Source organism: Daucus carota, chromosome 8 (genome assembly GCF_001625215.2).
Source record: "Daucus carota subsp. sativus chromosome 8, DH1 v3.0, whole genome shotgun sequence".
NCBI classification, from domain to species: Eukaryota; Viridiplantae; Streptophyta; class Magnoliopsida; order Apiales; family Apiaceae; genus Daucus; species Daucus carota.
The window spans coordinates 27,149,630-27,221,718 of NC_030388.2; the positions used below are offsets into that span (position 1 = coordinate 27,149,630).

Below are 72,089 nucleotides of genomic sequence, written 5' to 3' on the forward strand. Positions count from 1 at the left end.
TTTGTAAAATTGGTAAGCTTCTTGCCCTCTTTTATTTTTTGAATTGGCTCTAATAGTAGTAATTGAAGATTTAAATTTTAGCTTGTTTAAATGGTAAGTTGACTCACTTGATTGTTGCTAATTTTTGAACTTTATCTCTTCTCGAGTAATTGCTTGTAAATATATGCTCTGAATGCTTTAATTCTCATTGATTAGAATTTAATTCGATATGTTAATCGGTGTATATTGACTTGCAGTCTTAAGTCTTAATTCAGGGGCTTTTGTATGTACCATTTATGGGTGGCCATGATTGATGGCGTATATTCTTGGCCTAATAAACGGCAATTCAGTGCCATTTTGTTGGCTTGTATATTACATTTTATTTAATTTGTTACTTAAAATTTTAGATATTTTTGAAGATTACAGTTTCATATTTTAATATTTATATTATTAATTATTCTTAGTAATTATTTATCTTGTTATATATCTAGCCAAAGGGTCTCCCTTTGGTTAGATATTTTTTTTTTTTTTCTGTTTTCTTTCTTATATTATCTTCTTTTTGTCGAATTATTTTTATATTTATCATTTCTTTCACTTTTACCATCTTTTGATAAATTATACTGATTTTAATTATTAAATTTATTAATATTATTACTTTCTTGTTATTAATGAATCGTATTTGTTTTAGGTAGCGTGGTCTTACAAGTTGGGACGTTTTCTTTTCGGACATTAAGGTCTTATTGTCTAAACTTCCGGAGACATTTTCATGTCTTTCGGTTAGAATGATAAACTTTTTTGAATGAAAGAAACTCCTCTGAGTATTGGCGAATATCGATACGAGCAAGTGTATTTTCTGTCAAAAAAAAAAAAGAATATAAGAAATTTATTTCTCATTTTTTTTTGTAAAATACATTTCAACTATGTTCAACAGCATTCTATACGAACCTGGTTGTGCAACTCATCACATAACAACAAATAAAGATCTGAGCACACATACATGTTCTGGTAACTCTATTATTCAGTACAAGTAAAGATCAGTTTGCTACAAGTCCTATGATCAAGCACTGAAAGCCAAAGATGAGCCTGTTTGCCTAATTTCATCGCGATTCAATGTGCATTTGATCACTATTTTTATCATGAACCTAAACTCTGAACATCAAGAAGTTACATTAGTTGGTAACGTCGGAGCAGGCGAAGCAGCAATCCTATAATTAACTTTGCAATGAAGACATAGAACACGGTAACAAAGTGCGCCTGTGACGGCTCCTATAGTTGGTGCTAATATATAAATCCATATATCATCGAACTTCCATGAAATAATTGCAGGTGCCAGTGATCTGGCGGGATTCATTGATGCTCCTGATACCGGTCTGTTAGACATTTTAAAAGCACGTATTATGAGCACGTTTGGCTCGTCTTAAATGATGAAAATAAGGACTTATTTCGAGAAAAAACTAAAAAATACCCTGTGATCAACACTCCAAGTCCAATGGCTACTCCAGCAACAATTCCAGCTAATGGTCCAACCTAAAGGGAAGGAAGTAATTAGTAAATATTTGAAATTCATATCTAGCAACAAGAAAAAATTATCTAAAATTCGTTCCCAGAATAAGATCATAGCCGATGAAATTAGGAATAAGATGAATGTTTTCATACTGTTTGAGCTTCATTGATTATGGCGCAGGTGACAAACAAGATGATGAAGGTCACGATGAGCTCCACGAAGAATGCTGAAACGTATCCTTGCATTGGCCGTGTCATCATAAGTTCTGCTTTTATGCCATAAACCAATTTTCCTATGAATGCAGCCGCCACAGAACCAACTATTTGTGCCAATATATAAAGCGGAACCTTGAACAAACATTAGACATTGTAATGAGAGACAATTATATGATTTTAACTAGTTATCGAGTTTGCTTTATATGTTGCTCTTATGCTTGAATTTTCTTACATTAATGTTCTAACTTTGTTAAAGCTATCAGTGAGCAGTGCTACATGCACAAATTGGGTATAAAATTTGGCACAAATGGTAATTGAGGTGAGATTTTTTAATTGGTGTTATTAATGTGAATACAGATGACTCATTCCAATCAAAACTTAACACATGTCATTTAGTGAAAGTTTTTGTACCAAATTTTGTGCGTGAAGCATTTTCCTTTATCTAATCCTGTGCATACATGTCACACTCTTCAGAAACCCGTCTAGCTTAATACACTGGTTGTCTTTGGTCTGATTCAATTAGTTACCGCGACTTGAAGGAGAACAATAACCACATACCTTGGACCATGGGAACGGACCAGAAGCTGCGAAAGCAATTGTGACAGCAGGGTTAATATGAGCTCCAGAAATGCCTCCTATGGAGAAAACTACTACAATTACTGTCAAAGCTGCTGTCACTGCATATTCCAGTAGTCCTACTTGGCCATGCATTATTTGCGTGATCGCGACAATACCACAAATACAGAAAATTAAAATGAAACTCCCTAATGCTTCTGCTGCAATCTGCATTTCAAAGAGTATACTTTCAAAAAACAAAGACCTCCTGAAAAAAAATTATGTCTTTCTTTTAAGCAAATATATAGAATTAGATTTTGTGTACTTACTATGCGAGCCAGAGTTGGATCTATCCGGAAAGGTAAGGTGCAAGAAAAAATCGCATTTCTCTTAGAAACTATATCTGCATTTTTCAAACCTGAACTAGCCCCACTCTCCTGATCATACTTAGATTCTCCGCTTGATGATGCATCATTAGGAAGATTCGGATACGTATTATCATCATCTATTAACTGTTTCGTCATCAAAATTCGCGGTGGTGAAATGAGAGGATAATGTTTAACAATTGATCTAGGCATCTAAAACCTGATACATGATTACAAGAGAAGCAGAGGTGAAAAAGATTGAGTATATACTAGACCGATCATGAGCCTAAAATAGTATTATTATCATAAATATATAGAAAATTTCTGAGGCTGATTGTTATATCGAAGATTAGTTTGTTAATAAATCCACATTTATGGGCTAAGCAAGTGAGACGTTTCTGGCAAAATGTTGGTAAAGCACAATCCTTGCGTGCTTCTTAAATGAATATTTGCTCATGCTTCTTTAGTGTTGAGTTTAAGTAGAAAACTGGTTGACCACTTTCATGATCTGGTTTAAAAACATACCATTGTACACTAGAGAGGTAGTTATGTAAGATTATCAACAAATACCAACCAAATTAAGATGTGCACAAGTGTTGCGTGCAAGTTCTGAATTCAGTAGACTAACATGTCTGATGCAAAATTTGGTAACTACCAGTATTCATAAAGAAGTACTTGCAATGTCCTTGTTTGTTATTAGATTAACAGATTTCGAGTTTTATGTCCACACTTATGCGAACGGTTTGTGATTCGTACAAGAATCAAGTTTGGAAATCAATAACTGTTTGTATTTGAGAACCATTCTAAATGCTTATTGTTTGGTTATTTGCAAGCTATCATCGTTTCTTACCGCTTAAATCATTTAACTATTTAAGCCCTCAACTGTTATATTATTTGATGTAATCGAACATTGATGGCTTTAGATTACGTATATGTATTATTGTAAAAATCAGGAATCCGAGCTAATGGATGGTCATATAAAAAGGGAATCAGAAGTTTAGAACTGATTGGTTGACATGTAAGAAATCAGGAACAAGGAAGGATTTGAATCAGTAATCAAAAATATTTGAAATAGTATTTAATAATATTTGATATTCTCACTTTTTTTATAAACATATCATTTGAACATAAGTATTAATCAGATTTTAAATATCGAATCTGTATAATAATGTGTACTTATCGAGAGTGCTGATCCTGGTTCCTCCATTATCGTCAGTTGAGTTGATTGACAACAATTTTAGCTAAACTCACCTAAACTCACAGTTTTATCTTTGATTGTGATAGAACTAACTCTGATGCAGTACTCAGAGGAAAGCTCGTTTCACTGTGTTATAGGCAGAATTGTGCCAATGATCCTGGGCCGGACCTGTACTAAAAGGGCTGGACTATGCTAAAAGGGCTGATGGAACAAGCTTATACATGTTTCTTTGTTGAACTTGTGTGATGCTAAAAGTTCCTCCTTGACACCAGTTGTGATGAGTCCAGTAGGCTCTTGACATTTACTTGCATTTATTTTGACAGCATCTATGCTTTTCCCCCAAACTTGAAGCTGGCAGAGGCCAGTTTACAATACAGAAGTGAGCTGAATCCCAATTTAGAAGCTGCATTATCTATCTCCAATAAGCTCAAGTTGGTGCCTCCAATCACTATGGAAGTTCTAGCATGCAATCCCCCATCTACTTTTCCTAAACACAGAACATCCTTGCTTACCTGAAGTCCTGAACCATCGAGTTTCCACCATAAATCCTCCAGTACACGTCCTTCCTCCGTAACACCAGATCAATTGTTGGCAGTGCCAATGTTCTTGGCTATAAAACAAGCCCTAAATGGTGCCATGGATGCAGCTCTAGGGACATTCATTTTCTTTTACAACTGCATTTATAGTAGCTTTGTAGAGTGAAGTTTCTAAAACGGTGTACTTAGCCAGAGTGCTGATCTTGTTTCCCCCATAGCCACTAGTGGCATTATTGAAAACAATGTTGGATTATATGGACAACTTTTTTGTTAATTTCAATAGATCTAATTTCAATGAAGTACTCAGAGGAAGCCTCGCCTTTGGCATAGAAGCTTGAAGTACTAGCTAAGACTAATTATTTACTCCGTACTTGCATGAAAAACAATTTTGAGGCATAATTTATGACGAAAATCTTAGTCGAAATAAAGACAAGCATCTACTCATAAAATCGATCGGTCATTCATTCGTTGAAGAAAAAGATAAGATAAATATCTTTCTTATGAAAATACGATATGTCACAAGGACATTTTCTAACTAGTCTTGAACGTAGCACGACTCATTAACTCATGCTTTCGCTGCAAACTTGAAGTTGGCACAGACTTGTTTACGGTACAGAAGCGGGGCTAAATCCCAGCGTCGAAGCCTTAAAATCAATCTCCAGTAAATTCTCCTCAATTTGATGCCCTCCAATCACTATCGAAGTCCTCGAATCCACTCCTCCATCCACGAACCCTAAACACGACACGTCCTTGCTCACTTGAACCATCGAGTTCGCGCCATAAATCCTCCAGTACACATCCTTGCTCTGCAGAACTAGATCAATGGTTGGCACGGCTGGACCCGTGTACGCGGTGCCCACTTTCTTCGAGTCGAAACAGGCCCCGAATGGCGCCACGGACCGAACTCTCGGCACGTTCAATTCATTCATGAATGCGTGCACTACGGCTTTGTAGATTGAAGCTTCGAGCACTGTGTACTTGTCCACAGTGCTGATCTTGGTACCGCCGTGGCCAGTGTTGTTATTGATTGACAGCAATGCTGGGTTCACACGTACGGCCTTTCCGTTGAAGTACTCGGAGGAAGCCTCGCCTTTGGAGAACACTCCTGCAGTGGTTACTGGGTTGGTGAGAAGCGGAGTGTGAGTGAGAGGCGCGGTAGAAGAATCGAATTCTCCGAAAAATATGCTGCCTTTGGATGGAGTCGAACTCAAGCACACGCCGAACTTTCGTTTCATGCCGAATGTGGAAAACAATTGCGAAGGCATTGAGATCTTTGTCCTTCCGAGGCCTAACATGCCAGTGACGCCGCTTGCGAGCTTGTCTAAGATTATTGTTGAGCCGCAAACAAAGAGAAAGTTCGGAACAGTGACGGATCCAGCTCCTGATTGAACCGTGAGTGCATCGGATCCTAGGGATCCGCTTGTGGCTAGGAGAGTAATCGTGTTTTCGGGGAATAAATCGCATGTGTTGTTGGTGCAACCAGGCTTAGCTGGGGAGTAACACTCGGTGGTGCAAGCAATGGACTTGGAGAGTTTGCATGGGGCCGAGTTGCAAAGGGCGGGTTTATAGGATGAGGTGGTGAAGTCTTTCTCGCAATTGACCCAGAGGAACTCAGCGCCGAGATCAACTACTAGTTTTACAGGCACGAGAGGTGTTCTTTGTTTGATTTCTGTAATGTATTGGAGAGTTGACGGATCTTTATAGACGGAGAGAATGAGGCCTTTAGGGCGAGTTGAGGATTTGGCTGTTGATGAAGTGATGAAGTGGATAGTACAAATGAGAAAGAAATGAATCAAGTTTGTTAAAGGAGAAGCCATTGTGATATGCAGTTTAAGTGGTGGAAGCTGTAATTTAAACTATAAAGTTCGCGTTTGAAATGGGTCAAGAAAGGATCCCGAGCTGAAAATAATGAGTTATTTGAAATTCTCTATCGATATGCAAATGTGAAAATTGCATGTTTAAATTCATAATTTCGTATTCCTTTCCCATGGATAATTCTCGTGTACTTTTACAGAGAGGCAAATGCAACTTGCAAAGACTCTGACAGAGAGCCCAGCTGATTAAATTCTCGTGTCTCACTCTCAGCACCAGACCAACTAGTCATTTTCTTACATGAATTTTGGGAAAGCATTTAAAATGTCCACTTGACTCAACGGAGTGAACGAGCAGGGCGGGTAAGGCAATCAAGACTAACGTCTAGCACACTATTATTTCAGGGACGCCAAAATATATGGAATATATAATGATAATCTATATATTTATATATTTACATTTATATAAATTGATTGTGTTAAGATGAATGTCATTGTATATTGCTTTGAATGTTTGTAAAAAATTTCATTTACGATCTTGTAAAATAGGGACATCATCTTTAAAAATCGTCTAAGACAATTTATTGTTATCCATCCTTAAAATCATCTATGAAATTGTAATTCATGAAACTCTTTTTAAAAATTAATGAAATTATAATCAATTTTTATATGTCTAAAGTTATATAACTACTGTATCACAACAGCAAGCACTAAAGGGGCGTTTGTTTGATGGTTAATGAGGCCGGTTAACGGGAATCAGAACCTAATACCCATACATTGTGTTTGGATTAGTAAAATTTTTGCTTGAGAACCTCATTCCCTTTTGAAGGGTAAATCAATACCTCCACACCCCTTAGGTTACCATTTCCCATACCCTCCATTCCCATACCCCATTCCCATTCCTCATTCCTATTCCCACCAATCATCCAAACACCCCCTAAATCGTTTGAAAATCTGAATTTCAGTTGAAATTCTAAATGTAAACGCTTTTCGTTTGACCGTAAAGCTATTAAGACGCTGTTGGCTGGTAGGGGTGCTTCTTCCATGGCCGCTCGTGCACCTGAAACTGGAGAAAAAGTGGTTGAGGTGAGCTCTCGTGCTCTGGAGGTGCATGAGGTGCCTGATTTGTCCGGGATCAGTGTGGAAGGTACTGAAGTTGTTGTGAAAGAACGTGACAGAAAGCATCACAAGAAAGATGGTGAGGCTCATTCTCGCCATATATCACTCTAGCAAGAAGCTGAGGGAGTCCACTGTTCCTCCTGCTCATGGTGTTTCGACTGCTGCTGGGACCTCGAAGAAGTCAGAGTTTTTACGCCTTAAGGCTCAGCTGGATCAGGCTCGTCTGCAGTCAAGTATCCTAGCAGGCTGTTGTCATTTTCTTGCATTTTTCTTTTATCTGTACTGACAAAAGATAATTTTATGTACCTATAAGAAAATTACACATGATTATTTGATTTATAGACCATAGTAAGATACTTATACCTTCCATTTTTTAACAATGTTTTTACCACTTTGACACGTGTTTTAAAATACACTTTCTTTTATAAGTTTTTGACTTGTTTTTGGAATTTTCCTTTTCTAAATAAAATTTTGAACATTAAATATTTATTCAAAAATTAAATATAAAAATGTTAAGATTAGAAACTAGTATCCAAGTAAATAATAACGAAAAACTCTCTCTGTTTTTTATTATTTGACGTTTTGACTTTTGGCACACATTCTCAGGTGAGTTGACCGGATAGTAAAAATTATTATTTTTGATTAATTTTTTATGAATTAAAATTTTGATTATATATTTTTATTCAAAAAAAAAATTTAAAAAATAATATTTTAACTACTCGGTCAAAAGAACTTAAAAGTATGTGCGCAAAGTCAAATCATCAAATATTAAAAAACAGAATACTAGCTAAGACTAATTATTTAATATTTGCATGAAAAACAAATTCGAGGCATAATTAATGACGAAAATCTTAGTCAAAATAAAGACAAGCATCTACTCATAAAATCGATCAGCCGTTCATTCGTCGAAGAAAAAGATAAAATAAAGATCTTTCTTATAGAAAAATCGGGAACGTGACATGTCACATGGACATGTTCTAGCTAGTCTGGAACATCTCACGACTTACTAACTCTCAACTCATGCTTTTGCTGCAAATTTGAAGTTGGCACATATTTGTTTCCGGTACACAAGCGGGCTGAATCCCAGCTGCGAAGCCTTCAAATCAATCTCCAGTAGATTCTCCTCAACTTGATGCCCTCCGATCACTATCGAAGTTCTCGAATCCACTCCTCCATCCACGAACCCTAAACACGACACATCCTTGCTCACTTGAACCATCGAGTTCGCGCCATAAATCCTCCAGTAAACATCCTTGCTCTGCAGAACTAGATCAATGGTCGGCACGGCTGGACCCGAGTACGCGGTGCCAATTTTCTTCGAGTCGAAACAAGCCCCGAATGGCGCCACAGACCGAACTCTCGGCACATTCAATTCTTTCACGAATGCGTGCTCCACGGCTTTGTAGATTGAAGCTTCGAGCACTGTGTACTTGTCCACAGTGCTGATCTTGGTCCCGCCGTGGCCAGTGTCGTTTTTGATCGACAGCAATGCTGGATTTACATGTACGGCCTTTCCGTTGATATGGATTGCGGTGACTCCGATGAAGTACTCGGCGGAAGGTTCTTTTGTGGAGGACAGGCTTACTGGGTTGGTGAGAAGTGGGGTGTGAGTAAGAGGCGCGGTTGAAGAATCAAACTCGCCGAAAAATATGCTGCCTTTGGATGGAGTCGAACTCAAGCACACGCCGAACTTTCGTCTCAAGCCGAATGCGGAAAAGAATTGTGAAGGCATTGAGATCTTTGCCCTTCCGAGGCCTGTCATGCCAGTGACGCCGCTTGCGAGCTTGTCTAACAGTATTGTTGAACCGCAAACAAAGAGGAAGTTGGGGACAGTGACGGATCCAGCTCCAGATTGAACCTCGATAGCATCGGACCCTAGGGACCCGCTTGTTTGTATGGGAGCGATGGTGTTTTCGGGGAATAAGGCGCATGTGTTATTGGTGCAACCAGGTTTCGCTGCGGAGTAGCACTCGGTGGTGCAAGCAATGGACTTGGAGAGTTTGCATGGGGCCGAGTTGCAAAGGGCGGGTTTATAGGATGAGGTGGTGAAGTCTTTCTCGCAATTGACCCAGAGGAACTCAGCGCCGAGATCAACTGCTAGTTTAACAGGCACAAGTGGTGTTCTTTGTTTGATTTCTGTGATGTATTGGTGAGTTGATAAATCCTTATAGACGGGGAGAATGAGGCCTTTAGGGCGAGTTGAAGTTTTGGCTGTTGATGAAGAGATGAAGTGGATGGTACAAATGAGAAAGAAGTGAATGAAGTTTTTTAAAGGAGAAGCCATTGTCTGCGGAAGTGCTAGAGCTAGAGTGATATCTAAAGGTGCCGAAGCTCTGTTATTTATACTATACAATCCGCGTTTGAAATAGGTCAAGAAAGGCTCCCGAGCTAAAACTTAAAAGTAATGAGTTATTTAATTGAAATTCTTTATCGATATGCAAATGTAGAAGCTGCATGTGTAAATTCATAATTTCGTGTTGCTTTCCCATCGATAATTGCGTTATGGTCGTGTACTTTTACAGAGAGGCAAATGCAACTTGCAAAGACTCCTGACAGAGAGCACAGCTGATAAAATTCTTGTTTTCCGCACCAGACCAACTAGTTTCTTGTCATTTTCTTGCATGAATTTTGGCAAAACATTTAAAATGTCCACTTGACTCAACGGAAACTCAGAGTTTCAACTTTTAATATGTTTTGGTCCACACTGTATGTAAAATTAAGAGAAGTACTCAGTTTCTGGATAAGTTTCGTTCAAAAGAGTTAACTACGCTTGGGCACTCGAGATTTACACTTTCTATATCTGGTGTGCCTGTAGTCTTGATTGTGTATTTAAATGTTTACAATTTCGTGCAATCCGTGTACTATAATTACTTTCTCAAAACTCCTTGAGTTGCAATTATTCTTTTACTATATTTTTCATGTTTAACAAGTGCTTTAGAGGAGCAAGAGTTCGCCACCCGGATCGTGTTGGAATCATCTCGAATGAGACTAAATCATCTCAAGTTAGATCAGAAGAATTTGATGATCTTTAAATCTCTTTCTCCTAATTAAAATTTGAATATAAATTTTTATTTATAATTGTAATATAAAAATTACAAAAATAAACGGCTAATCTAATTTAAGTTACGTGTTAAAATTAACGGGTTAATTATCAAACTCATCACTGAAGTGGAAAAATGGTATCAACTTCATCACTGATCTCCACGGGGTCTCAAGTTGCTCACTAAACTCGCTTAATGGTATCAAACTCATCACTGTCGTTAAAAAAAGTAACAGAGGTTAGACGGAGTGACAGATTGGCGGTTCACGTGGCACATTAATAAAAAGACTGAAGAAAAACAAATGAAAGAAAATTAAAAAAAAAGTAGAAAATAGAAATGCCACATAATTTGAAGTTTGTATGAAAATAAAGTATGCAAACTTTTTATTAAATTGATTTTAGGATATAATTATCTAAATAAATGTATGGAACTAAATTTTAATATATAATTAACTAAACAATTAATATTAACTTTTATGTTTTTTATTAGATTATAATTATTTTTGAATAATATTGAAATGTTTTCTCTTTTAATAAATTTTATTTATGTGAATATTATTGTTGGCAAAAAAATATTTTTAAACATTATGTGTCGTTTTTAAAGATTTGGACAATGTGTGTTGCTTCATATATTAAATTTACATATATTTATTTTCATGTTTTTGTTTGGTACAAGAAACACAAAAAGAAATAGAAGTGTTAAAAATCGAAATGAATTTCTTTATGTTCTATCTCTAGATTTTTCTTAAAATTTTAAAAAAGTTGGTGATATAAAAAAAATTTGAAAATATTTTTTTGCCAACAATAATATTCACATAAGTAAAATTTATTAAAAGAGAAAACATTTCAATATTATTCAAAAATAATTATAATCTAATAAAAAACATAAAAGTTAATCTTAATTGTTTAGTTAATTATATATTAAAATTTAGTTCGATACATTTATTTAGATAATTATATCCTAAAATCAATTTAATAAAAAGTTTGCATGCTTTATTTCCATATAAACTTCAAATTATGTGGCATTTCTATTTTCTACTTTTTTTTATTTTCTTTCATTTGTTTTTCTTCGGTCTTTTTTATTAATGTGACACATCAACCGCCAATCTGTCACTCCGTCTAACCTCCGTTACTTTTTTTTAACGGCAGTGATGAGTTTGATACCATTAAGTGAGTATAGTGAGCAACTTGAGACCCCGTGGAGATCAGTGATGAAGTTGATACCGTTTGTCCACTTCAGTGATGAGTTTGATAATTAACCCTAAAATTAACCATCTCATCTAATTTGATATGAAGAAAATAATTGATAGTGGAATCGTTTTCGAGTCTTCTACTTTATCCAAATTTAGACATGCGTATTTTCAACCAAACTTTATGCTATATTTGAATTCAAACCGGAAAATGTTTGTTGGCCTAATAAATCAGAAACTGACTCAAAATTAAAAATAAGCTTGAAACTGACTTAAACACAGTAGTTAATTTGAGGAATTTTTTTAGTGATTTCAATTTTTAAATCATTTTTCTGATACAAATTATTCATAACTTATAAGTTATGCATAAATTATTATTTTTATTATTATATTCTAAATAACTTGTAAGTTATTAACTAACCAAAAGCATGCAAACAGATATTTTAAACTTATAATTTATCGCATTAAATGATTTTTAATTATAAATTATATTTTTAAATTCAATTAAACGGACCCTAATCTCGTTACTTGCGTTTTTGTCGTCACACTTGAAGACTGCTCCGCCAGAGCATCTTCAATAATCTCCTAGTTGGCTGCTATATATAATATAAAATATTAAGATCTTAGTAAGTTAATATAAAATCAGGAGTGTTAACTCTAACAATGCTATCTATATTTGCTCTTAACTTGTATTTTATTCATATTCTGAATTCAAACATTTGTCATGTAGTGAGAGTCTAATGTAAGAATTGGAGGAAATGATTATTTTATTAAGTTAAGAGCCTACTAGTAGCTCTTAAATTAGAGAAGAGAGAAGAGACTCTTAAGATTTTTAAGAGCCATTAAGAGTCTCTTGGAGCTCTTTTTTTCCTTATCCTTCTTACATTTTGATTTAAGAGCTAGTTTAGGAGCCTCCTGAACATGCTCTTTAACTCCCCATTTTCATGTCAATGCACCGCCCATTAATCAGTGGTGACGAACAGCCTGATCCAAATCGGCCGAGCCGGGTTGGTGCCTCTGAATTCATCCGGTCTAATTTAGGGATGACAAAATTTTCTGAACCGACGCATATTCGACCGAACCGATCCGAATTGTTTTTCCAAACCCGATTCTTATGGTTTGGTTTCGGGTTTGGTTTTTATTTTTAAAAACCGATTGAATTTGGTACGAGTTTGGTTTTTAGACCAACCGAACCGAACCGAACCGAACCGATACCGACTCGAATATCCGAAATCCGATTCGAATCCGAACCAAACCGAAACCTGACCAAACCCGATATTATATATTTATCATGTACCATTATACAATATATATATATATATATATATATATATATATTAATTATATTTATATAAAAATAGTCATTATCACAAGATGAAAAAATGTGTGTACAAAAGAATAATTATATTGCGATCTTTTTTTTAAATGATTTTTCATCACGTATTCAAACAGTGAATATGATACAAATTTATTTATAAATACTAAATACTTATCTTTTTATAATAATATTTCTAAAAAGGAAGTATTATCAAAAATTTTGTTTAAATAAATAAATAAAATAAAATTCATACAATTTTATATTAGAATATAGTGCTTTATTTTCTTGTGTATAGCAATTAACCTACTTTTATTTTTAATAAGCTGAATTAATAAAAGGATTTTTTTTGAAGAAATAATAAAAGGTTCTTAAAAAGCTGAATTAATAACACTTAACTAATACTTAAAAAAATGAAGCTTCTTTTAAATTATGAATTATTGTAATTGCTAATTTAATCATGCATGTTTTGTAATAATGTGAGGTTATGTTAATTTTTGAATAAAAGACTTGTTCATGAACCTATATTTTAAAAATATTTTTTCGTATTTTTTTATATAATTTTCGGTTTCGGTTAAAACCGAACCGAACCGAAAACCGGTGGTTTGGATTTGGTTTTTGAACTTCAGGTTTCGATTCGGTTCAATTATAAAAATTAGTATTCGATGTGGTTTCGTTTTTCGTTAAAATCAAATCATACCGACCGATTGTCATCCCTGCTCTAATCCTGTTTATTTAAATAATTTGGTCCAGTCTCAGGCCAGGTCTCAGTCTCAGCCGGCGGACTCGTGTGTTGATGAATTTGGTTGAATTTTTCTAATTTAATTTTGATAATATTGTACTTCAGTTTAGTTTAATCAATTTTTTTATTTTCTAAATAAAAGAGGACATTGTCTCTTATAAATTTTATTAATAAAAAAAAATATTTTACAAATAATTTGAGAGGAAGGTTTTCTAAAAAATGAACAAACTGCACCGATATAATAAAAAATAAAAATCAAATAAGTGTTAAAATTATAAAAATTAGTTAATCTAGTTCATTGTTCATAGATGATTCTGGCGAAGTATCCATTGTCATGGATCATGAGATCTCACTGATTACACATTATTTATTATCATATTAAACTGATATATTCTATTCATAAAAATCTAAATATTAATAACATTCTATTTTTAAATTATAACCAATCAATATTTTGAAGCACAATGTCGTATAAGTTGGGCAAATTTTACATAATGTCTTACAGATTTAATTTAGCTAACGATTATAGCCAACGTCATGGAAGATGCTTACATATAATGTCTTACAGATTTAATTTAGCCAACGTCATTGGAGATGCTTGAATAGTGTGCTAAAAACAGACCCCGACGTAATCGCAGAAGTAAGAAAACTACCAATACGCCTCAATGTAATTACAGAGGAGTACATCTTTTGCAATTCAATGTGAATTTTATCATATAATTTGTTTTCCTTTACTAAAAGTTTATAATATTCATCTCAATTCTTCACCATTTCATCATAAATATTGACGAACTATGTTCCTCTTCGGATATTAATATATTAATGTAGTCATTCTTGGTGTTCAACAATAAATTAGTATTTTGATCGTATATATTTTCATGTTATTACGTTGGAGTAAGGCCTTTGGTTCCACCGTCAATAAAATTGCAAAATTTATATTTACCAATCCTTAAATTCACTTATGAAATATTAATTCATGAAATTCTTTTTAATAATTAATGAAATAATAATCATTTTTTAAGCTTACATATATGCGTAAAAATATATGACCATGTCACAAGTGGCACTAGATTTTTTTATACAATTACTTTAATGGTGTGTATGTTTGGTAATTTGAAATTCTTTTGAAATTTATAATTAAATATTAAATATTAATATAAAACTGAGAAACTTTGTCATAGGTGTTATTTGAAATTCAGAATTTGAATAAAACCTCCCTATCGAACATAAACCTAATTAAATACTTCTAGCTAGCAAGGCAATGACACAATGAACATCTCACAACATGCACAATGAACATCTGATCCGAATTAAAAATCACATACACATCTGATCAGGTAAAAAAGCCACTTATTTCATGGGAATCAAAGTTATTTAAACAAATGCAGAAAACAACTTTATCATCTCATTGCGGACGAGTCCAAACAGCTCTCGCGTTGAGAAACACAAATCTCAAGCACTAGCAGTAACCACAAAATTGTAGTTAGCACAGATCTGTTTACGAAACAAGAGCGGGCTAAACCCTAATGTAGACGAAGCCACATCAAACTCCAACAAGTTCTCCTCCACTTGGCGCCCTCCGATCACAATAGAAGTTCTAGAGTTCTTTCCTCCATCAACAAACCCTAAACACATCACATCATTGCTAACACTCACCATCGAGTTTCCACCAAATATTCTCCAGTACACATCCTTGTTCTGCATCACCAGATCAATCTTAGGCACGTCAGGACCCGTGTATAAGGTTCCAATGTCCTTGGACCTGAAACATGTTCCGAATGGTGCCACGGAGGCAACTGTTGACACGTTCAGTTCTTTGACGAATGCATTCACTACGGCCTTGTAGATTGATCTTTCTAAGACGGTGTAGGGCTGCACGGTGCTGATCTTGGTCCCACCATAACCGTCAGTCGCATTGATTTCCAGCAGACTTGCCTTGATTTTGATAGGCTTTTCGTTGATGTTGATGGATTTGACTCCAATGAAGTAGTCTGACGAGGCTTCGCCTTCGGTTGAAATGCCTGCAGTACTGACCGGATTGACAAGAATTGGAGTTTTAGTAAGAGGTGATGTTGAAGTATCAAACGATCCGAAAAATATAGCTCCGTTCGATGAAGTTGAGCTCAAGCAGACTCCGAATTTATTTTTCAAGGTAAATGCAGATACAAACTGTGGCGGAAGCGATACTTTCGTCGCTCCAAGTCCTGCCATTCCGGTTACGCCACTCGAAAGCTTGTTTAGCATATCCGTTGAGCCGCAAACGAATAGAAACTGAGAAACGGAAACACTCGCACCATTGGCGGATGGGACGGCGACAACATCGGAGCCGAGGGCCCCGCTCGTGCCGCTAGAAGTGATGGTGTTTTCGGGGAAGAGAGTGCACGTGTTGTTCGTGCAGCCCGGCTTAGCCGGGGAGTAACACTCCGTCATGCAGCTGGTGGACTTGGCGAGTGAGCATTGGGCCGAGTTGCAACGAGCGGGCTTGTAGGATGAGGTGGTGTAGCTCTTATCACAGTCAACCCAGAGAAACGGAGCACCGAGGTCAACGGTTAGTTTGACTGGAACAAGAGGTGTTCTTTGCTGGATCTGTGTGGTGTACTGGAGAGTTGATCGATCAGTGGTGACCGGAAGGAGGAGTCCCGTGGGCCGAATAGGTGTCTGGGCTGATGATATGAAGACGAGGGAGTAAAGCACTGCGAAGTGAATAAAAATCGAAGAAGTAGCCATTGTTTGAAGTGAGAGTGGTGTGTTTAAAGGTGGAGATGGTCACTCCTTTTATAGTAGTGTTCTTGCTTGAGGGCCTCATTTTATATTGAAAGTCACCGGTTTGTTGGCTAGGGCGGCTTGGGGAAGGATATTTACAGGTATGTTTTTATCCTATATATCTCCAAGGGGTGAATATATCTCCAAGGGGTGAGAAAAAATCGAATTGAAACCGAGAATGAAACCGGTGAAAATCGAACCATCTAAAACCGAATCGATTTGAAATCGAAAATTTAAAAACCGAACTGATTATAACGGTTGCGGTTCTGGTTTTAGGCCAAAACCGAACCGCAAAAATCCGAATCAAACCGATTATTAAAATATTATATGTGTGTGTATTACACATAATTTATATAACTAGTTCTATATATATGTAATGAACAAAGTAAAATGGAGATAAGGTTACTAGTGAGTGGGTTACCGTGGGTGTGGGTTAAAGTGTGTTGAGGTTAGTTTGTTAAAATTATTTTATCCGAACAAGTTTTTCCACCGAGCACTTTCTTTTAGTATCACTGCAATTGAGTCGCTAATCTACTTCCATCATGATCCCACACAATATATAAGTTTCATTTGTAAATTAATCTTGTTTAAATTCGATAATATAATAACGTGGTTCATTATTAAATTTGAAGTATATATTGCGGTTTTAAAACCGAAATCGAACCGCTTGAAACCGAACCAAGGTTTTCTGAAATCGAAACCGATCCGGCGATTCGGTTGCGGTTGTGATTTTCAATTTTAAAAACCGAAAACTTGCGGTTTCAGTTGCGATTTTACCCTAAAACCGCACCACGCTCTCTCCTAAGTCATTATCCTTGTTCTTATTATTTACTCCGGGGATTACTTGAAGGGGCGGTTTGTTGATGTGAATTGAACCTTGAATGTTTACATAAAAATATTTTTAATATTTTCCTTGTCACAGAAATATTTTTAATATTATATCTATGAATCTGAGTTTAGCTTGTTGAGTTGAATTTATAATTAAAAATAAGAATATCATACCAAGCTAAAAATTAGTCTATGTTCATTTATTATAGTTATTATAAATTCTCGAATTTTTTTTTTTATTTTTACCAATACCTGTTACAATAATAATATGGCTAACAATATCTTAATTTCACAAATTGATCATACTCCACTTGCATCTTTTCTTAATATTATAATACACCTTTGGCATCAAAATGAAGATTACCAATGAGGTCATTCACATGACTCGTGCAAATGATATATCATGAGAGAGATGCTATAAACTGGATCTAAGAGTAACATGCAGGCGAATTAATAAAGACTTGAAAAAGACTTGTTAATCAACAACTAAAATAAAGCTGTCGAGAGACGAGAGAGAACGAAAACATTTTCTCTCGTGTCCTTGTAAATTAATTTTATGTTTCAACTAACATCTCTTTGTCTCTGTTTCCTCGCGAATTTCGTTTGACGCATATTTAAAGTTAAATAAATTACAGGATCGAGGGGTATACTTTGTCGGTATTAATCATGTGCGATGTACATAATTTTCTTTGTAGTTTAAGATAATGTTAAGTATTACAGGTGAAACTAAATTAGGATAATTGTGCAGTTTTAGTTTCGCTTTTCTGTCTGAGGGTATTCTTCATTTGCTTTGATGATATAATGACAGGATTATAAAATAGCTGGATCATTATTTTTCTCCAAGTTGACATGTTTCTTACAAGTTAGTACAGCCGGAACGTATGAGCATATTCTTAGAGGATAGTATAATATACCCAAGGTTCGTTAGGAGCTGATTACAATTTCTTATTTTGTACAAATAATAATGGAAAAATATGATAGACATATTATATCTTTCTGCGCCCCGGAAAAGGGAAAGTACGTTATTTTTTGCGCAATGAAGTGAAAAAATTTAGGACTTAAAATGTGGTATATGTTAGGATCGCATATTCGCATCTATATATTATGAAAGATATCGCTATTCAATAATCCGTAAATACTTTGAATTAGTATTTTACTTAGATAAAATTGTATTAGGGAGTTTAAACGAGAACATTTGGTGTGTACATTTAAAATCTCTCTAACGGTTGTGACTCATTTTCGTTTTGCATCATCATCGCGTTATTTTTTAAGTCCATTTCTCTTTTAATATACATAATAATAGATAGTGAGTTAAAATGATTTAAATACGACGTCAAATATGTTAGAATATACACTTGTGTGATTATCTCAAATTTAGGTTAAACGCAATTGATACGAATCTAGTGTGCCGGTTAATGTAATATATAATATAATAAAGAAGACTTGTGATTGATCATTGCTTTCTTGGACAATAATTATAAATAAATATATTTTTATTTATGATATTATCCTCAATTCATTGAAATACTGAGTTATTGTACCAATTGTTATATCTTCTTGGACATGAAAGAAATACGATATTAATATATTATTTCCTTGTACTGCAATGCCTTCTAAACAATTGATTAAATAACCCTATTCACATATAAATAATTAGTTCCTCTTTATATAATCTCTGGGATGTGCACTCGTGTGTTGTGTTTGTGTGTGTATAAAGATACTGTAGCTGTAAAGTCGTGATGACCAATGTGGCAATGTGTAAGCGTATTCATCTAGCGGAAAGTGAGCGAGCTTCACGAACAAACAGGCTAGCTTCATAATCATCATTAAGCTGATCGAAATTTATACCGGTTTTTGTCCAAAAAAAAAAGAAAAAAAGAAATTTATACTGGTGGCATTTCCATGGATGAGCACTTTCAGTCTTGCGTCTAGCTCTAGCCATGCCGAGCAATCCAGGAATCTACTCTTTACTGCTGCAGGTGCATTAAAATTCTAACAAGAGGCTTAAATATGATTTTTTTTAAATTTTAATATAAATAAGAGTTAGGAATGCTTAGACCCAGAGCACGGAAGATCCGCTCAAATGGTGTTTTGTAACGAAAAATATCATATCTTTGTTTATGGATAAGAGCATCTCCAAAGAGACTCCTCATTTAGGCTCCTAATTTAAGATTTGACAAATGAGAGGAAAAATATTGTTCTAAGAGACTCTTAAGTGGCTCTTAAGAGCAACTCCAAGAGTTGCTCCATTAACTCCTCATAAAAATCATTATAATAAACACTCTTAGCTCATTTACACATGAAGTGAATACTAGGACTCCAACAGCCTTCCTCAACAACCTCTTTGTCCACTTATAAATCAGTTTTTTATTCGTAACTGCTATTCGTCTTTCTCTGCAACAGATTCAAATGTCAGTGTTTCTCTTACATATTAATATAAAATTAGTTTAGGAGCTGATATATACTCCTCAGTACTGAGGAGAGTCTTCCAACTCCTAACTTTTTAGGAGGGAATAGAGAATCTGTTGGAGTATGGTTTTACATCAAATTCAGTATAATTTAACTTAGGAGGCAGTGTGAGGAGGCTGTTGTTGTTGCTCTAAATCACTAAGAGCCTCTTGTTTCTCTCTCCTCTCTCCTCAAAGTTAAGAGCCACCACATTGCTCTTAACTTATTTTTTCATAATAAAAAAATCTTTCCCTCCAATTCACCTCCATCTTTCCATCTCTTTTGTTATAGTGGAGCCCAATATATGAATAAATTAAATATGAAATAGAGAAGAGATGAAGAGAGTATTATTAGAGTTTACACTCTTAACTTTGTCCTAAATTGCTAAGAGCCACATTTTTTATATTATATTTAGGAGCCAACAAGGAGACTCTTGGAGATGCTGAGCATCTCCAATAGACTCTTAGAATCACTCTTAAATATAATATAAATTATTAGCTTTTAGCAATTTGGTGTACATGTACTCCAACAATGTTCTTTATATCCACTATTTATTTATTTTTATATTATTAAAAGCACATTGTACTCATAAAAAGGCAAAATAAAGTGGAAAGAAAGAGAGTAAGTGGAACAAACTTATAATAAAATATCAGTTAAGAGCTATCTAGTGGCTTCTGCAATTGAGGAGAGAAAAGAGACTCTTAAGGTTTTAAAGAGCCTCTAAGAATCTTTTTCGAGCTCAAAATTTGGCATGACTCTTTATTTTTTAATTTAAGAGCTCAAATAAAGAGCCTATTGGAGATGCTCTCCTTTTAACTTCAATATATTCACCTACATTATATTACTACATAACAGTAAGTTTGGGGGCTTAGCTTATTCCCCACTAAACGGAAATACGTACTACTATGTCCTCAGAAATGCACAATGATGGTCGCCAGGTATATAGAGTGCTACTGGTGAATATGTTTCCCAATACTCTCTAACAAAGATGGCTTCCCAAAATCCAGAGTTAGATCTTCTAACCAACAACGGAAGTCATTTATATTCAAGAGTGTCTCCCTGACGTCCTAAACACAAGTTAGACATCTTCTAGCTAGCCAATCACAATTTCAGATTATTTTCAAATTAAATTATAAAATGCTTTACTTTTTTCAGTGAGGACCATGCCAAGTTATTATTGTCTTATTGACATGCTAGGAGGGATCTAGATAAAACATGACCTATATTTTTGACCAGGTTATGACCCGTTAATACCTTTTTCAAGCACCAAACACATGCATGTTAAATTATTTTAGGTATAATGGTGTATATACACTATCATAGTGCACTCATATACACGTGCGAAATTTAGCCCGAAAAATATTCAATACAAAAATGCTTACAAAAATATATATAGCTAATGTTGTATTCTTGTCGTCAGCAATAAATCAAATAATAGCTAATAACTTACAGAAATGCTTTATTGAGTGCTCTAAAAATTATCACCCTCTAATTCTCATTTAAATTTGCAGAGAAAACGAAGGAAATTTACCACGTTTTTGTGCTGATATGAGTACCCTCAATTTTTAGGTCGAGATTTTGTTGTCGGTTGCTATCATTTAAAGGATATGTGGATATGGAAATATGTGGGCAGCGTATTGACAGCGGAAGAAAACATATGAGAACCACTGATGGTGCATATAGATGATGGCAACTATATATAGTGATGCCTCTGTTGGGGAGCTTTCAGTGATTCGCCTATTGCTCCATGAATATCTTTAAAGTGAAGAGCCGCATGGATATGATATCAGTTGCAATGCAGTTTTAAGAAGACGACAATGGTAAGTAAATGAAATTTTATCTAAAAACTCTATTCTCTCTTTTCCCTCTATTATTGAAGTAGCCGCCTCTATAATTTAAGGGGCTTTCATCGGCTTTTAGTGTTGGAAAACTCCAATCTTTTCTTCTTTTTAGCAGCCTTTGTTCATCTTTTGTTTTTGTTCAATAAATTTCCAATTTATTTACGTTTTGTTTAGTGTCTCCTTGTGTGAGAGTTTGATTTTGATTTTCTTTATTGTTCGTCACGTGAGAGATTCTAGATCTACAAGATTTTGATGGTGTTGATTCGGTGATGAAAGTTATTATGATGGTACATTTATGGTCAGATTGCTTAAAACAACAGTTGGAGGATTACAATATGTATGTATATCTTCAAGAAATCGTTTAGTTGCCTATCCAAGATGGAAGGATTCAACAACGATATTATTATGTGTTTGTTCAATTTCGATCATATATGTAGATGCCGTATGACTTTTTATTATTGAATGAATATCCTTGTTAAAAAAAAAGACAAAAATAGTGAGCTCCATATTAGACCGCTTAATTATAAATGACAGCTTTATTCTCTATTTTTTTCATTTCTCTCCAATAATAATTCAAATATATTGTTGTTCTAATAATAAGGCACAATAAGTAGACATGTTGTTGAAGTTGGTATATTAAGATGATGTCCTAAATCACCAGGACACGATATTTTGAATATATATATTAGACATAGTAATTTATAAAATTATTAAAAAGCCTTTGCATTGCACATGCTATAATTTGGTACTTCCTCTGTTTTTTTAATATGACGCTTTGATTTTTGGCACACACTTTTAAGTGTTTTGACTGGGTAGTTAAAAATATTATTTTTTAAAATTTCTTTTTTTGAATAATAATATATAATCAATATTTTTATTAAAAAAATTCCTAAAAAAATATTTTTAACTATCTGGTCAAAACATTTAAAAATGTTTGTCAAAAGCCAAAACGTTATATAAAAAAAACAGAGGGAGTATTAATAAAGACCGTAAAGAAAGACTTGCAGTCAACTTTTTTTGCTAGCTCGGATGGAACCCGGCTAGTGGGCTGGTTGCAAGGTGACGTCGTGACGAATTGCAGAACATGCTAATCATCCTATTGAAAAGATGCACTTGTATAATTATTTACAAGATGTTTAAATTTGCCCTATAAATACGAGTGCCTGGCTGATGAGTTCAGCACAAATTCTCATTCGGTTCTCAACCTTTTATGACATCTCCGCGATAGCTCTAAAGCAGCTAGTTCTGTCAATACCAAACAACTTGAATATTCAAATTCACCATCCACATTACATGGAAGTTTATCTAAGCTATCTTTTTCTGTCCTCAATTTTCTTGCTTGTGGGATTATATTGCAGCTTTCTATTTCAGCAAAGAAAGCTTCCTCCAGGTTCGAGAGGGCTCCCCATTCTCGGCAACTTGCTCCAGATTGGCCCGAATCCACACCAATCTTTAGCCAGACTTGCCAAGAAATATGGCCCTCTCATGACCATTTACCAAGGCAGTGTCACAACAATTGTTGCTTCATCAGCCGCTATGGCTCAGCTCATTCTGCAAAAGCATGACGCGGATACGTCTGGCAGGATCATCCCGGATGCCATCACCACACTAGATCACCCCTCCTACTCCATGGCCTGGCTCCATGCAGGCGAAGAGTGGCGCCTGATCAGACGAATCCTAGCAACTTTTCTAACCAACTCCCACAAGCTTGACTCGTTGTGCGAGCTGCGTCATGGTGTGATGGTACAAATGGTTCAACATGTCGAAAAAATTAGCAGATCAGGAGGAGAACAAGGTGTGGAGATTGCAAAGTTGGCCTTTACAACCGCGCTAAACCAAATGTCGAACACTTGTTTTTCTACGAATGTAGATGAGTATAACTATCAAGATACCGAAGGATTCAAAAATTCTGTAGCAAATATCATGGAAACTGCAATGACATTCAACGTCGCAGATTATTTTCCCTTCCTTAAAGCCTTTGATCCTCAGAGATTAAGGCCTATGGCGAACGCTGCATACGGTTGCCTCGAGGGACTATGCGACAAGTATATTGATCAGCGGTTACAACATAGAGAAAATAAGTCACCAAGACACGGAGATCTCTTGGATTCCTTGATTGATTTCAGCGAAGAAAATGAATCTGATTTCACCTTGAAACACATACAAGTCCTATTAGTGGTAACAAACAACACTTTAAGCCATTTCCAGACTCTTCGTGATATAATTTCCTTACTATTAATTACTTCACTATTACCTCCGTCCCAATCATTAACCTTGAGGATGTTTTATCCAATTCTTTACGTTTCAAAACTTACCGAATATAATAAAATTTTATAATATAAAAATCAACTATGTCACCTACTGTTATTCACTATACATAAGTCTAATCACTATCCTCACTTTTCTTACTTTTTCACTCTTCCTTCACATATTTTCTTACCTTCGTGCCCAACGCAAATATAAATATTTAGGTGGGATGGAGGAGTATTACACAAGGCTAATGTAATTTACATTATCATTTTCAGGATTTATTCATAGCAGGCAGTGAAACGAGTACCAACACAACTGAATGGGCAATGACTGAGCTGATACTCCATCCGGACAAGATGATGAGGCTCCGCAACGAAATAGCCGAATCAGTGAGCCAGAAAGGAAGGATCGAAGAATCCGAGCTTCTCAGAATGCCCTTCTTGCAAGCAGTTGTGAAAGAAACAATGAGGTTACACTTAGCTGTTCCATTCTTGCTGCCTCACAAGACCGAAACAAATGTTAGCCTCAAAGGCTATGAGATACCAAAGAACACACAAGTGCTAGTGAATGCATGGGCGATTGCTAGAGATTCGGATTCTTGGGAAAACCCTACAACTTTTATGCCCGAAAGATTCTTGGATTCGGAAGTGGATTTCAGAGGACAACATTTTTCTTATCTTCCATTTGGTTCGGGGCGTCGGATGTGCCCGGGGATGCCTCTGGCGCACAGAGTGGTGAGCTTGATGATAGCTTCATTGGTTTATCATTTTGAGTGGAAGCTTCCGCATGACATGAATCCAAAAGAGCATGATATGACTGAGAGATTTGGACTTACTCTTGCGAGAGCTGTCCCCCTGGTTGCTGTACCCATCACCTTGATTTAATAAACAACATCAAAATTTCTCGCCAAAAAATTTTTTCTCTCCTATTTACACTAGTACAAACTGGACTTTAAGCGTCGGTCAAAAAACCCCTAAAACGTCGGTCAAGTGGCGTAGCAAATGTAGGAGACGATATAGGTATATGCTTTTAGCGTCGGTTAAATAGGCGACGCCTTATCTTGACAATAACGTCGGTTATCTAAAATGCCGACGCTGTAGACTTGGCATTAGCGTCGGTTATATAAACAACCGACGCTATAGCCTTAACTATTGCGTCGGTTGTTTGAAACGCCGACGCTATAGCATGACTTATTGTGACGCTATAATTATCAGTTTTATCAATAAAATCAACATCTAACCTTTTTAGGTGAGTTTTTGTTGAGTATTTTGTCATCGAGGTCATGCACATCTTTTTGGAATGTTTGTATTTGTGTTGATGTTTTTGTGCGTTTTGTTATGGATTTCGGTAACGTTTCCAAAAAGGACTTACATGATATTTTGGATGATCCGTAAAGCTTGTATCAAAAATGGCACGAGCTCAGCTTTCTCGATATAAATCTGTTTATGTTTTGGGGTCCTTTGTTCAGTTGATGTAACTCATAATTCTGAAGCTACAGATGTTGTGCTATTATGTTCACAAGTGATGTATTGGATTGCTCCAGATTTTATTCTAATATTTAGATTAAAGAATTTAAATATTTTATTTGTTAAACATTCTAAAAACAAAGCGGCTATATATTTAGCTTGTTTTTTTGTTTCTTAGTCAGGTTGTAATTGACAGTTCGGGGGTTTGACTCGGCGGTTTACAGTTATTTATTAAATTCTTCATTTTTCGTTAAAAAATATAGCACATCAATTATCATGCCTTTTAAGCAAAATTTTATATCTAACTCCGGGGATGTTGCACTACTCCTTTATCACATGCAAAGTATTTATATAATCTGCTTTTGTGTCTCTGAATTAGGGATTTGATGTAAATGTATTTACCGTATTGTATTATATTATATTATATTATATTATATTATATTATATTATATTATATGCAATTCCATTAATTCGAGCATATACCTTTATTAGCAGTATGCTTTTTTGTTATTAAATTTAAACTTTATAAATAAATGAATGATCAAAAATAAAAAGAATTAGCAATTTCAAAAAAGACTTAGCAGGTAAAATTTTAAGGGCTTTTTTTATTCATAACCAAGTTTTCAATCTTATTTTCAAAAATACTATCTTCTCCAATCTTATTTTCAAAAATACTACCTTCTCAAAAATATTTTCAAAAATACGGTGGTTGCATATGTAACTGCAATTCCTGATTTCAAGTTCCAGTTTTCAATTGTCATTTTCGACCTCATCTTCCATATATATATATATATGAATATGAGGTTGCATATGGAAAATGAAGTCGAAAATAACATTTAAAAACTGGAACTTGAAATCAAGAATTGCAGTTACATATATGGTTGCATATGCAACCACCGTATTTTTGGAAAATATTTTCAAAAAAAATAGTATATTTGAAAGATTTTAGAGAAGGTAGTGTTTTTGAAAATAAGATTGAAAAAACAGTATACAAGATAATTATCAAAATTTTAATAGTATCTCAATATTTATAATATATCTAACCATTTAACCAATAATTATTATTTCATCTTATAACTTAGATTTGATAAGTATGTATTATTAATACTTGTTTAACAGTACAAGGGTAGTATCTATCATCTTTAAATACAATTTTCATATACATATTATAATGCTTATTCAATCAGTATTATTACTATTATTAAAAATACAATCAGTTTTATTACTCTGTTTAAGAAGATCGTAAAGAAACTTTTTCATAAAGTGCAAAACTCACGCTTCAGTTACCATATTTTCAAGTTTTGTCGATGATCCTTAAAAGATATCTTTTGTGTATACATAATGATAATGCATTAGAGGTGATAGATTTGTAAGGTGAAGGGTTTGTGTCGAATTGTCATGTAGACGATTATTAAAAATATTATTCTATGAGTTATATTATCATGTGTAACAAGAGAAATCTTATAATTACTATATTTAAAAAAAATCATAATTTATATTTTACCAACTTATTTTCATAAGATTCTCTAAGGTGCACTTAAAAACACGATACTATAAGAATTTCATGTAGAGAATTGAAAAGGTTGTTATTAATTAATTAATATTTTAATTTATAGGAAGATTTCATAACGTGTTTTTGACAGTGATAAGAATAATTAAACTTTAATACTCCGTCCGTCCCTTTTTACTTGTCCCTTTTGAAAAAATAACGCATCTTAAGAAAATGTTAGTTGGATATCTTGTTTTCATACATATGTCTAATAAATGTAATGAATTAGATAGAGTTGTGTGTATATATATGCTAGTAAAACATTGGAAGTTGTTACTTTTTGAAAAAACATACAAAAAGTTGCTTTGAAAAAAGAAGTGGACAAGTAATTTGGGACAATTTTTTTTTTCAAAGTGGACATGTAAAAAGGGACGGAGGGAGTATTAGAAAAATCAAAATGATATCAATGATGTTATATTTGTAATATCCGGAAAATCTCTTGTATTTATTACTATATTTTATTGACTATTTTATTATATATATATATATAAAATTATTAAACTGATTTCACAAGATTTTTAAGGTGTTCTTTAGACACACAATAAAAATTTCACAATAAAATCTCTTATATTATTTTTAATAAAACAAGAAGCTGATTGAAGGTGGGAGGATATGAATAATATGATGAGGAAATTTCTTAAGAGGTTCGTGAAGGGAGTGTTAAGAACTACAAATTTTCGTTTAATTTAAATTCAATTCTCACTCTAATAATTTTCAAATACATAATAAAATCAATAGTCTCTTTATCATTCGTCAAAAGTAGATAATATTTTTCTTAAAATTTTAGTTAGGGAAAATAGATTTTTTTGCCACTCAACTTATAGTGTTTTTAGAAATTTACCACTCAACTAATTTTTTTATTCTTTTAGTCATTAATGTTAGGTTTGGTTTTGTTTTTAGCCACCAACTTAGGTTTGGATTTGATTACTAGCATTATGATAATTTTTTGTATCATCATTTATACATAGGGATAGTATCTAATCTTTGATGATGTGTCGTATGTTTATATCCTTATATATAGCAATAATAATATAAAATGAGCCGATGAAAAATTAAAATCAGGAAAAATAGTAATTAGATTCTAAAAATTCAATAAATCATGAATATGAAATCAATGATTTCAAACAATTCACCCTCTCTCATAAGATAAAATGTAATTGAGTGATATGACGCATCATCTTTCGCTATTAAACTTTCAATGGACTAGCTCAGTCTAAGATCTCTCTTAAATTTATCTTCAAAAATTTTAATAACTTTATCTTATTATAATTTTCGAGATAAATAAATAGAGAGGAAAACTTAATTTTCGATGATTGTCCTCTATATATAATACATCATTTTATATTATTATTACTCCTTCCGTCCCTCTCATTACTTTACAAATTTTCTCTAGTGCTTAGCATGTATTTAAGATTCTTATAAAACATAGTTTCATAACTTATTTTTGTGTGTAAAAATTCAAACGCTGAATTTTCATTCGAAAGAAAAAAATAAAGTTATATATGAAACTACATCTTTTAAAGGCCAGTAAAATTCTTTTCATCCAAGGTAAGCGACCTTGAAGACATAAAAGTACTACATATAAAAATACTACATAAAAAGTACTACATATAAAAATACAAACATATATCAAATCATCAAAATATTACCGACCACCACTATATTTTAATAATGATACACATAAAATGTAATGCTAATAATCAAATCTGAATCTAACTTCAGTGACAAAAAAAAAAGAGCTAAATCTAACACTAGTGAGTAAAATAAAAAAATTATAGTTCAGTGGTTAGTTTCTAAAAACGCAATAAGTTTAGTGACAAAAAAATTATAATAATGCTGGTAATCAAATCCAAACCTAAGTTGGTGGCTAAAAATAAAACCAAACCTAACATTAGTGACTAAAAGAATAAAAAAATTAGTTGGGTGGTAAGTTTCTAAAAACACTATAAGTTGAGTGGCAAAAAAATCTATTTTCCCTTTTAGTTATAAACGTTATTAAATTTTAAAATATAAATATTTTAATAGATATTCAAATTAAACTCTATAAATTTATTATCATTAAAAATGTGAAAAATTTTATCTGGACCTTTGGGAAGGTGAATTGATATTTGAAAAGTTTGTATTAAAGATTTAACGTTTTAATTTTTATGAAGATCCCTAACGTGTTCGTAAAAATGATAAGAATAATTATATTTTAATATTTTTAATAAAAAAAATAAAATTACAATAATATCAATAAAATTCTATTTGTAATATTAGCCAAATCTCTTGTATTTATTACTATTATCATTTAAAGAAGAAAATCTCATTTTTTTTAATTACCGTTATAGTATATTTTACTATTAATTTAATATTAAATTACTAACTTAATTTTACAAGATTATTTAAAGTGTTGTGTAAATCCCATGATCACACTTTGGCAAGCTGGTTTAGTATTGCTCCTTTTCTAACGCTTGCTTTACCCTCCTGTTTTGTCTTTGCTACTCTAGTTTTGCAGGTGTTGAGAACACCGAGCTATTATATTGTATAACAGCAAGCTGTAAATATAAAATAAATACAAAAATACTAGTAAAAAAATTTATAGTAAAACTTTACGTTCTTATAAATCAAGATATCAAATATATAATTGTGTCAACTAAAATATTTAGCTATTCATCTTTAAATATATATAAGTATAAAATGATCGGGAAACTCATCATAATAACTCTAAGTTATACAGTAATCTTTAATTAGCAATTAATACACATTAAATGAAATTATATTATGAATAGAAGCAAGTAAAATTTTAACAATACCTCAAAAACTACATATTATGCCTATTAACCTTACAAAAACAACATTATGGTTATTTAGAAGATGACAAGTTACAGTTTAAACAAGTAAAAATGTTAACGATGAGTAAAATCAATATTAATATTAATATTAATATTAATTAAAAAACTGATAATACACAAGTACTAACTCTATTTTACGATAATGAGAAGTGGGGTATAAGTTTCTCAGACCTTCACCAAAGATTCTTATTTTTTTAAAAGAACCATATTGACATTTAACTTTATCACATATTACATTCTACATTTTTTTTTAAAATAGTATAATTGTATGTATATTCATATTTTTGTTTATTTTTATTTTTAAATTTGGTCTAATACATGAATTAGAGAAATCTAAGAATTAAAACTTTATTTTACAATATTAAATATTTTTTAGGAGCGAACAAATATTTTTTTAGAGGGGGCCGAATTTTTATATTTATATAAATATGTAGATAAAATATAATTTATACAAAATTATTTTACACAAATTATAACATTATGGGAACTCTAGGGGGGCCATGACTCCTTCTGGCCCCTATGTAAATTCGTCCATGTGCTCGACTTCTTCAAAGGTTAGGATTAGAGATGCACAAAAGATCTGTTCGGGCCAGATCCAGACCGGGCCAAAAAAATCCGGATTTTTTTCAAACCAGATCGGGCCGGGCTTTTTTAAAAATTGGGCCGGGCCGGGCCGGGCTTTTCCAAAAATACTAGGCCCGGTTTAGTTATAAAAAGCCCGGATTTTTCAAAAATCCGGATTTTATCCGGGTTTTTTTGAAAATATTAGGCCTGTTTTAGGCCCTCGGGCCGGGCCAGACCGGGTTTTTTTCGGATCGGATTTTTCAGATTTTTTTTCAGATCGGATCAGATCGGATTTCAGATTTCGGATTTTTTGAACATCTCTAGTTAGGATAATATATGTATGTTCTGTATTACATATACTAGCCTAAAACCGGTGTAAAGTATGGGCGTCTTTATTTTTCATAATTCTTTAGTATTTTTAAATTCTTTAGAGAAATTTTATATTTATTATAAATTAATTAATCACATAAAATAATTGAGTTCTTTTAATGTTTATGTTTTAGATTTGATTGATGAAAGAGTGTGTTTATAATTGATTTGATCGATAAATATCATTTCAAGGTATTATTACATTAAATATAAAATTAGATATTTTATTTATACAAATTTGTTAAAAGGTTTTTTTTCTTATTTAGAAATGTTGATATTTTATTTATCGGTTAAGAAGAAATTATAGTTTTAGAGAAATTTTCTTTGATATAAAAATATAATATTTTCTGAGAAATATCTTGTTACATGTTTTTAAGATATATAAACGAATTGTATAATATTATGTTAGGTATTATGACATTATATAGGAATGAGGATATTTCATCTATACTAATTTGTTAAATGATACTTTTATCTTAGTTGTATGATAATAGAAGAAAATAATTTTTATTTTTATGTTGTCTTCAGGTATTGTAATATGTCAAGTGATATTTGCTTAATTAACATAGTTAATATTAAATTATGAAGATGAATGAATGGCTTAGAATACTCACTTGCACAGGCAAAGTATAATTATCAATGACTGGCTGATATTAGTACCCTCTATTTTTAGGTTGAGATTTTGTGCTATCATTTAAAGGATATGTAGATATGGAAATATGTGGGCAGCGTATTGACAGCGGAAGAAAACATATGAGAACCACTGATGGTGCATATAGATGATGGCAACTATATATAGTGATGCCTCTGTTGGGGAGCTTTCAGTGATTCGCCTATTGCTCCATGAATATCTTTAAAGTGAAGAGCCGCATGGATATGATATCAGTTGCAATGACAGTTTCAAGAAGACGACAAGAGTGAGCTCCATGTTGGACCGCTTAATTATTATTCTCTATGTTTTTTATTGTTTGACGCTTTTGACATTTGTGTTTTGACTAGGTAATTGAACATATTAATTTATTGATTTTTTCGTGAATTAAAATTTTGATTATATATTTTATTCAGAAAAAAGATTAAAAAATAATATTTTTCAACTTCATGGTCAAAGGACTTAAATGTGTGTCAAAAGTTCAAATAATAAAAAATAGAGGGAGTAACAGCTTTATTCTCTATTTTTAAGTAGTTGACTTAAAAAAAGTATAATTTTATATTTTATTTTCACTTAAATAAAAATTATGATTTATTATTGATAAATAATTTTTTTCAACATCTTGAATATATTAAATATAAAAATTTATAAAATCAATATACTTATATAAAGGAGAAGCATGGGGCGCCTCTCAGAGAGCTCCGTTCTATTTTTCTAATTTTCTGGAATTTTTGGATAAAAAATATTTTAAAAAAAGTATTCCTTTTTAAAAAAAAAAGTATTCCTTTTCAAAATATCAAAATCAAATCAGGATTTTAAACTAATTTAAGAAAGGTGTATATCAAAAACAGAAAGTATTCCTTTTCAAAATATCAAAATCAAATCAGGATTTTAAACTAATTTAAGAAAGGTGTATATCAAAAACAGAAAGTATTCATTTTTCAAAATATCAAAATCAAATCAGGATTTTAAACTATTTCAAATCAACCTCTATAAATTGAGGCCAGATATCATAAAATTTAACACACAGAATTTATTTTGAGCTTATTTGTATTCTCCATCTAATACGATAATGAGTTACACTATGCTAGATGCTTTGAATGGCGATAGAGATGATTGGATGATAAGAGTAAGACTTTGTCGGATGTGGGAGTCGGCGAATCCAAACACCGGAGAAAAATATAGTCTTGACATGATATTGATGGATGAAAAGGTCAATAATTAACTGTTAGTGATATATGTTTATTCTCTATTCTTTTATAATATTTGTTTTGTTCATCGGACATGTTTTTGTTGTTAATCTTTGTATGGTTTATTTTGTATACAGGAAAATATTATTCATGCAACACTTCCACAATATCTGTTTGCTCGGTTCAAGCACCTTTTAAGTGAAGGCTGTTTATACAGTATTAAAAAAAATAAAAGTTGTTGCAAGCAAGGGTAGTTATAGACCGCTATCTCATGGATTTAAATTGATGTTTCTGCGGACAACTAATCCAAAAAAATTGGAGGAAGGGGTCACTAATATACCTATGCATGGATTTGAGTTCATACGTCCCGACATGATTAATCGTCGTATTAATGACAAGGATATACTCTCAGGTATTTTTTTGCATGCAAAATATTATATATATTACAAGATCTTAAATTCCATGTTTTATATATAATATGATTTTTTCTCCTATTTGTATAGATGTTGTTGGTTGCTTGACATGCGTGGGTGGTATCAAAACTGTCAGTGGTGGGTGGAAAAATAGAGATATGACAATCATGACAGATTAGTAAGTTATGAAAAAGTCAAATATATTTAATTTGTATTACTGTTTTGATTAGTAATTTTTTTATTTGTTGTGAATTTTATGTTTAGCTCGATCACCGCTACTGTAACTTTATGGGAAAAGTTGGCGGAATTATTTGATACAAGTATCTACAAGCAAGATGATGGGCCTTATATAATAATATTCACTTCAACCCAGGTCAAAAAATTCAAAGGTAATTATTTCATCTATTATTTTTTTATAGTTCTTTTTTAGAAAATTATTAAACGGAGATGATTCTTTCTTCAAAAAAAAAACCGGAGATGATTCTATTCTATTTTTCTAACCAATTCTTAAAATTTGTATGATTTCCAAATTCTCCGCACTTGATTTTGCCATGTTTATGTCAATAGAACCCACCTAATTCGTCGTGTGCATAGTCACTATGACTGACCCTGTGTCTACAATGAACACCATATGATACAGTATTCCTACTACACCAGATTCCATGTTTCGGAGAAAAAGGATCAGATGGTTTGATTTCCGTTGAAATTGATTTCAATAGTTACAAATTAATATGCCACGATAGCTGATGACAATAATCTTGAACTATAGTCTATAAATATTTTATTATTATTAATGTTTGTGCTATTTTTTTAATTATTTATTCTATGCAGATGACATTGGCTTCTCCACGACTAGAAATAGCAGAATTTATGTCAACTTAGACACACCTTATGTAGCATCTTTGAGGGAAAGATTTTCTGAAATTTCTACTAAATTAGAGATCAGTGTAGACTCTCCCCCAAGTATGTTACCCGAAGAAAAGATGTTTATCAACCGGATGACTATTAAAGAATTATTGGTTGGCGATTGGAGTGAAGATATAAAGGTTTGTTTTACACACATATTTTAATAATACATGTATTTTATTAAAAATATTATTTTGATATTTCATTTATATTAATGCAGGTACTTACCGTGAGAGCTGAAATTTTTGGCATAGACAACGCTAATGGTTGGCACTATATAGGATGCAAAGTATGCTTCACAAAAGCCACACCTCAGGATGGAGTTTACACATGCAAAAATTGTCATGAAGTCATTGATTATCCTCTTATAATGTAAGGAATTCGATAATTTTGTTTAGATATTATACACTGATATTATAAATTAAAACTGTTTATTTGCTTAATGCAGGTTTAGAATAGCTATAAAAGTGAAGGACAAAAGTGGGGATACAACTTTTATTCTGTTCAACAACATTGCCGAACCATTACTTGATACCTCGGCCAATAAGATTGTGAATAAGTCAAACAACAATAAGGATATTCCTAAAGAGTTTGAAAGTCTTCTAGGAAAAGATATCATATTCAAGTTAAGATTGAATGATTATAATCTTGTGGAGGGAAAACACAATTTCACTGTTGGTGAAATTTTTGAGCCAAGACAAGTTCTAGAAGAAGAGTATGAATCAAAGAAATCCAAAGAGATACATCATGATGAGAAAAGGAGGAGGATATCTACAAAAGAAGACGAAGAGAATAATAAAGGATGCGACGAAGAGAACGGAGCTGACAAAGTCTAAGTAGTATAACAGATGAGCAGTATAGCACAATGTGCATGTGCACGAGCCTTAAACAATCCGGCTTATCTTATATATATATAGTTGTTTTAACTGTTTCGCATTCAAACAATAAATTATATTTGCTTAAACAATGTTTTTCATATATAATATTGTTTTCTGTTTAAAGTCGTGTACCGATTTTCATTGACATTGATTTTAGTTGGACCTTGCTACAGATTCTTCCGTTTAGTTGTGTGGTTATCTGCTCAGCGACACATTAACACAGAATAACATTAATCTACTTATAAGGAACATATCGCCACAATTAATAGTGTTGGTAGACCGATGATTACTGTAAACAAGCAGATGAACAGCAGCAAAAACTAAACATTTGAGCATCAACTAACAATTAAAAACTCTTGTAAAGTAATGCTCGCATCTAAAAAATGATATTCCACCGCTACAAATACTTATCAATTATACTACAATAAACGAAACTCAACAAACTAATTAATCAAAAATAAATTTATTGGAAGAAAATTAAATAAATTACTTTTAGTAGTTTTGAAACTTTTTCCCCAATATATTTGAAACTAAAAAACGTAATTTATATTTTTGATATTTTCCAAATTAAAATCATAATCTCAAACTTTCTTCGAAATTAAAATCATAATATGAAACTTTCTTCCAATAATTTCGATACTAAAAAAGGTAGGTACATTTTATTTTTGATATTTTGAAAAAGATAGTTCTGAAACTTGCTTATAATATATACGAAACTAAAAAAAATAGTTTTTATTTCTTATATCTTTCATCCAAAATTTTTTATTTAAAAAAATCTAAATTTGTAAACAATACAAATATTGTAGAATAAATAACCTTCCTTAGTTTGAATTTGTTCTAAAAAAATTTTAAAAAAAATTTACGTCAAAATATGCCTGTTAATTTAAATACAGATAGAACAGTTTTTTAGGGAAAAAAATTTCGGTTTTAAAATTTTTATAAAATTATATTCATGGAAAGCAGGTTTTGAGTTTATAAATACCATAGAGGCTCAGATATAGGAGTATATTATTGTATTAAATTTGGAACATTGGGAAGTAAAAGAGGTAGTTGCAAGTGTTAAACAAAGGCGGTCCCTTCAGTTGGATGCACTCCACCGTGTTTACCAAAATAAATTTTATTATTATTTTAACTCAATCCCACTTCTCTCTTACCAGCTTTGCTTCTTACACTTCTTCACCTCAACTACCCTTCCCCTCCCTCTCATATACTTACACAACACAACCCAACACATATATCACACATACATTGTCTGCAAACTGTTCCCGTCTCTTCTTACTTATATTGTCAACTTGTGAGATTCAACTTGTGAGAATCAACTTGTGAGATTCGACATAGGACACAATTAGCAAAACTCCTACAAAAGACATCCTTGATCATTTGGGATGAAGCGCCTATGGCGCATAAGTATTGCTTCGAAGCTCTGGATAGGTCATTAAGAGATATATTGAAAGATAAATATGAGGATAGTATTAACAAACCATTCGGCGGCCTTACAGTAGTTTGCGGGGGGGACTTTCGACAAATATTACCAGTTATTCCGAAAAGTACAAAAGCTGATATTATTGATGCATCTCTAAATTCATCATACTTGTGGCCCTCTTTTCAGGTTTATGAGCTCACTCAAAATATGAGACTTTTTAATCCAAACATGAGCTCTACCGAGGCAGCCAAAATCGCTTCCTTTGATGAATGGTTATTGCAAATAGGAAATGGTTCCCTGTATGACGACAAGGAGAAAGAGTTGATCAGACTTCCGGCTGATCTATGCATAACCTCTTATGAAGATCCAATGAAATCAATAATTCAGGCCATCTATTCTACTTTCCTACAAAGTTACAGTGATCCTACATATTTCAAGGAGCGAGCGATACTAACACCGACAAATGATATGGTCCATGAACTGAATGAGATGATCATGGACATCATCCCTGCTGAAGCCAGGACGTATTTAAGCTCAGACGGGATATGCAAAGCAAGTTTTAAAACTGATCAAAACGATCTTCTATATCCAACAGAGTTCTTGAACAACTTAAAATTTTCTGGCGTCCCAAATCATAACATACAGCTTAAGGTAGGTGCTCCTATAATGCTACTCAGAAATTTAAACCAGGGAGATGGCTTGTGTAACGGTACTAGACTAATAGTCACCAATCTTGGTAAATGGTCCATTCGAGCTGATATCATTTCAGGGAAAAATATTGGTACCAATGTCACTATACCACGGATTATTATGTCTCCAAATGAGTCGAGGTGGCCGTTCAAGCTTAACAGACGACAACTTCCTGTGACGACATGTTTTGCCATGACGATCAATAAGAGCCAGGGACAATCACTCAAACATGTCGGCCTATTTCTTCACAAGCAGCTATTCACTCACGGTCAAGCATATGTTGCTATGTCACGAGTGACCACGAGAGAAGGATTGACAATAATAAACGCTGATGATGAGGTGGAGGATAAAACATTGATTAAGAATATAGTTTACAGAGAAATATTCCAGACAATTCTGCCATCCACACAAAGCTCCGTACAACCTTAAAACAGAGATTGAGAGAGACTCTCTGATATGGACTCAGGAAGTGAGAACAGAAGAAACAAGAGGGCTAAAACATTGATTAAGAATATAGTTTACAGAGAAATATTCCAAACAATTCTGCCATCCACACAAAGCTCCGTACAACCTTAAAACAGAGATTGAGAGAAACTCTCTGATATGGACTCAGGAAGTGAGAACAGAAGAAACAAGAGGGCTTCTTATGATGATTCCGGTGAGCCTAAAGTGAAAAATATTAAATACTTGGATTTAGTCGTATGTACAAAAGTGAAAAATATGAATACCAGATACTGTAAAGAAGAGATTTAATTTACACAATACTGCTTTAATTATATCAAGTTTAGCAGCCACTTGAGCATACATATCTACTTTTTAAACCTGCATATATGTTTAGTCATATAGTTCTTATTTTTTTTTAGCTTCTGATAAATGTTGAGTTTTAAAGTTTGACTGATTAGGACTATACTAGGTAAAATTGTTGTGTAATGTTGATATAGAAACTGTTAGGTCGATTTTTATATTACATCATATATTGGGATGAACTGTCAACTGACTGGAGACATGATGGAAATATAAAAATACGTAGCTGTGAATTGTGAAATTTGAAACTGCGAGTGCTTCGATATAGTTCTTTTGTTCATAGCATTAGATGTTTACATGCTTTTAGAACCTGTAGTGGATTTCCAGCTTTTCTACAAAGTACTGTTTGATGCATTTCAATCTACTAACTGAACTTGAGTCAGATTACTTTTAACCAAGTTTTAGAATGTTTCTGACAGATGAAAATTCAACACGTCTTGGGTTCCTGGGTCTTGGCATCGTGGGTTCTCCAATGACACAAAACTCATAAAATCACTGTATGTATCTTATTTTTAAGGCATTTTGCTTGCCAGGCTTCATTAAATATGGTCAGCTGATAAGGTCACCACCCTAGATTACCACTGTATGCCAGAGCCAATGCAATAGAATAAAAGCCAAATTCAACCTTAAAGTTTTGATCTCTGTTTCTTAATTGGCTACTGACTTCAATTTTCTGCAGTTTTCGTGTGTATGCAGCTTTATGATGCCTGCTTACGGATTTGATCAGATTGAAATTCCTGTAAAACCTTATTGGACTGGTAATAGAAGATCACTGCTGTCAACATTTCAACCCACTCTTGCCTTTAGTACCACCTCATCTGGGTGATTAGAATGGAGTTGTACAATAAATTAATAGATGGAACTCATTCAAAAGTTGATTTTAAGGTGCTGAGTATCAGCCTTTAGAGTGGCATCGCCATGTGCTACTTTTAATGGATTATGTATAATTGTAAGCGGACTTCTATCCCAGACAAATAGGGAGAAAATGCCTCTCTAATAGTTTACATAGTCAGACAACATAATAGACATAACCTACAGTGCATATATGATCAAATTACCGAATCATAGCCATAGGCCAGTGTAATACTATAAGGAGCACAAATTATTTGAAGATGGTCTATTGGTCTTCAGTATTATAATATTTAATTGTCTTGGATTATATTGCGTTATTGCCCAGCAACATACATACTACCAAATGACGAAGTACTACTTTGGCCTGACACAGCATTTCTTCAAGCATCAATATTTTTGCAATAATTAAACTATTGTTTGGCTATAGGTAACAGAAAAGGTATGTCTATTTTATAATAAATCACAATTAAAATTAAGATTCGTTTATTACATTTACAAATTTATTTTAATTTTTTCACTCATAAATTATAGTCCAAATTTACAATTTTAAATGCTAATATTTATATTGCATCGATATGTATATAATATAAAATCTATTTTACTCTACAACTATTAATTTTGAAGCGTTTGTATAGTTTTTATAGGCCGCCGCAGCGCGCGGCTTATCGACTAGTTATTAAAAAGCGTCTTACATTACACATTGCAGTCAACTTTTTTTTGCTAGCTCGGATGGAACCCGGCTAGTGGGCTAGTTGCAAGGTGACGAACAGTTATGATTGCATGTTACAAGATTTTGAAATACGAGTGCCCAGTGTTCTGCATAAATTCACATTCGGTTCTCAACCTTTTATATACATCTCTGCGATAGACTCTAAAGCAGCTAGTTCTGTCAGTACCAAACAACTTAAAATCAAATTCACCATCCACATTACATGGAAGTTCATCTAAGCTTTCTTTTTCTGTCCTCAATTTTCTTGCTTGTGGGATATTGCAGCTTTCTATTTCAGCAAAGAAAGCTTCCCTCCAGGTCCGAGAGGGCTCCCCATTCTCGGCAACTTGCTTCAGATTGGCCCGAATCCACACCAGTCTTTAGCCAGACTTGCCAAGAAATATGGCCCTCTCATGACCATTTACCAAGGCAGTGTCACAACAATTGTTGCTTCATCCGCAGAAATGGCTCAGCTCATTCTGCAAAAGCACGACGCGGATATGTCTGGAAGGATCATCCCGGATGCCATCACCACACTAGAGCACCCCTCCCACTCGATGGCCTGGCTGCATGCAGGCGAAGAGTGGCGCTTGATCAGACGAGTCCTCGCAACTTTTTTAACTAACACACACAAGCTTGACTCGCTATGCGAGTTGCGTCATGGTGTGATGGTACAAATGGTTCAACATGTCAAAAAATATTGCATATTAGGAGAACAACGTGTGGAAATTGCGAAGCTGGCCTTTACAACTGCGCTAAACCAAATGTCAAATACTTGTTTTTCTACGAATGTAGATGAGTATAACTATCAAGATACCGGAGGATTCAAAAATTCTGTAGCAAATATCATGGAAACTGCAATGATATTTAATGTTGCAGATTATTTTCCCCTGCTTAAAGCCTTTGATCCTCAAAGATTAAGGCCTATGGCTAACGCTGCATACGGTTGCCTCGAGGGACTATGTGACAAGTATATTTATCAGCGGTTACAACATAGAGAAAATAAGTCACCGAGACATGGAGATCTCCTGGATTCCTTGATTGATTTCAGCGAAGAAAACGAGTCTGATTTCACCTTGAAACACATACAAGTCCTTTTAGTGGTACCAACAACACTTAAGCCATTTTCAGACTGTTCTTGACATATATAGTGCCTGTTTGTTTTGAAGAAGCAGAAGATGCTTCCTGCTTTTGCTTTTTTTACATAAATAAGTAAAAACATTTAAAGAAAGCTGAGAATGCTAGCTCTTCTTTTCCAAACACTTTATTAACTTATTTATTTCTCATTTCTAATCCACTTCTTTACTTTAAGCAAGAAGTCACTCTTTTTTAAGTTTGCCCAAACGGCCCCATAATTTCCGCGTACTAATGTGGTTTACACATTTATCATTTTCAGGAGTTGTTCTTAGCAGGCAGTGAAACTAGTACCAACACAACCGAATGGGCAATGACTGAGCTGATACTCCATCCAGACAAGATGACGAAGCTACGCAACGAAATAGCCGAATCAGTGAGCCAGAAAGGAAGGATAGAAGAATCGGAGCTTCTCAGATTGCCCTACTTGCAAGCAGTTGTGAAAGAAACAATGAGGCTACATTTAGCTGTTCCATTCTTACTGCCTCACAAGACCGAAACAAATGTTAAGCTTAAAGGTTATGAGATTCCAAAGAACACACAAGTGCTAGTGAATGCATGGGCGATTGCTAGAGATTTGGATTCTTGGGAAAACCCTACAAGTTTTATGCCCGAAAGATTCTTGGATTCGGAAGTGGATTTCAGAGGACAACATTTTTCTTATCTTCCGTTTGGTTCGGGGGCGTCGGATGTGCCCCGGGATTCCTCTGGCGCACAGAGTGGTGAGCTTGATGATAGCTTCGCTGGTTTATCATTTTGAGTGGAAGCTTCCGCATGACATGAATCCAAAAGAGCATGATATGACAGAGAGATTTGGACTTACTCTTGCGAGAGCTGTCCCCCTGGTTGCTGTACCCATCAGCTTGTGATTTAATCAAGTACATGAAATCCAAATTTATCTCATGCAAAGTATTAATATTTATATAATCCGCTTTTGTTTCTGTGAATTTGGGATTTTATGTAAATGCATTTAAGGTCAAGTTACATAGAATACAAAAGGCTTAATCCTTTTCAAGACTTAATGTTTGGGGTGTGTAATTGTGTATCCATGCGGTCTCAATGTGTCATTTAAGTGGTAATTTTAGATGATATGTAAAAAAATATACTCTCCAACCATCAACTTTTAGCAAAAAGAATAATGTTTGATCCAATAGATTTGTTGAACTAGAAAATCTTTCATGTATAATTTTAGCATAATATAATTATACATAACATTAATGGAGTGTATATCTCCACTGTTAGAAAAAAAACTTGTATAATCTATTTACATAACTATTATATCTAATAAATTTGAATAACAGCCTTGGAGATGTTCTCATATCTTAATATTAGCTTTGTTATTATCGTCTTTCATTCTTTCGCGGCTTCCAACCCTTTACATTTCTTTAGCGTCAATCCTATTTATCCACATCAAATCAAGGATGAAGGGGTGACGACGATCAAATCATTAGCGTTTCTTAATTTTATCAATTTACTTGACATATCAATCTTCAACAATTAATTCAACGATGGAGTGAAAATATTGGGGCCGTTTGGATGAGCTTAAAATAAGTGCTTTTTGCTTAAAATAAAAAAGTGAAGTAGAAGTCAGAAGCAAGTTAAGACTTCTAAGTGATTAAAGTGTTTGACAAATAAGCAGAAGTCCTGAAACAAAAGGTAGTAATCCTAACTTTTTTTAAGTGCTTCTCTTCTTTTTACACAAACGATACAAATAAGTGCTTATAACTTATAAGCCCAGAAGTCGGCTTATATCTGCATGCCAAACACCACCATTGTATCAAAACAACGCGTCATTACTTGTTTGATAAAACGTGGGTATAAATATTTACTACACTATATATGTTCACCGATTTCACGCGAGGTACTACAATGAATAAGGTGCTAACCATAAGTCTGTGCTCCGTATTAATTATTTGTAGATTTTGTATGTTCTTTAATACTTTGTATGTCATTGTATCATTATATAATTTCTTTAAGTTGGGCTTAGTTTTTGGTGATAATTTTAAAACTTAACATGTCCAGTGATACAATTTTCATGTCATTGTGCTATTATATTACATAGTAATTTTTTTTTTTGAACTTCAATTAAATAGATTAATAGCTTCTCGAGTGGATATTTAAATTTGGGGGATAAAGTTGCATCACAGTCAAGTTTATGTGCTTATTTATGTGATTTTGAGAATACAAAGAATAACGTACGTCTATCTGTCGAAGTCATTTGTGTTATCTATTGGACAGATCAAAAGCAGACCAAGTCATCAATATTGTCTATTATGGTTATTGTCAATGTACTTTGGACAAGTATTACAGAGTATAATTCACATATTTAGTCATGTTGACTGTTGAGACCCGTTCATTGACGTATGTTTTTTTACTAGCTAGTGTAATTATACATGTCAGAATTTCTTATACTAACGCCGACTAGTTGTTGAACGATTAGTTATGTAAAACGACATCGCTTAACCACAAGATAAATATTTTATTTTTTAAATTACTTTCAGATAAGAATAAAATTAATAGCGGAGGGTTGTTCAGTTAAACACGGCTACTTCAAGTATAAACTTAGTCAAAATAAGTTTGAGATTGTCGCTAGAATCAAAATTTGTGACAGTGATCGCTTTCAACAACTCGAATCAGAGGAATTTGTGACAATGATCGCTTTTAACAACTCGAACCAGAGGAGTGGCGGTTGTGTAAGTAAGGGTGGTACACTACAAGAAAATGGTCTATCTGCGACCGCATATCAGCGACCGCGCTCTGTAGCTAAAGCTCATCAGCGACCGCATGCAGTCACTAAACATGGTTGCAGATAATCTGGTCGCAAATATGCACTTTTGCGACGAACATCGGCGACCGACTTTTTAGCTACCGCTTTTAGCGACCGTCGTGGTGGCTAAGCTGAGTCAGCATTGATTGCCACCAATCCACGTGTCCGCGACCACATCAGCGACCAATAATGGTCACAAAATTTTGCGACCTACTTCAGCGACCGCGAGTCGTCACTGAATTGGCGACCGACTTCAGCAACGAAGGTCTTTCCGTTGCTAAATTTGCGACCATTATTAGCGACCGGAAGCAGTAGCTATTATTCTGCACCTTTTACTTATTGTTTTATTCCTTTGTGATGGGGTACGGTCGTTGATACTTGATTTCATAATTTTCAATTTTTTTTGTATTTTATAGAATTAGCATTTATATTGCCCATGCTTTCCAAGAAAGATATTACAAATATCTCCATTTACACACAAATATATAAACATAAATATAAAATTCTTAAAATACTATATATAAAAAGTTTTATCCGCTAAAAAATCATATTATCAAGTATCACCAAATCCAAATATTACATATAAAAACATAAACACCAAGATATGCAAGCTTCAGTAACGGTAATGTAGGACTTGAACAACTTCGAATAGTATTCCATGCTCATTAGCACAATCCACCTGCACCATATTACATATAATATAAGTCAGAAAAATAGAAAAAACTAAAACTCCATTAATGACAAGAAGGTGCACATACAGAATTTACAAAAAGACATACCTGGATAACAATAACAGCAGCATTTTTTGCAGGACTCATTATCAATCACAACCCTGCAAATTCAAATACAAGTAACAAAGTTCAGTAAATTTTAGATTTAGGTTATGCATAAAAAATAAGATCATGAACAGAAAGATTATAGCAACCTCGGTGGATTCATCCTCCTAAAAAGTTTCTCATTCTCATCATCCATGTCTTGTGAAAAGCTCATATACAAAATCAAGATCACCAATCACTTAAAAAATAAGGAATGACTGAAAAGAAGTGCAGAACAAGTTATCAGAAAAGATAATTAAACTCAAACCGGCCAATCATAAAGATTTGTAATAGGACCAGAAGGATCCAGCACACAAGTATGACCAATTAGGATGCCTTAAGCTACGAAAAAAGATTGCTTGGCCCTCTTTTTTAAATGGGCACCCTCCAAAAACTCAAAATACATAAGTACCGACCATACTATGTTGTACCATAACATAAAAAATAACAAACCATAGATTTGACACCTCCAAAGTAATTAAAATTAACAATGACACACAGGTAGATGGGATCAACGTTTTGTGGATAGATATGGCCGTGGGATGGACACACGATATATAGAAACCCTCTCATTTCTCCCGCTTTTGCTTCCGTATAGCCCGCCACTTCTTGTTGTGCGAGAAGACCCAAAGATCTCGAATTTTCAATTTTATATTATTACAAAATTAAAATTAAATATTCTAGAAAAATATAATTATATAATTAATCACATAAAATAAATTTGGATTTACTTTAATCCTCTCACATAGACTAGTTTGGTCCCATCCTAAATGAAAATTTTAACAATTAATATCGGAAATATTCATAAATAAAAACATTAGTAAAATAAATAAAAATATTATTAATTAAGATCTTTTATGACTTAATATAATTTGACAATTCTTAAATTCAAGACAGCATATACTCACACCACAAAATAAAAATAAAATAATGTGTAGCGCAATCTCCGTGAAAAATAAGTGAGAATAGGCTTATACTTTTCATGTGAACAAATATATTTGTTGAAAAAAATAATTTTAGTCAAATTAATAAAAATAAGGTTATATTTTTTTTCAATTTATAATATTTTTATAATATCTAAATTCGAGAAATCTTTTGTTATAGTATAAAATGAAACTAATTTATTAGTTATAGGTTGCGAAATTAATTCCTACACCCCAGATATCATAACATTAATTCATTTTCAGATTAAAAAATATATTTATTAAAATATTCACTTTATAATAAAGTAACTAATCTAGAATAATAAACATAAATTATTTTCAATTTTAAAATAGGTAATTCTAATTTTTTTCAAATAATTAAATATATTTTTTGGGAAAAATAAATAAAGTATTATTAGTTAAATATTTATTAAATTAGTACATGAGACAAATACTTTAAATTCAGGGCATCATTATTCACTTTACATAACAATAAAACAACTTGTATCTCGGTGAAAAATAAAGGGGCACATGCTTATACTTTTAGAATGAACATTAAATATATTTGTTAATAATTAATTTTAATAAAATTAATGGAAAAATATTATATTTTTTAAAGTTTATAACAATTTTACAATACATCAAATATTGTAGACATCTTCTACTTAGCTTAAAGTGAAAATAATATAGTATCTATAGGTAGCGAAAAGTCATACGCGAGATATATCGAGAAAATAAATCATTTTAAATTAAAATATATTTTTTCAAAATATTCAATTTATGATAAAGTTAATCTGAAATAATAAACATAATTAAATTTTAATTTAAAAATAGGTAACTCAAAAATTCATAACTAACAATATCATATAAAAATAATTTTTTTATAATTTAAAGATTTTTATTAAGTTATAACTAATAAAAATATTATATCATCGAAAGAAATAAAAATTACATCCGCAACCACCTTTCGTGACTAATTTCCGTAGCTAATTGATGACGTGGAGCTTTATGCTACGGCATTTGGTCGCTAATAATTCTTGTTGCACATGTGGTGTGCCAAAAAAGAATTTGGGAAAAAAAATACAGCGACGACTTTTAGCAACCACGTGCGGTCGCTGATATAATGATGATGTGGCACTTTTTGCGACTGATTTCAGTCGCAACTAAAGAGTGGTCGCTAATAGAGTTGGCGCCAATTTACCCTCCATTTTTTGGGGCAAAGAAATTTTGTTCGACAAATTAGCGACGGCTGTCGGTCGCTGATCGGGTATTAGCGACCAGAATTTTTGCGGTCGCGGAAGGCCGTCGCTATTGTTCAATCTTAGTGACAGACTTTGCGGTCGCTGATACTTTTGGTCGCTGATAGACCAGTTTCTTGTAGTGGTAAAGATTGTAGGTTAAGGTTCGTGAATGCAGAGAAAATTAGGGGTTTTCTCCACAAGTCTCTCCCTCACAAGAATTCTATCCCCTGTAATGTGCTTACATACCGCTATTATTGGGAATCAATTCACATGCAGTTCTTGTCGCCTAAAAAATTTACTAGGATTCGGTTTTTTCTATTATCACCTTTCTAGAAGTAATACGATGAGGCTTAGCAATGGGTCTAGAAGCATGTCTGTTAGCTCAGGACTTTTCTAATCACACTTGGATTCTCTCGAACTCGTCGTAACTGCTGCTTCATGACTTATTCCAAATGCAAAGGTATTATCTTATTCCCGATGAGGACAACCCACCAGACTCTAGAACAAATCCTTCTAGAAGATATTCTCGAGAAGATCCTCTAAACTTTCTAGTGTGAACAATCCATCGAAATACAGATCAAAGCTATCAATATTATCACAATACTCTCTGATGACAATAGCTCATCAGAATACAGAATTGAGTCTTCTAACTAACGGTGAAAATCACCTATGTTTAAGAGCGTCTCCCGAACACAAGTTGACATCTTCCAGCTAATTATAACAGTTTCATGTAGATTATTTTTATATTAAATTAATATAGTGTTTTATTTTTTCAAGTTATTGCCCGCTGGAAGGCATCCACATAAAGGCGCCCTGTATTTTTGACCCCGTCAATACCTTTTTCATCTTCAAATATGTCTGGCTATCAATCAAGCACCAAACACATGTCAAATTATTTTAGGTATCCTAGGTTTAATAGTGTAAATACACTATCATAGTGCAGTTTATTATATGTATATTGCACTCATACAAGTGCGTTTAGCCAAAAAATAATTCAAAACAAATGTCTGGTTTAGTCATAAATGTTGTATTCTTGTCGCTAGCAATAAATCAAAATTTACCTACTACTGTAACTTGCAAAAATGCTTTACTGATTGCTCTTAAAATTATCACACTCAGCTGATTCTCATTAAAATTTTGCAGAATGAAGGAAATTTACCAAGTTCTTGTGCTGATATTAGTACCTCTATTTTTAGGTCGAGATTTTGTTGTTGGTTGCTATCCTTTAAAGGATATGTGGATATGGAAGAGTATTGACAGCGGAAGAAAACATATGAGAATCGTGCATATAAATGATGGCAACTACAATGAGGCCTCAGTTGGGGAGCTTTCAGGGTGGCCTGCTGGTCCATGAATATTTTTTAAGTAATGGAAAATGTTTTGGGTGCATACATCAACAATAATTAAAACTTTTCACGTTCATTGTACGTACAAATTTTTTGCACACAATTATGGGCACCTATCACTGCTTTAAAGGAAAATGGCGCATAGATATCGTAGCAGTTACAATGACAGTTGTTAGAAGGCGACAATAGTGAGCTCCATATTGGACTGCTTAATTATTAACCCGTCTTTAAGAACATCTCCAGTAATATTTTTAAATCATTTTTTAAATAATTTTATAAATTTAACTCTTATATATTGAGTTAATATATAGGATAATATGAGAGCTCCAATAAACTTAGCTCTCTATTTATATTTTGTACTTATTTTAGATTCAACAATGTCAACACATCAAATTCGAATTATGAAGGGGAAAACTAATCAAATATTTAAAACATCAATCAATAATATTATGATAAATAAATAAACATAATTTATTTGAATAAATTTTTAGTTATTTTTCTGTCATGTACTTTGTGATACATGTAAATTTATGAGGGGTGTCAAAATTGGTAACGCCTCTATTTTTAATTTCTAACAATAAAAATACAAGGAAATGAGAGGAAAAAGTAAAGTAAAACAGAGAGAAAGATTTGAGGAATGTTAGTAATTTACAAAACGTTGAAATTTGCCCTACAAATACGAGTGCCTAGCAAAGTGTTCTGCATAACTTCTCCTTCGCTTCTCAACTTATTACATACATCTCTGCCATAGACTTTAAACCAGCTAGTTCTGTTAGTACCACCAACATAAAATAAGATTCACCATCCACATTACATGGAAGTTCATCTAAGCTATCTTTTTCTGTCCTCAATTTTCTTGCTTGTGGGATATTTCAGCTTTCTATTTCAGCAACGCAAGCTTCCTCCAGGTCCGAGAGGGCTCCCCATTCTCGGCAACTTGCTTCAGATTGGCCCGAATCCACACCAGTCTTTAGCCAAACTTGCCAAGAAATATGGCCCTCTCATGACCATTTACCAAGGCAGTGTCACAACAATTGTTGCATCATCCGCAGAAATGGCTCAGCTGATTCTGCAAAAGCATGACGCGGATATGTCTGGCAGGATCATCCCGGATGCCATCACCACACTAGAGCACCCCTCCCACTCAATGGCCTGGCTGCATGCAGGCCAAGAGTGGCGCTTGATCAGACGAGTCCTCGCAACTTTTTTAACCAACTCACACAAGCTTGACTCGTTGTGTGAGCTGCGTCATGGTGTGATGGTACAAATGGTTCAACATGTCAAAAAATATAGCAGATCAGTAGGAGAACAAGGTGTGGAAATTGCGAAGCTGGCCTTTACAACTGCGCTAAACCAAATGTCGAATACTTGTTTTTCTACGAATGTAGATGAGTATAACTATCAAGATACCGATTACCGAAGGATTCAAAAATTCTGTAGCAATATCATGGAAAGTGCGATGATATTCAACGTCGCAGATTATTTTCCCCTGCTTAAAGCCTTTGATCCTCAAAGATTAAGGCCTATGGCGAACGCTGCATACGGCTGCCTCGAGGGACTATGCGATAAGTATATTGATCAGCGGTTACAACATCGAGAAAATAAGTCACCAAGACATGGAGATCTCTTGGATTCCTTGATTGATTTCAGCGAAGAAAATGAGTCTGATTTCACCTTGAAACACATACAAGTCCTATTAGTGGTACCAAACAAACACTCTAAGCCATTTTCAGACAATTTCTTTACACTTTCTTTTTCCGAGTTTTAATTACTTCACTACTCAGTCTATCCCAAACATTTCTTTACACTTTCTTTTTCAAGATGTCATGTTCAATTCTTTACCTTTCAAAACTTATCAAATACTCCCTCCGTCTCACTTATTTTTATACCGTTTCATTTTTAGGATGTCCCATCATTTCTATACACTCCTGTAGAGAATCATTCCCTCTAAAACCTTAAGGTGTTAGAGAAGGCTCATTTATGGATCTTATGCTTATATTTCAACACTTCCCTCACTCGAAATCCCATTATTACCTGGCTCTGATATCATGTAGAGAACCATTCCCTCTAAAACCTTAAGGTGTTAGAGGAGGCCCCTTTATGAATCTTATGCTTATATTTTAACAACTCCAAAAATAGTGACTTTTTATAATATAAAACACTATTACACCCACTACTTTCTTCCACTATCTCCCTTCTATAATAATAAAAACACTGTTACACCCACTACTTTCCTTCACTATCTCAAATTTATTATTAAAAATAAATCACCATTTTACCTACTTTTTATCTAACTTTACTCATTTTTTACATTTTTTGTGGTCTTCATGTCCCAACCAAATGTATGCAAATGGTTGGACAGAGGGAGTATAATAAATTTTATAATATGAAAATCAATTATCCCACCTACGTAATATACATAAGTCCCGTCATTATCTTCATTTTTCTTACTTTTTCACTCTTACTTTACATATTTTTTTAACCTCCATGCCCAACGCAAATGCAAATATTTGGGTGGGACGGAGGAGTATTACAGAAGGCTAATGTGGTTTTCATATTTATCATTTTCAGGAGTTATTCATAGCAGGCAGCGAAACTAGTACCAACACAACTGAATGGGCAATGACTGAGCTGATCCTCCATCCGGACAAGATGATGAGGCTCCGCAACGACATAGCTGAATCAGTGAGCCAGAAAGGAAGGATAGAAGAATCCGAGCTTCTCAGAATGCCCTACTTGCAAGCCGTTGTGAAAGAAACAATGAGGTTACATTTAGCTGTCCCATTCTTACTGCCTCACAAGACCGAAACAAATGTTAGCCTCAAAGGCTATGAGATACCAAAGAACACACAAGTGCTAGTGAATGCATGGGCGATTGCTAGAGATTCGGATTCTTGGGAAAACCCTATGAGTTTTATGCCCGAGAGATTTTTGGATTCGGAAGTGGATTTCAAAGGACAACATTTTTCTTATCTTCCATTTGGGTCGGGGCGTCGCATGTGCCCGGGGATTCCTCTAGGGCACAGAGTGGTGAGCTTGATGATAGCTTCATTGGTTTATCATTTTGAGTGGAAGCTTCCGCATGACATGAATCCAAAAGAGCTTGATATGACTGAGAGATTTGGACTTACTCTTGCGAGAGCTGTCCCCCTGGTTGCTGTACCCATCACCTTGATTTAATAAACAACATCAAGATTTCTTCGTCAAAAATTTCTTCTCTCCTATTTATCAGTTTTATTAATAAAATCAACATCTAACCATTTTTGGGTTAGTTTTTGTTGAGTACCTTGTCATCGAGGTCGTGCATATCTTTTTGGGATGTTTGTATTTGTGTTGATGTTTTTGTGTGTTTTGTTATGGATTTCGGTAACGTTTCTAAGGACTTGCATGATATTTTGGATGATCCGTAAGGCTTGTATCAAAAATAGCACGGCGGTGAATATCGCAAGAGCTCACCTTTCACGACATAAATTTGTTTATGTTTTGGGGTCATTTGTTCAGTTGATGTAACTCATAATTCTGAACATTGGGCTACAGATGTTGTGCTACTATGTTCACAAGTGATGTATTGGATTGCTCCAGATTTTATTGTAATATTTAGATTAAAGAATTTAAATATTCTATTTGTTAAGCGTTCTAAAAACAAAGCGGCTATATATTTACCTCGTTTTTTTTTCTTAGTCAGGTTGTAATTGACAGTTCGAGGGTCTGACTCCTCTATTTACAGTTATTTATTTTTGGTATGAAAAGTAGGATTTTAGCTGAGAGGTCTTCATGGTTGGAGATGCTCTTAGAGGTGATAGATCAGTAAGGTGAAGGGTTTGTGTCGAATTGTCATGTACACGCTTTAGCTGAATCAGTGAGACAGAAAGGAAGGATAGAAGAATCAGTGAGACACGATAGCTGAATCAGTGAGACAGAAAGGAAGGATAGAAGAATGCGAGCTTCTCAGAACGCCCTACTTGCAAGCAGTTGTGAAAGAAACAATGAGGCTACATTTAGCTGTTCCATTCTTGCCACCTCACAAGACCGAAACAAATGTTAGCCTCAAAGGCTATGAGATTCCAAAGAACACACAGGTGCTAGTGAATGCATGGGCGAGGCGATTGCTAGAGATTCGGATTCTTGGGAAAACCCTACAAGTTTTGTGCCCGAAAGATTCTTGGATTCGGAAGTGGATTTCAGAGGACAACATTTCTCTTATCTTCCGTTTGGTTCGGGGCGTCGGATGTGCCCCGGGATTCCTCTGGCGCACAGAGTGGTGAGCTTGATGATAGCTTCGCTGGTTTATCATTTTGAGTGGAAGCTTCCGCATGACATGAATCCAAAAAAGAGCATGATATGACTGAGAGATTTGGACTTACTCTTGGGAGAGCTGTCCTGTCCCCCTGGTTGCTGTACCCATCAGCTTGTGATTTAATCAAGTACATGAAAGCCAAATTTTATCACAGGCAAAGTATTATTTATGTAATCTGCTTTTGTTTCTATGAATTCGATTTGATGTAAATGCATTTAAGGTCAAGTTACATAGATTACAAAAGGCTTAAATCCCTTTTAACACTTGATATTTGGGGTGTATATCGATGTGCAATCTTAATGTTTTAACTAGGCTCATTCAACCTTGCAAGTATCTCATATGTTCTCGTTAGTCCTCATACCGTTATAAAGTCAAAAAACGATATAATAGAAGTTAACTTTGACAATTATTATTGAAAAAAAATTTGCTCCATGCATGAGGTTCATTTTAATCCCTGAAATATACATTAAAATATAGATGTTCTTTTTAATCCTCAATATTTAATTAATATCCTTTTAAACCTCATCAGTGTAAAATGTCATGATTGTACATCTCTTATACACCGTTTATTGGTATAAGGACTAATTGAAACATATCGGATATTTGGAGGGTTGAGTCGGCCGAGTTAATTATACTATTTGAGTTTTGAGCTTATATACTATTTAGAGTCGATAAATCAATATTAAAAATTTATTCATTTTTTCTTGAACGTGAATCCCAAATATTTTAGAGTATGTTTGAATTTGGATTTGAATTCTCAATACTAAACTCTAGTGGCACGATGTCATGTACGAGTTCGCGGTAAAATCTGTTAGTTGTTAGATTTTTTAAAAATAAATTTATAATATATTTTTTTAAAATATTATACTGTTTTATATTCAAATATTTTAACACAAACAAGTAATAATCAGTTTTTAAAAGAGAATGAGTTGATCGAAAAATTGCAAGCTAATAATGATTAGTTGAATGAGCATAAATCCAGAGTTATTAGGTTAATTGGCCCAATATATGGTGGGCAAAGTTAAATTCGATCCGCACAGACGCATGGGCTTAGCAACTTATGTGTGTTAACTGTCGTATTTTTATTTTTATTTTGAAAAAACTGGAATTATCAATTTATTTTCATTTTTATTTTTGATAAAACTGGAAGTATCATTTTTTTTTTACAGAAAACTGGAAGTATCATTGTTTTATTTTTAATGGAACTATCATTTATTGTTAATAATTAAAATAGCGAAAACGACAACCGTAACGGAAATGGGTGAAATCCCAGTTAAAAAATACGAAGCAATTGTAATGATCTAAAATCTAATACAATCGTTTCTTTCTAAACCTAAACCATTATTATAATATTATCTCTCTCTCGAGAAAATTATGGTAAATTAATTCCACTCTATATTAAAATTTGAACTGCCCAATTTGAAAAGTTAAAACAACCTATTGATTTGTCTTTACTAAAAAAAAACTACTTGATTTGTCTGTCGGTGAAAAGTCGCAAATATCTAAACTAAATGATTTAGGAGCAACGAGGAAAACATGTAACACATGAACAAAACCAATAATATATATTCTTCCCGACCTGTGAATAATTAGAAGTCAGATCCATCAGTTGTTGGGCCTCCCTTCTTTGAATTATTCGAACTGGGCCACCGCTTGATCTATACAGTGCAATCTATATAATCCTAATTCCTGAATACAAAGAACTTGGTAAAAGACAAGATCTACCCTCCAACTTTTTTATATCTCTGCACAAGCCATGCCTATTTTTGTCCATTTACATGAAAATCGGATACTCCAACAGAATATGGTATGACCCAGACCCGGTTCCTGTTGTTTTTACAGCTCTGCATATTATAACCCACTCTCAAATGGGTTACTGCTGCAGCCATATGATTGGAGCGGTTACACTCCATGATTACAGGAACTGCAACCATGATTATAGGCCCTGGCACTGTACTCATCAGTTTTCACCCTGTTTATTCTTAATTTCAAAATTCATATCACCGTCACTCTTTTCATTCACGTGTTCATGTCCTTCGATCGATGGAGCAAGATAATTTCTTTTTAATATTTGTCCCCTTCCATTCTCATTCTCTTTCAGGTTTAGAAAATGCTTCATGTATGTTAATGGATATCAAATTCAAGTTCCAGTCTCTTTTTATCAGACTTTACTATCGGAAGATTGAAGGATTCTACAATGGTTATTAGTTATTACTGAGGTATATCTTTTACATTATCCTGTTTTATATAAGAGGCACCATACCTGCCGTCAAACTGCGTTCTCCATCTCTCGCACTCTTCATTCTTGATTTCAAATTCGTCGATCATCATAGCAACAACACGCGACTTATTCGATGGAATAGAAAGGTATGTTCTGTGTCGGTTACTGTTGTATGTAGATTTTCTTAGTATGTTTTCTGGATTTTAAGTTTTGGGTTAATCACAAACAGTTCTCAAGCGCATGTCTTTGTGTCCTCCATCTCAGATGGGTGAGTTCGACACTTCGACTTCTTTCAGCATTACTGTTTCTATGAATGAATATCGTTGGAAGACATATGTGATTACTTTTTACTCACTATTTCAGGACAAATGAGACGTCCTACTCAGAACTCATCTTTTGCTGCTAATAATGAACTTGCTGAAATACATGCTAATGATCCGAGTGAATACGAGGATCTCAATACAGAAAGTTTTCTTGCAGACAGGCTGGTACGTTCCATCTAGACCATAGTTTTATTGTGTGATCAACACACACTTCTGTATACATAGTTTTCCAACAGTACTTCAAAGTACGTCTTCAAAACATAACAACATATGTTCCAGCCTTTCAGGAATCCAACTACTTTTCCAGCAGCTTCCTATGTATCCAACTACTTTTCCAGCAGCTTCCTATGTAACACACAGTGGTTGTGCAGGTGCTGCGTATGCACCAGGTAGTGACCATAATATAGTTCTGAAACTATTTACTTTTTGAAGCTTCAGAGTGCAAGGGAGATTTTTTATTTATTGTTTTCTTTCTTCATCTACATACGGATTTTGTGTATCCGGTTGGTAGATGTCTGGAGCATCTAATATTCATTTTTTCTAACAATTTATACCCGCGTCTGTTAAGTTTCATGTTTTTAAAGTTTTCATATGTTTGATATATTTCCCTCTGTGATTGTAGACTTAAAGCGTCGGGCCAGCAATATTAAGTGAGCCTCTATGATGGCAGATGTTAATTTTCTAGCTAGCCAGATGATGGGCCAAATCACACGTTGCTCATCGTCAGATACAAACGACATCTCCCAGATATCAATTGTGAGTAGCGAGAATAATAATCCAAATATTGTAAGGATACGGTTATCTTTTATATGTAACCACCATCTAATATTATTTTAATTTCTGTAGGACTATTTCTTCCAAAATTATGTGGATCTCAAGGAAACAAAATCCGATGCCAATTGACCAAGCTGATGAGTAGCTCTGGTGGGTGGTAGGTATTACTGATTTTTTTTTCTGACCTATTAGAATGAGTGTGTACTGTTTTGATGGTTTGAAAACATTTCTGCAGGAACAGGTAAAAATACTACCACCACAAATGTTTCCACGACCACTCCCATTACAAATCAAGGTCTGGATAGATTAAACTTTTTATTTTGACCATATGTTAAGGTCTTATATTGTGTTATATAAGAAATTTCTTTTTCTTTGCATAAGTCTACTCAGATTTACACAATGTAAAGTATTCCAGTTTCATGTTCTAGGCGTAACAGGATCATCCTTTGATTTTGGTGATCATTTCAGTTTGCAGGCTGGTGCAAAGGAGTAAAGTATCGGCCTAAAAAGATACATAAATCACAAGTGCATAGAAACTGAGAAGGATGATGCAAATACCATATCCTGTTGCATTATAGATTAATTTTTTGTACAAAACACCAATGCAGGATATCAGTATAACAAAGCTTGAAAAACTTTTGCTATTGGCTCTGTACCTTGCTTTTCACCCAGTAGCTGACAGATTGAACCTCCAGTTTTGCTAGAATAGGGATATTGTTGTGGTTGTTTCTTTTATTTTTTTTAGAATTTGCTTTAGAAACATTGATATATAATTTAATATGAAATGATATTTGTTTGTGTTGCATCCTTTAGATGTTTGTTTTAACATATGCCAAAGCTTCAAGAACATATTCTATCATTGGATCAAAATCATCCTCAAATAGTTCTATTCGGACTTACTATATTTCACTAAGCTTCACTGGTAATTTTTCTTTTTTGTTCACATAATTATAAAGTAAAATGACAAGTTAAATATCATTCCTGTTATGAGTATATTTTTATACATAATGCTAAGGTGGATAGGTTGTGTGCATTATGCAGGACCAGGGCCTATTTCCTATGTGGGATTGGTCTTGGAAAACCATTACAGAAAGACTATATGAGTTCCTTAAGTAATCTCATATTCTGCATATCAAAGGTATACAAAAACATGGACTTTGACCTTTACATACTCTATCAGATAATTGCAAATCATTTTTATCATGAAGGTCTGTTTTATACAGCTTCTTGCTTGATACAAGAAGAGAGATTGTCTCCTTAAAAAGTCAGTTGTAATGTTGAGTTAAAGCTTCATATACTATATCTATTATATGATGATATTGCAGAAAAAGACCCGGAGCGAAGCACTTAACTGTGCCAGAACTTACCTTTACCTTGCTCCTTTTGCTTCTGTTCACATGTATGAAGCTCAGAAGCTTATGGGTCTGGGCAGGTCAGCTCGATAAAACTTGATAAATCCTCTTATTCTGATATAGATTTATCACATATTTATTTTAAGTTTGATTTTAATTTTGGTTTTTTTACTGTGTAAGACATTTTAATTTGGTATATTCAATTTTAACAATTATGTTGCAATTTGTTAATATTTATTCTATTATGTTTCTTCGGAATAATATATATTATTGATTTTGATATATTATTTATAATTTTATAGTGTTCGTCTAATTTTAGAAAAATAAATAGTCAATAAAATTATTTTGACTAACATTTACATTGAATGTTCCGTAAATTAGGCTTAATTCCATTAAGCTAAATATATGATGTGAAAATAAAATATATTGTAAGATATCTTTAAATTAATGTTGGTCCCATAATATATATTCAAAAAAATATATGATTTTGAATTTTTCCTTCTAATTTATTTATGTTTTAATTTTAAAAAAAAAAGACGTTACTAATGCCAAAGTTATTACTATAATAAAATGTGTGGATGATCGTAATTTGATATTAATTTCAAATTAGTTTTAAAAAAAGGTCCATGTCGTAAATTTATTCCTTAAATTATAAAAATTAGTGCTAATTGGTATTTGATATTCTTTGAATTTTTAAGACAATCATTAAAGACTTCAATGATTTATGTTCTTATTTTGAATTAAAACAAAATATTTTTTAAAATAGACAATGAATAATGATGATTTAGGAAAATTTTATACATAAATTTATATATTTCAATTTTTTAATCATGATAGTAAAATAAATATTGTCAAATAATTGAGAAGTTATTTACAAGTGAAAAATAACTTCCAACTTACGTGTTTGGATACTTGGTATTTATAACTTATCAGATATAAAAATTATTAATATAATAATAAAATATTAAAATATATTATTTAAAGTGGTCATATATCACTTTATACAGTATATTTGTCTATTTGTCTTGCTCATGTTCAATGCTATACTTTGTATTGAGATAAATGTTGACTTGAACAAACCTTCTTAATTTTTTTGTTTTGTTCGTAAATATTTTATACTAAATGTAAAGGTCATCAATGTCGAGAAATCACACAGTGGGCGAAAATATTGTATAATATTATCAAACATATTTTAAAAGAAATTTTAAAATTAGTTTCTTCTATTAAATTCAGTGTGCGAAGAGGGTCAAAGTTGAAGACTAATGCTCAGACTGTGTTTGGAACATCAAATATCCATTTTTCTAATAATGTATAATCTATACCTGAGTGCGTTAAGTTCCGGAAGTATAATAACTATGCTCTCAGCAGTAAAATTAAAAACACATTAATTATTTAAATATTAAAAGGACGAGCATAATCCGTGTGCGAAGGACGGGTAAGATAGTTAGTAATCCTAATTTGTGAATAAAAAAAATTGGAAATTTACCATTTCTGTCGTTCCTGCTTTCTTTTAAAAGTACTACACAGGATGTGATCTGTAATTTCGCAAACATCTTAGACTATCCACTTACAATCGGGTTCCGACCAAGAACAATCAGAGCTATTGACTATTTATTGACAATCGGGTTCAAGATGGATCATGCAAAATGCTGATGGCCGCAAAGTGCAAGAGGGAACCCAATGGACTTGGATAGGTAATGACGCTTTAGAAATGTTAGAATACTTCGCTATTGCAGTTACCATTGTTGTTGTTGATGTACCTGAGGGATTGTCTTTTGCTGTTATTTTAAGCCTTGCATTCGCCATTAAGAAGATGATGAATGATAAAGCAGAACATGATATATGCGAAAGGAAATTATATTTTGCAATTATTTTTAAATTCGGTATTTTAAATTTAATATATAAATATTTTAGTAGAATTCTTATTTGTTTTAATATATACTTATACTAAAATTATTCTTATTTATTATATTTTAATTCGTAATTTAATATATAAATATATTTGTATTATTTTTAGTTATTTTATTCTAATTATGTTTTAGACATCTAATTGAAAGCAATAGTTGATGGTTGATATGACTATTTTAATTAATATCAGTGAAATTCGAACTTTTTTTAGCATACACGTGGAAGGAATCTTGCTCTGTCTGTGCAGGCACTTAAGTATATTTATTGGCCTAAAGTTTCAAGACAAATGCTCCTGCCGTGCATCTGATATTCAGTTCCGTCTAATGAATTAAACTTAACTTCGTTAAATTTCGAATCACTCAAAAATTAATATTACATTTTGGTTCAGAGAAGTTAAACTTCGAATCACTTAAAGATTAATATTACATTGTGGTTCAGAGAATAACAATTGGGATTTGCATCATTATAAGCACCTTTTGTATTTTTATTAGTCAATTTTATAATTAAAAATATATTATAATTAATTATTTAAAATTAAAAAATCAAGCGTTACCCGTGTGCGAAGCACGGGCCAGATTGCTAGTAAATATACAAAAATCAGATATCATTGTATTATTTAACATTCATATAATAAAGTTCTGGAAACCTGCCCTTCTCAACCTTCTCCCCCAACCTGTCTAATCTTTTTCTCAAAAAGTAATTTGTGTTGATAAAGTGTTTAGTTTCAATTATTTGTTTGGATAACTTTGTATCACAGATTATTTATGAGTTATTAAAATAATAAAAAAAATAATGGTATGTCATTTATTCAAATGTGGAATTTAGTTTTTATTAAAAAAACAAAACATAAAATATGCTCATAAAAAATATATTTTCTTGATTTATGATTTTAAACTAGTTTCTAACTTATTTTTAATTTTAAATTAACTTTTGACATACATTGGATAATTTTTTTAAACGTCAATAATAACTTAAAATACCAACATAAAATCCAGACAAACATGCTCACATCTGTGTCTCAATTCATGTGTATGGTCCCTCTTCATCTTATACATATACAGCTAACACATCTGATATGTGTGCATTTAGCTTTATATTTTTTACATTAATCATTGATCATATATATCTATATTCGAATATCTATTTAAATAAATATTTCGATCATCCTCTTTTCAGAGTCTAATCAGAACGAGATGAATAGGAATGATAATACTGCATAGTGCATACCCGACATATGAATAACTGGTAAATGAAATAGAAGATGTTGGTGTGGTCCAGGAGAATATAATGAAAATTGATTCCCAACCTCCGTACTGCTAACCATGCACCTGCGATTTTATTACATCCCTAAAAACTGGCCCAATATTTTATTGCTAGTCACTCTGATTTGGGTTACCAAAGTTTTGGTCTTAATATTTATTTAACTTAATCTCGTCATCTAATAAAAAGTGTGTACATATACTACACAAGTCAGAGCCTTTGGTGTGGTGTTAAACCTTTTTTGAGTTATTTATCACACAAAGTGATTATATATCTTGAAATTATTATTTTATGTCGGGCACCAAGTAAGTGTAAAAATATTATTATAAATTCATACTACCATGAGTTATAGGTCTGATGATCGTCAATCCTTCAATTTTATATCTTTATCAGTGTTTAAAATTTAATAATTAATTTTTAAAAAATATTTTACCGATTTATTGATTATATTCTCCTTTGATTAAAAATCTCTAATTTATTAAAAAAATTGATATATTTTTAATAAATCTCTGAATTGATAATTCAGTCGATTAATTATGATTTCCGCGACCACGATTCCATCATTAAATTCTATTTCACAGTAGTTGTTCCTGTATTTTCTTTATATCCTCACATAAATATAACTAATATTTGTAGTTGTTTTTCTTTAAGTAACAGTAAATGAATTCTGACAAATGAAATTAATTACTATTGATTATGCAGTGATTTGACTGCTCACGGTTACATAAAGTTCTACCAATATATTAATTTATGACACACATCTTTAATTCGATAAAATAAAAAAATTATTTAATTATTTTATAAATTAAAATTTTGATTATATATATTTATTCAATAAAAAATAATTAATAAAAATACTTTTTATTACCCAGTCAATATACGTGAAAATATGAACTAAAAATTGCGGAATATAGTTGTATAATTAATTATATAAAAAAGAGAGTGACTAATATAGTCGTATTTCACGCATTTATGATATTATTGCAAACAATGGGGCCGTTTGGCTGATCTTAAAATAAGTGCTTCTTGCTTAAGATAAAGAAGTGAAATATAAGTTAGAAGCAAGTCAAGACTTATAATTGATTAAAGTGTTTGGGAAATAAGCAGAAGTCCTGAAACAAAAGCTAGCATTCTCAGCTTTTTATAAGTGCTTCTTCACTTATTACATAAACAGTATGAAATAAGTTCTTCTAACTTATAAGCCCGGAAGTTGGCTTAAAAGCCATGGCCAAACACCACCAATAATTTGATCACACCGAATGACTTATGTGTATTCGATGCTATATCTTTGTTGTTTAAGCGTAATTTTTGCATTAAAAACTTATTCACTTGCAAAATTAATCACATAACTTAGAATTAAGAAATTTATAAAGACTTTGAAATAAAATATTACAGTATACAATTTAGTTTTTGTTTATTAATTAAAATTCATAATTATATTTCACAAAAAACGATATACATGTTACAGATATACGAAATGGTTTGCAAAATGGTTGTAACAGAAAGTTTACCACTTACGTGAACCAAAACGCGATTTCAGAGTTACAGGCTAACCGCCAAATTTTGCCGTTAATCGGCTCCGTTATCAAATCACTTTCTTATTTTCCACTTTTACCCTCCACTTCAATTCTTTTTACTGAAAATGTTGGCTCAGCTCGGCTCAGCAGTCAGCTAGTAGACCAAGAAGCTGTTGTTATGCTGCAAGACTGACAGCTACTCCTTTTTTACCGGTGTCGGTTTCGGAAAATAAGAGGGGAAACCAAATTTGTTCGTCGGATTATGATGGATGAACTGAGGTGATATGTATAGAAACTTATCATTAAATTGTAATTAAAATAATTTGTGAAACTAAATACTTTTATAAGCATAAAATGCGTGTCAAACTCTTATCCTTCGGGGTAAATTATCTGGAGACATATGGAGCATTATTTATAAAGATCTAGACATATATTAGATTCATAATATTACAGACTATCATTTTATTTTAATAATGTTACAAAAAATTAACAAAATGTTATGAATCAAATTCGAACCTAATATCTGTCGATAAAAAATATCTGAAACTAACATTAGTGATCAAAAGAAAAAAAATATATAATTCAGTGACAAGTTTTCAAAACACACAAGAATGAAAGACCACGGAGTGAATCATTTGGAATTTTTGATTGGATAAATGTTAAGGGCACGGGCATGCGGAACTGGGCATGTCATGACCACAGTTAGCTAGGCATGCTTTTTATCTATTTTATATTTTTTTATTAATATTTTATATTTTATTTATCTCATAAATAATAAATTTTATATAAATATTATATATCTTATAAATATTTAGATTTTTAAGTAAGAATAGTTATATTTATTCATCATAATTATAAGTTATAACCAACTATAACTTCAAGCCCAATTTTTAGATTCAATTTTGTAAGTGCACTTTAGTAGCAATGTTATAATAATAACAATTTTTACTATATATTTAACGAAAAATGGCATGTTATTTGGAAATGCCTTTTCGTAAAATATATGTCTATAGGCATGTCAGCCGAAACTCCCGTGACATGTACCCTAAAACAAAGATGAATTTCCATCTGAAAAAAAGCACTTTGTCAAAAAATAATGAGAACATTAACACTAGAAAATCAGTGCAAGATCTCCGTTCAATGCTTTGTTACCATTTGAAGAACCTAGGTGTTCACTGTTTGTTACCATTTAAAGAACCTAGGATTCATAATATTTAAATGAACATGTTACCGTTCTCTCGTTATCAATAAACTAACGGACTAATTTTGCAACTATACTTTTTAAAGCACAAAACCAAATGCGAAGAGAAAAATGGTAGGACAAATATTTATTATAATTGTACACATGTATAGCATAGAGCTAGGTGAAGAATACGTACAAAGTGGTATAATGAGGTGAACTTTTGGGAAGGGGGGAATTGGTACTTTTGGTTCTGTGTAGAGGGTGAAAGAATATCTTTCTAGAGATATTCTTCTTTAGACAAAAGTCATTGTTAAGCATTCTCTGTAATGCAACTTCCAACTCCAATCTCCTTGTCGACTCAACTGGTCTTTCGATAAATTACGATAACCCGAAAAATCTAACATATAACCTATCGTACAACATGAGTTAAGATTTTTTGGAAAGCAAACTAGAGTACCCATTATAACTCAGATTGAAACCTATGATTAAGATATCTACAGGGAGGTGTAATGAGAGATTTGAAGCTTAGAACACAAGATTGTTGCAAAGATGAGTGAGCAATTAGTCTTTGACTGTGTTTCCATTTGATTACTCACACAGGCATGTGTAACAGTGGGGCCTTCTGAGGAAGGGTGGGGCCAAGCTTGCATGTGATTTATGGAGTGTGTTGTTTTTGTTTGACAAAAAGGCATGTGAAATTCTGCTACATCCTGTATGAATTAGTACTAGTTACACTTAGAAGAGTACAATAAAGAAATACAAAAATTAGTAAACTCCTTGGAGGATGAGCTTTGAACGTAGAATTATGCCACAATTCTCTCGATTTTCTCGCAACCCCCTACCACTTTTTTGACTTATATCATTCACTTCATTTCTTTAATTTCTGACTAACCCTAATTATTTTATTACATTACACTCCTACTCCTATAATTTATACTCTTTCATTCTTGAAACCAGGAAAGAATATAATCATATAAATATATTTGCACCTACTGATACATGTGTATGCATATATTTTATCTTTATATTCTTTGGGGTTGTTTGTTTGACAGAAGCAGCTTCTGCTTGTGACTTCTGTTTCCCTTGATCCGTTTGTGTAAATAAATGGAAACAATTTTAAAAAATTGAGAATGCTACCTTATCTCTCACAGCTTCTATTTCTTTTCTAAACACTTTATTAACTTATTTACTTCTCGCTTCTATTCCATTCTTTAATTTAAGCAAAAAATCACTTCTTTTAAATTAACCCAAACGGCCCCTTTATATACAATTGGGGAAAGTCCTAATTTTCGTTTTAGTATGAATGTTATGTACTGGAAATTTAACTCAAATGTTAACTCTGCACTGTTAAGAGATTCTTCAAATGTTTGAGAGTACATTCGGTGGGAAAGTTACAGTTTTTCATACAGATCAGGACTATACAAAATTTACTTTGTGTACTTAAATGTAAAATGTTCAATATTCGAATTATTAATCCTTCACATCACGGGAGGGACATCATGTCTTTCATTGTCAAGTTACTTTCAAATTCTATATTGATATTAAAACGAATTTATATTTTCAAGTTATGTTTGCACTAAATCAGAAATTCAAAGTCTTACCGTATATATTTGGCGCAAGTGTGAATATGTGGCGCCGAATACAATTTTTGTTTTAAAATGTGTGCGTGAAAAAGAAATTGAAAGCCTCGGGATGTAAATATAAGAGCCAGGATACATGTAAATATAAATATAAAAGCATATAGTTGACAGACGATTTCACACATGATGCCGATGCTATATTATATAATCTCACAGTGTACATCGTACTCCCTCCGTCCCAGTCAATTGTATACAGTTGCCTTTTTTGGATGTCCCATCATTTGTATACATTCCCAAAATAGCAACTTTTTATAATATAAAACACTATTACACCCACTAACTTCTTCCACTATCTTCATTTTATAATAATAAAAACACTATTACACCCACTACTTTCCTCCACTATCTCAAATCTATTATTAAAAATAAGTGGGACCCACCACTTCACCCACTTTTCATCTAACTTTACTCATTTCTTATACTTTTTCTTGGTTTCCGTGTCCAATCCCAATGTATATTATTCATTGGGACGGAGGGAGTAATTTTTAATGTCGGGTTTATACTGAACTGACAAATTTGACAAGATGTGAATTCATATAACATTAACATCAAGAAAGAATATTCAAGATGTTGTCTATTTTACTCGGAAACGAGGATCATGTATTTTAGTCTTGACAGTATAGTTCATATGCCAGGCCCAATAATCCACATAATCGCAGAAACCAGAAAGCATTGACTACTGAGTAATAAAATTATAGGTTTTTCTAACGTGCACTGTGCACACATAATAAACACCAATTTTTACGAAACATAACAATTTTTACGAAACTTGCTATTTGATGTTTTAACTGATTCCCTAGTTTTGAAAAAAAGGTCTGCCACAGTTGAAAGCCAACTAAACATGTAAGCAAAGAACCGGGGTTTGCGAGAAATGACGAATGCGCAATGGTATAAGTATTTTTCTCCATTAAATTTAGATTTTTGATGTGAATACGTTTCGAGCGAATAAATGACTCAATTTGGATCGTTATCTCTTAAAATTATTCATACTTATCGACAATAATCACTAGATTTGGAATATTTGTCTTAAAATATAATATGACTTAAAATATCATGGTATCATGATGAATTAGGGACAAAATCAAGCTTCGAAAGAAAGTAACTTGCGCTGTATATTCATAAAATAATAACAAATGTATATATTAATATAGACCTTGCACACACATAATTGACTGCTTTAACGAGTAAAGAAATCATTTGCGAGATAACGAGGGTTATCTCATTCACCAGTACAATTTTTAAACTTATCCGGTGCCTAATCTTCCGTTAATTGAGTATGGTAATTAGGTCCCGGTTAACATCCCTTTTCCTCATTTATATGCATCAAATTCATTATCTCACCACGCAAATCAAAAGAATAAACATTACTTACAGTAAAGGAGACAGCGACATGCTAATTACTTTTATTACCGATTTTTTCGTGTCCTGACCACACACTAACGACTACTTTTTAGTTAGGTACTCCCTCTGTCCCTCTCATTTCTTTACAGTTACTATTTTGGGATGTCCCTCTCATTTCTTTACGTTACTATAAATAGCAAGTTTTTCTCATTATTACACCCACTATCTTCCCCCACTATCTCATATTTAACAATAAAAACTACTATTACACCCACTACTTTCCTCAACTATCTCAAATCTATTATTAAATATTGATAGGTCCCACCACTTTACCCACTTTTAATCTAACTTTACTCATTTTCCATACATTGTCTTGGTCTCCGTGTCCCCCTCCAATGTAAACAATTGAGGGGGACGGAGGGAGTATTTGATTTGTATTGACTCTCATCTCATTAATAATGATGATCCTTGCATACATAAAAATTCTCATCAATCACAATCTTCAACTCAACTAAAAAATAATTGCTAGTATTTGCACATAAATATACACTAGAAAAATAATTAACTAAAAGTAATACCGCAATTTTCAGAGCACCTAAATACCTAATTAAATCAACCATCATAATAATAAGTCTCTGGCCAAAGTCACATGCACCACGTACAGAAGACAAGCGTATCTTATCCCATACACAATTTCAAATTTAATGTTGTTTGATACCACTATACGAGTCTCTTTGTTGAGGATTCTAAGTACTAGTACGTAATTGCTAAATGAATCACTAAACAATATAATTAGATAGAGAGGGAGTGGGATAAACAGTGAAGCAAATGATGAAAATATGCCAATCTTGTACGAGAGATTTACCCCCGGCTGTTCATTCAACTTTAAACATGCTTCTTTATTAAAGTAATTACAGTAATCATTATTACTCGGGCATGGCTTATCTTTAATTGTACCTCTCCTGGAATATTGTCGCCACAGACTAATCTACACCAATACAAGCTAGGTATGCATGCATGATGCATTATGTGTACTGCATGTACTAACGAATAACGATACATTAATTTACATATATATTCCTCTGGACGGTTCATTTTTATATAATTTTGTTGAGACGTGTTTCAAAAATAATAAATTTTTATAATATAAAATTTTAACTATATTCACTATTTTTTTTCTAAAACACTCATTTTATATATTAAATATTAATTAATCCTATCATTTTACTTATTTTCTTAACATTGTGTCACAACTCATATCTATAATAATCCATAGAAGAGAGGGACTATACATTTCATGTTTACTCGCGGGACGGGGGCTTGATAGAGTTTTATAAAATATGATTTCGTGATTATTTTAACTTTTAAATTTTTTTAATATTTTTTATTTATATTAAAGATGAAATTCTAAAAATAAACTATAAACTATATTTTACATGCATCTTAAACACGTATCAATTAATGATAGAAAATAAGAAAATGAGAGGGACAGAATAACTATATTTTAATAAAATTAAATAAATGGTATATAGATAATTTGGTTCTCTATAAGGTGTAGAAGAGCTCATCCGTCCTTTAGTTTTTCTGATTCGGCCATCTCCAATGAAGTATATAATACACATACACGAAGCAGGTGAACTCAAATAATTGTAATCCAAAACTACAACTACTCTTTTATAAGTAGTGTGAAATAAGTGGGATTCGCTGTTTACTTGTGTTACTGTGCCACTGTACACTCTGTTATCGATCCAAAAATCAGTATCCACTTCATGTGTTTTTGGTGCGTCCATGCAGAAATATCATTTCTATATTATCTCCACCATTTGATTTCAGTTTGAAACAAATAGTAAAGTGAACAGTGATAGTAGTAAATAAGACTATAAGAGTAACACTGAGAATCCATTAGCCCGGCCATTCCTTTGTGGAATTATATGAAGATGACAAGCACTAACTGTCAAATATTGAATAAAGTTGGTTTATTACTAACTGGAGTCAAGATCCACCTATCTTTCAATTTGACTCCGCTCGCTGCACCTTCTTTTATGCATATATGGGACACACCACAACTTCATTATTTTCCTTGCTTTTTCAACTCCCCACTTCCACCTTTTCCTGTACTGCATTGATGGGACCAATTCATGCAAACTAAAACAGCAACACAATCACTGCTTAGTGCTTATAGTAAAATAAAAGGTAATACCCCTTTCGCCCTTTCCGATCACACATTTTTATATTTTTTTTATTAGTTGAGAATATTTTAAAATTTTATAAAATATAATTTTGTAACTTATTTTTAATATTTTTTTGAATAAAAATTTAAATATTAATTTTTATTTAAACGGGAAAGAATTTTAAAATCATTACTATATTTTATGATAATCTTAACATGTGTACTGAGTCCTTTATCTAAAACGTATACTCCTTGTGAGAACAAGGAATAATATTTTCAAATACCAATATATATTTATGTAAATTTATATAAATTTGTATCTTCCGACCTCTACTTACTTAAATTTACATAAATTTGTACCTTCTTCTGTTACTTGTACGCCTAAGAAATTGCAAAACAGTTAATAAACACATAATTACTAAAAATTATAATAAAAATGCAAGAGATTTCTCGAAGTAAGTTCTTTATTTTTAAGCGGAAAGATGTTTTGTAAACGTATGTTTGAAGTTTAAAGTGTGTTGAATGTGAGGTGATTTATGCATAAAAATCCAGCTTGTGATATGTATACTAAACAAATGATGAAAAGTCGAAACAATCCTATAGTGGAACGTTCTTTGGAATTACATGTTAAAAAGTGAAAAAATTGGACAAGTAAAAAGGTCGAGAAACCCGGCCGACACAGTCACTCGAGCCGGGAAGCTGACACTGTACATTTATATGCTAGTGACTGATTCACTGTAGCAAATGATGCAGCAGCCAGTGCGGTCAACTTGGCTACATTACCATGCCCTACTTATATGTACCTGCCTCATATAATGCTGGGGGCTGCCATTTTATATTTACACACATGATGACAATTATCAGTGATGATCGTAAACTTTGGATATCGAACTTAATCGGTAAAATCATGAAATAAAGATTAATCAAAAATTAATTAAAATAATTGAGAAATAATTGAAAGATGAATAAAATTATCAAATATTTAATTAAATAAAAGAATTACGGAACATGCAATAATGAGTGATTAATCGTGTTTAATCGCTGATTTTTAGAGGTTGTGATTTCTAATTCGACTTTTATTTTACAGATTTACTTTATCACCTTCTGGATGCAACAAAAAGTTTTGGATGGCTGGATAATGTACTGTCGAATGGTGTGTCTAACGTTGTCGAAAGCACAGATGAGGCGAGAAAATTAGGGTTGGTTCTAAGCCCTTGTAAGTGGTGGCGTGGTGGAAGGTCCACTAGAGAGAGAGTTGTGCTGAAGTAGCGCACTTTTCACGTTGAAGCTCAAGCAAGAGCAATCGTGTTTTGTTAATGGAGATGGATAATGTTTATCTGAGAAACCGTTGTTTCAAGATTATCATCAGAGTAGAAGAGAAAATGAAGGTGGCCATAATATTTGTCTACTTGTTGGGCTGTTACGTGTTGCTGCATATATATGTGTGTCACTCAATATACATGTGCCTTGGTCTTTTCTTATAGTCGGGTATTTGATATATCGGACATATATTAGTATTAAAAAAATCCAATATTATTTGTAGAAGTATTAGAATGTAGGATTAGAAGTAAGCAAATATGAAACAAGCACATCAAAAAATTAATTTTGAAGTTAGTTGGGGACTTTGACATACCTATGTTTCTTGAATGTACCCATAAAATAGGTTTACGTTAAATAAATAGAGCGTGTTATCGGGTAATTGGATAACTGACATATAATAAGGCAGTTGCTAAAATGACGGGAAAAAGTCCGTGAATATCTTCCATAAATAGCAGATTCAAGAGTTTCAGAAGAATACAACAAAGAAATATTATACAATCTTTTTGAAGACCTAAAAGCAATATACATATATTTATTTGGTTTATATTTATATTTTATATTTATTTGGTTTACATTTATATTCATCGCGGGTGTGTAATCTTCTTTCATCTGTATCATTCACCGTAATTACAGGACCAATATACTTTATTCTAGAAAGAATATAATATAATGAAAACCGAGATTTCTGATTTAATTATGTATCCCGCTTTATTGAAACATAAAAGAAAAACATCAGTAATAAAGCTGAATGTTTTAAAGCAATAGTGGTAATTGTACGTGTGTGAAGCACAAGTCAATGATGTTTGACAAATTGTAAGAGAAAATGTTTGAGTTTGAAATGACAAATTGTAAGAAAAATGTTTGAGTTTGAAAAGACAAGTGATTAGAATTTGACCCTTTAGGAGTACTAGCTGTACAACTATACATGGTAACCTATGTTCAGTTTCTCGACTATGTATCGGAGAATAAATGTATGAGCCAATGGTATTAAACTCTTCAATCTGACCAAAAACAAGTGGAGGTTGCAAAGAGCGAATCCAAACGATAAAGAGCCAAGTGTTGATAGACACTTTGTTATTTATATTCTGAGGCTTCATGTTCATATTTCATATATGAAAATTGTTGACACAGAGCAATTTAGTTACCGAGTGAATTCAACTAAACCGGAGGTCACGTGTTATTATGGCAAGTCGAGTATTTTTGACTAATGAATACATGTTCATTATTTTCTCAAGGAACAAATACTAAACACAATTAAAGGGGCTGTGCAGATGGAATGGTCAAATTTTAAAGAGAAGCGCCGAACAAAAAGAGGAAAAGAAACATAAAAGTGAAAATTAATTATGAGAATGATATCCTTCAATTTCAATTCGGTCCAACACTTTGTAAGTTCGTTCCATGTTTTTTCTTTCAAAAATTTAAGTTGCTACATTTCTTGATACCATACAAAAATACAAAGAGGCCACTTGGGTGAACTTTAAATAAGCGTTTTTTCCTTAAATTAATGAGGTGAAGTAAAAGTTAGAAATATGTTAATAGGTATAAGTGATTAAAGTATTTGAGAAAAAAATAGAAGTTATGAAATAAAAGCCAGTACGTTCAACTTTTTATAAATAATTTCTTGATTTTTTACGCAAACGGTACGAATAAGTGCTTCTACTTATATATCAAGAAGTCGGGCCTTCGCCAAACACCTCTGAATAATAAAACAAGAGATGGCAGTTTTACCCGACCCGATGGATACCCGACCCGTTCCGACCCGATTGGGTCTACCCGAACCCGATTTTTTTGGATCTGGATCTTATTTTTAGACCCGAAAGAGTTTGGATCTGGATCTGGATCTTAGGTATTCCGAACCGAGACCCGACCCGATACCCGAAACTCGTTTTAAACCCGATCCGAACCCGAAACCCGATACAAAATATTATATATATATAGAGTTTTACTCCAATAGAAACCTCCTTATTCTAGAAACTAGAAACTATCACTAAATTTTTAAGAGAATATCACTAAATTCTCAAACAACCCCACTTTCTCCTTCTTCTTCTCCAACCCACCAACCCTCCATCCCACTTCTGGCAGCTTCACCCTACCACCCCGCCAAGTCTCTGCTACTCTCTCCACCTCCATGCCGCCCGACCCTCCATAGCCACCACCTCCATGTCGGCCTCCATTATTTATATCACCACCAAATCCAACCCCCCCTCCGGCCTCCACCGCCCTTTCCATTCCACCCCAATCTCCACCTCCACCTGCACCTTCGTCCTCACCTCCACCTCGGTCTTCCTCACCTACAGTAACGTATATCTAGCTTAATGCCGATTTAAATTCCAGATCTTTGCCAAAAATCTGCCGGACAAAGCTAAAGGCTCCTTCCATGTCCACCACCTCCATCTCCACCTTCACCTCCATTATCTCCACCACCGCAACCACCACCTGAATCGGCAACTAGAACAGATTCAGAAATTCTGGGCAGTTTCCGCAAGTTTTCACTAATTCGTGCAACACATATCACTAAATCGTAAAGAGAATATCACTAAATTGTACTGAGGATATCACTAACTTCTATTGGTTTCTAGTTTTTATTTTAAAAGTGGTTTTTATTTGATCATGAGCCTATATATATATATATATATATATATATATATATATATGTGTGAAATATTATATATATATATTATGTGTTTAATGTAAAGTATATATATTGAAATATTGTGAATTATTATGTATGCATATTAACATTTTACTTAATTTTATATGCCCAATACAGAATTTATATTCATTTCATCAATATTTTTCTCAGGTATTTTGCATTAAAAAATTTAAATATAATAAAAATATAAAATATAAATGATAAATTGAATGATTGTATACAATTAAATTAGCATGTTTCACGTGTTTATTGTATTAGACGAAACTTGTAAAACCCTTTTTTATGTTCCTAAATTTTAAAAAAAATCAATCATCACATTTTTTTATAGATATATAATTTTTAATTTTTATTTTTTAAATACACGAATTAGATCCGAACCCAAACCGAAACCCGAAAAAACCCGACGGATCGGATCTGGATCTTCATTTTCCAAACACGGACCCGAACTCGAACTGATCCGAAATATGATGACCGGGTCTGGATCTCAAGAAACCCGATCCGACCCGTTGTCATCCCTAAATAAAACTTAAAAATATGCCGCGGGTTCATTTCATTCTTATCTAACTAGTAGTTGCATACTTACATCACTCAGTTGAATTTTGTTCATGTGTTGTGAACAATACGGAGCACCAATTTTGTTTTTTTCCCAAAGGTTCTAGGCTCCTAGCTAACTAGACATACAAATTTAGCTGATAAGTTGAAGTCGAAATTACGTGCTATATAACCTAACTTAAATCTCGTTAAAAACATTGATATTTTTAATAATTTCAAAGTAAGGTAAAGCTTTCAACTCATTCGATCGGCACATATTTTAAAGAATCGGCATCTACCCAAATATAGAAGAGTTATGTGGCAGGAACAAATAAATTGTTGCAACCGAACTTGCAAGAGAAATGTGAGATGAGAAGA

The 72,089-nt window shown here is 33.0% G+C and overlaps 8 protein-coding genes and 1 pseudogene across 9 annotated transcripts; 5 read left to right on the forward strand and 4 right to left on the reverse strand.

Moving 5' to 3' along the window:
- Positions 1-945: 945 nt before the first annotated feature.
- On the reverse strand, positions 946-2,960 carry LOC108198934 (probable aquaporin NIP7-1). The gene is made up of 5 exons (XM_017366707.2): positions 2,583-2,960; positions 2,257-2,481; positions 1,636-1,830; positions 1,445-1,506; positions 946-1,349 (listed from the first exon to the last, which is right to left on the reverse strand). Exons 1-5 carry the CDS (start codon positions 2,829-2,831, stop codon positions 1,136-1,138), a joined length of 945 nt encoding a protein of 314 aa, XP_017222196.1. The 5' UTR covers positions 2,832-2,960; the 3' UTR covers positions 946-1,135.
- Positions 2,961-4,790: 1,830 nt separating this feature from the next.
- Positions 4,791-6,306, reverse strand: LOC108198716 (probable aspartic proteinase GIP2; annotated as a pseudogene).
- A 1,851-nt stretch (positions 6,307-8,157) lies between these two features.
- Positions 8,158-9,683, reverse strand: LOC108197434 (probable aspartic proteinase GIP2). Its single transcript, XM_017365053.2, has one exon. It carries the CDS (start codon positions 9,564-9,566, stop codon positions 8,301-8,303), a length of 1,266 nt encoding a protein of 421 aa, XP_017220542.1. The 5' UTR covers positions 9,567-9,683; the 3' UTR covers positions 8,158-8,300.
- A 5,172-nt stretch (positions 9,684-14,855) lies between these two features.
- On the reverse strand, positions 14,856-16,346 carry LOC108198769 (probable aspartic proteinase GIP2). Its single transcript, XM_017366539.2, has one exon. It carries the CDS (start codon positions 16,294-16,296, stop codon positions 15,022-15,024), a length of 1,275 nt encoding a protein of 424 aa, XP_017222028.1. The 5' UTR covers positions 16,297-16,346; the 3' UTR covers positions 14,856-15,021.
- A 6,234-nt stretch (positions 16,347-22,580) lies between these two features.
- Positions 22,581-24,716, forward strand: LOC108198626 (cytochrome P450 76T24). Its single transcript, XM_017366393.2, has 2 exons — positions 22,581-23,627; positions 23,975-24,716. The coding sequence occupies exons 1-2, from the start codon at positions 22,620-22,622 to the stop codon at positions 24,581-24,583; spliced, it is 1,617 nt and encodes a 538-aa protein (XP_017221882.1). The 5' UTR covers positions 22,581-22,619; the 3' UTR covers positions 24,584-24,716.
- Positions 24,717-32,202: 7,486 nt separating this feature from the next.
- Positions 32,203-34,475, forward strand: LOC108198464 (replication protein A 70 kDa DNA-binding subunit D). The gene is made up of 7 exons (XM_064083816.1): positions 32,203-32,343; positions 32,458-32,518; positions 32,824-32,911; positions 32,998-33,122; positions 33,565-33,779; positions 33,860-34,011; positions 34,088-34,475. Exons 1-7 carry the CDS (start codon positions 32,203-32,205, stop codon positions 34,473-34,475), a joined length of 1,170 nt encoding a protein of 389 aa, XP_063939886.1.
- Positions 34,476-35,691: 1,216 nt separating this feature from the next.
- LOC108199077 (uncharacterized) lies at positions 35,692-38,587 on the forward strand. Of its 2 annotated transcripts, XM_017366832.2 has the most exons (3): positions 35,692-37,288; positions 37,854-37,931; positions 38,114-38,587. In XM_017366832.2, exon 1 carries the CDS (start codon positions 35,914-35,916, stop codon positions 37,057-37,059), a length of 1,146 nt encoding a protein of 381 aa, XP_017222321.1. In that variant the 5' UTR covers positions 35,692-35,913; the 3' UTR covers positions 37,060-37,288; positions 37,854-37,931; positions 38,114-38,587. The 2 variants fall into 2 exon arrangements, with proteins under 2 accessions (XP_017222321.1, XP_063938739.1); XM_064082669.1 differs by having other exon boundaries at positions 37,854-38,587.
- Positions 37,234-41,053, forward strand: LOC108198465 (ferruginol synthase). The gene is given in 5 exon segments (XM_064083817.1): positions 37,234-37,329; positions 38,114-38,192; positions 39,236-40,098; positions 40,392-40,808; positions 40,810-41,053. Coding segments are annotated over 5 exon segments (1,644 nt in total). The 3' UTR covers positions 40,999-41,053.
- Positions 41,054-47,910: 6,857 nt separating this feature from the next.
- LOC108198900 (cytochrome P450 76T24) lies at positions 47,911-50,503 on the forward strand. Its single transcript, XM_017366673.2, has 2 exons — positions 47,911-48,923; positions 49,793-50,503. The coding sequence occupies exons 1-2, from the start codon at positions 48,036-48,038 to the stop codon at positions 50,399-50,401; spliced, it is 1,497 nt and encodes a 498-aa protein (XP_017222162.1). The 5' UTR covers positions 47,911-48,035; the 3' UTR covers positions 50,402-50,503.
- The last annotated feature ends 21,586 nt before the right edge of the window (positions 50,504-72,089 follow it).

Excerpts from the sequence above, each read along its gene's own strand:
- LOC108197434 (XM_017365053.2), bottom strand. The coding sequence starts at position 9,566 with ATGGCTTCTCCTTTAAAAAACTTCATTCACTTCTTTCTCATTTGTACC.
- LOC108198626 (XM_017366393.2), top strand. The coding sequence starts at position 22,620 with ATGAGTTCAGCACAAATTCTCATTCGGTTCTCAACCTTTTATGACATC. Across the intron at positions 23,628-23,974 it reads ACATACAAGTCCTATTAGTG|GATTTATTCATAGCAGGCAG; the intron begins GTAACAAACAAC and ends TATCATTTTCAG.
- LOC108198900 (XM_017366673.2), top strand. The coding sequence starts at position 48,036 with ATGGAAGTTCATCTAAGCTATCTTTTTCTGTCCTCAATTTTCTTGCTT. Across the intron at positions 48,924-49,792 it reads ACATACAAGTCCTATTAGTG|GAGTTATTCATAGCAGGCAG; the intron begins GTACCAAACAAA and ends TATCATTTTCAG.
- LOC108198934 (XM_017366707.2), bottom strand. The coding sequence starts at position 2,831 with ATGCCTAGATCAATTGTTAAACATTATCCTCTCATTTCACCACCGCGA. Across the intron at positions 1,831-2,256 it reads GTCCGTTCCCATGGTCCAAG|GTTCCGCTTTATATATTGGC; the intron begins GTATGTGGTTAT and ends TGTTTGTTCAAG. Across the intron at positions 1,350-1,444 it reads CTTGGAGTGTTGATCACAGG|ACCGGTATCAGGAGCATCAA; the intron begins GTATTTTTTAGT and ends AATGTCTAACAG.
- LOC108198464 (XM_064083816.1), top strand. The coding sequence starts at position 32,203 with ATGAGTTACACTATGCTAGATGCTTTGAATGGCGATAGAGATGATTGG. Across the intron at positions 32,519-32,823 it reads TCGGTTCAAGCACCTTTTAA|ATGTTGTTGGTTGCTTGACA; the intron begins GTGAAGGCTGTT and ends CTATTTGTATAG. Across the intron at positions 32,912-32,997 it reads ATGACAATCATGACAGATTA|CTCGATCACCGCTACTGTAA; the intron begins GTAAGTTATGAA and ends TTTTATGTTTAG.
- LOC108198769 (XM_017366539.2), bottom strand. The coding sequence starts at position 16,296 with ATGGCTACTTCTTCGATTTTTATTCACTTCGCAGTGCTTTACTCCCTC.
- LOC108199077 (XM_064082669.1), top strand. The coding sequence starts at position 35,914 with ATGGCGCATAAGTATTGCTTCGAAGCTCTGGATAGGTCATTAAGAGAT.